Genomic DNA, 72,089 nt, shown 5'->3' with positions numbered 1-72,089 from the left:
TGCCCTCGCCTTTATCTTCATCAAGGGGGTGCCCCAGCTTCTATCATGTTGATGTTGAACGGATGTCCTGGTTGGCACCTCCCGGGTGAGTACCGTTAATCCTGTCAACGGCACGCGCCGGTGAATTATGCGCTCCTGGTGTCGCCGATGTGTGCGACAACGGCAGGCGGGGCTGGAGTGGCACTTTTCCTTGGTAGGTTCTGAGAGCTGGCTCTAACAAAGAGTGCTGATTCTTCATGACCTCCCTGATCATCCGAACGGCGACATGCTCCAAAGTATTCACCAGGCTCTCGGAATGGAGACGCAACGAGTGAGCCACTATGCCACCAATCTCATGGCGTACGGCCCTGGTACGTTCTTCTGACGGGACAGATAGGTCCACTTCATCAAGTGCGCCTTCCGGCGAGAACTCCTTCCGCCTGACGCCATGCGGACGGGTTCTGCGATATGAGCCGATGAGGTCGGCTTCGAGGGTAGCCTTCATCTCGTTGTATTGCTTCTTGAGGTCGTCGAGCGGATCCTCGTAGGTGACTCGGCGTGCCGCCCGCCATCTCGGATGTAGATGGCGATGTGGTTGATGTAGACGATGGTCCCACCGGGCGTGCCGAATGTGTTGATCTGCCAAAACCCACCGGCGGGCGGCGGCCTTGTCAACACCGTAGAGCCGGGAAGAGCCTAGAGCTGCGGCTGGGCTGAGACCCCTCCGAGCGACGGCCCGCAATGCTCTTCTCGGTCACACGCGGCGTTGCGAAGTGCAAGGGCGTGCCACCCGACCTATACCCGGTCGTGAAGGTGATGGGGATGCCTCGCTTAGTTTCCGCGCAGGGCATACATGTAAACGTTAAATACGAGCCTCGATCGGCTCTCAGGTTATCCTGTGAATCGGCTCAAAGAGCCGATCCACCCATGATCCGTGCGGGGTGCACGAATACTTGGTGGTCCTGCTTGATCAAGATAGAGCTAATGAGATCTACGACGATTTAGGGTTTTCACCGCATAATCGGATCATCCTACTCCAGGTTGGGCCTCGCGGCCACGCACGGTGCTCGTAAGCCGATCCTAAACAAGGCCTCAAAACCAACATGAAGTTGATCCTCGGAACATCCCGTTTAGGACTTGCGAACGCCACCCTACGTGCCACCGGATCCTCCCCCTTTGTAAGGCCTAACTATTGCGAGATGTTAAACTAATCCTTGTAGAACAAGGAGCAATCGTAACGGATCAGATCTACTAAATAATGATCAAGCGGGGTGCCGCCCCCACACCCGAGATAGGCGTGAGGGCGGCTAGATATGCAAGGGTTGCACTACGTAAGCATGCTTAAACGAAGAACAATGCTAACCCTAACATATCTAATGATAACTACGTTGCTCGCCATCAAAAGCGCTTCGAGTACGAGCAACGCATGAACAACGTGGGGCTTGTGCTGCCTAGATCGCAAGATGCGATCTAGGCAGCATGTCGCTACCCGATAGAAACCCTCGAGACGAAGGAGTTGGCGATGCGCCGAGATTGGTTTGTTTTGGGGTTGAACGTGAGTTGTTGTTTATTCCATAAACCCTAGGTACATATTTATAGTCCAGCGGACTTTCTAATGAGGGCGTGTACTAAACCGTGCACGAGTAAGATTCTATCTCTAAACTAAAATACGATCTAATATGTTACAGATACACGGGCAATTAAGCCCAACTTGGTATAAAAGGCCGATCCACATACTTCTTCTATATATATATTTCTTCACACCCATCTTCGATCACGGCCCTCCTCCGACTTGGTCAAATTCTGGTGATAACAAGGCTCAACTTGCTTTTAATCGACTCCATATCTTTCCTCTATCTTGCATCTTATCGGGAGCATGAACAATGCTTTCGATAAGAGTAGCCCCCGAGCCTTATAATCGGGTGCTTGCAGTTGGACATAGGCCCCAAAGTTCTTTCCACGCATTCTATATTGTCTCATCGACTCGAAGATTTTCTTGACCCTGACATCAATGCTCACGAAAGTAGCATGCTGTCGACTCATTAGACCGTGACTATTGGTGGACCATTGTTTGTGGGTCCAGTATAGCTGCCCTTCTCCCGCGTTGTACTTGTGGGGTTTGCACGTTCTCCTAAACGCCTGGCACGCGGGCAGTAACTATGTTACTTCCATGTGAAAATTAAAAAACATTTTTTTACTTTTCCACCACGTGTACGATGAGGATCATATTTTCTCTATTGAACGGCCGATCTGCTTCACATTGCAGGTTAAAAGGTAAACTCTGATCCTCACTTTTCTCCTTCTCACCCCGCTGCACCAAACCGTCGCTTCGCCATTGCATGCGACCTCTGCTCCTTGCTTCCGCTGCACGCCCTAGCTCTTCCTCGGGCGCCATGGTCAGGTCCAAGAGCCCCAAGAACACCGCCGTCGGCACCGCCGGCGCTGGGCCGGTGGAAAAGAAGAAAGTGTCAGGATGGGATAGATCCAAATTCAATCCAACAGAGCACCAGAAGCTGAAGAAGCTGGGGCTGCTCACTGACGAGGGGAAAATGAAGATTCGTGGGATGAAACGAACCCCAATCCGCTCGAATGATATCGGGTAATTTTCTATGATTTCCTCCTTCGCGGCCTCTCCGTGCGTGTTCATGAGTTCCTTTGGGGACTCCTCTTTGCTGACGGGATTCAGCTATACCAGCTGACTCCCAATTCCATATTCCATATCACCATTTTCATCACACTTTGTGAGTGTTTCCTCGGCATCCACCCCCACTAGGGCTTGTGGAGACGCATTTTCTATCTTCATTGCAACAACTTGAGGGATACCATCTACGATGTATGTGGTGTTTGCATCTGCGTTCAGCCTGAAGCTGGTTATTTCGATCTGAAATTTGCCAACTCGGTCCAAGGTTGGCGCAAGAAATGTCTCTATGTGAAGGATGAAACAACTGGCGACCAGCAATATGGCCTCACTCCCTTTGACATGTCGCGGGAAATCCTGAGGCGTCAATCTTGGGATGCCGAAGCTACTCGAGAAGAAATTGCAGCTACAGAGCATTTGATGGAGCAGATTAGGAAGTTGCAGAATACCAGCGGGCATGCAGATATTAGCACATTTCTTGTGGATTCGTGTACAACCTATCCAAGCTCATTCGGGTCCTCTCTGGCTTTATTCTGGCGCTGGTGTTGCTGCAAGGATATCCGAGGATCTTTATTTCATAGACTTGGAGAAACTGGTCCACCGCTTTACCTCACTTAGTAAAAATGTTGAAGTGCCCGCATCTTGCCGCGTGAAGCCATTGAGTGGCGAACACGCCCTTCCAGCTGTAAGTTCTCTTCTCGATTTTTTACTTACTTTTCCTGCCTAGCTTACCTTCCTTCCTCATGTTCCTGAAAATGGGGAAGCGCCCGAACAGACAATTGTTGCTGATGATTCCCAGGAAGATTCGGTTTGCGACAGTGAACCCACGGAATCTTCAAAAAGTGTGGGTTCATCTAGAAAAGTGTGGGTTCGACGCACATCTATGATTCATCCCGAATGCACTGTGCTCCTCCATCTGCTAGTTCCCCAAATAGTAGAAAAAGAAAATTGCAAACTCGGGTACTTCAAAGCTAGTTGAACCTGCGGCAGAAGAGTCTTCCCATGAAACACAAGGCTTTGCCACATCGGGTCTTTTAACTGAAATGCATCAATCCACAATACTAGTACCTGCTCTCCAATCTCAGTGGTTAATGATGCATGTCAGTATGATGTTACTAAGCTATGCAACTCTTTTGTGCGGATCCTTATTATCTGCCGCTATTCTAATCATTAGATTTCGAAAGAATTTCTTTTTCTTTTCTAAAAAGAAAAAAAATGTTTTACTTAAAACATTTTTCTTTAGTGATTTCTATGTAAAAAGAAGTTCTTTAAAAAGCACCTCTGTCCCTTCATTCCCAAATTATTACAAATATCAATTAACGGAGCGTTTAGATTCTTGGAGTTATCGTGTCATTAGCCTAGGATTTACCCTTTTAACCATAGGTATTCTTTGTGGAGCAGTATATGGAAAGTCAAGAAATTCTCATCGAAACATCGAGAAATTGTGCATATAGAAAACTCTAAAGAAAGACACAAGTAGGAGCTAATGAATAGGCCCGCGATTCCGTAGAAAGACATCACGACTCCCTGTGGAAAAAAAAGAATTTGTTGAGATGGAAGTATAGATATAATATTCTTACCAAGATAACTGGAAGCCCCAACCGATAAGAATCCTAGTGAACCTAGAAAAAGAATACAGGCCCAGAAAAAATACCCGGGATTTTCGAACCATTTCCTATAAGAGAATGGTTTCCATTACCGATATGCCCTTAGGCACGGCCATGCATAACATAGAAATCACACGTGGAAGGGGTGGGCAATTAGCTAGAGCAGCAGGTGCTGTAGCGAAACTGATTGCAAAAGAGGGTAAATCGGCCACTTTAAGATTACCATCTGGGGAGGTCCGTTTAGTATCCCAAAACTGCTTAGCAACAGTCGGACAAGTGGGTAGTGTTGGGGTGAACCATTCATATATACTGTGTACACTCGTGTATCTTCTATCCTACAGGAATTCCGTTATAGGAATTCAATAGGAATTGAGTTGTTGTTATGGTAAGTTAACACGGTTCATTATTAAACCGTGGATTTGATTTACCAAATCCTTCATTATTGTATACTCTTTGATAGATATAGCGCAACCCAAATCAATTCCTAATTCTTATTTTACAAGTTATTAATAGGCTCCTTTCTTATTTTGAGTGCAAATACCTAACTAAATACTAAGAAAATTCTCTGTTGACAGCAATCTATGCTTCACGGTAGTATATATTTTGTATATCGAAGTCCTAGATAGGAAAGTAGAGTAGGCACAGATCTTCCACAAAAGGCAAAATGTATAGTATAGGAAAAAAACATTGATTTCTTAACTTAAGCTATTTACGAGTATCTTGTCTAAATAACTATCTTATCCCTTCCCCCTCCCTACCCTCTTCTACCATCTTTCTATCTACTTCCTCTACTCTACCTACTGTTTTCCGCGATTTTTTCCATTCCTCTGTGTAAATAGCCTAATATGGGTTCACAATCAATAACATCCTCACCTTTTGAGTTTCATTCTTGCGAACGTACTCCCCAGGCGGGATACTTAACGCGTTAGCTACAGCACTGCACGGGTCGAGTCGCACAGCACCTAGTATCCATCGTTTACGGCTAGGACTACTGGGGTCAAATTCTATTTGTTCAATAGACCTTTGTCAATGGAAATACAATGGTAAGAAAACAAATTAGATAGAAAAAGTAAATAAAATAGGGGCTTATATTGGATTGGCACGACATAAATCCAAATAGGACTAAGAAGGAGGTAAATTATGTCTAAATAATTAGAGAACGAGGAATACCAGCCTCTAGCTTTTGATCCGTTCAAGACAGTTGTTGACTTTAGCTCGTGAGTTTGGTTCTCCTTTGACACACCATTTATACTTAACTTCTTCATCCTTTTATCTATACACTGATCGTTCTTATGTCAGGGACGACGAGATGCAGTCGGAACATAATGCTTCTGGGCCGGCAAACACAAGTGCATCACAAAAATTGGTTGTCTCCGAGGACCCGAAAATCCCCCCTGAAGCCACGTATCCGACGAAGAGTCCCGGGGGTTAAAGAAAAAACCAAGAACAGGTACTGCTGGCAAAGGGGTTGTTACCAGTGGAAATCCGTCGACTCCCCATCTCAATGATGTAAGTCAGCTTTTCTTGCTTTTTTGTTTCCTTCTTATTCAACAATTACCATCTTCTTCTCCGCCCCTTGTGCATCTCGACTGTTTGTAGCCTATAATAAGGGAAATGATTGACATGGCTACTCGCTTTATTGGATTCTGTGATGAAGCTGACCCCTTGAGAGGTGAGTTTTCTATATTTTTATTTATAACCTCTTATTGATTTCTGCAATGTAACTATCTATCTTTTTCAGATTCTCTGCACGCCGCGTAGGAGCACACCAAGGAGCTCGAAAAGAAGCTCGAGGCTAGCAAAGAAGCTCGCAAAGATGCCGAAGCAAAACCTGCGAGTGCTAATGATCTGCAGACTAGACTTGATGCCGCAGAGCTGGCCTTGAAAGAAAAAAACTGAGCATATTGTTCAGTGAGAAGCCGACATAATTAAGAGGCTTGACAAGCAATCTGACAGATTCTCGAGTACCGTTATCTTGACCTTTGCTCTGCAAATTTTCGATTTTGTTGATGCCATGCCTAAACTGAAAAAATTCCCTTTTTCAGCAGAGCGTATTGGTGAGATGTACACCAAGAACCAAGAACAATAAGAAGATGAACTCCTGGATTCTCTCACGATGTTAGAGATGAACTGCCTCCTTGCACGAGACTGCTAAAGAAGGCCAGGCTGCTTTCGAACGTTTGTTCCCGCACTTCTTCCCAAAGGATCTTGTGTCGGACAAATTCGAACCCCTCGTCAAGTTCTTCACGGGCAAGGATGACCCTGTTTTGGCGCATTGCCAAACTTCTTTGAGAATTGGTGTTGAAGGCACCATTGCGCTGTCAATAGCCAGTGGTGAAAAAGTTGACTAGGCAAAGGTGGCGACTGTTTGAGGCCTGACCAAAGAAAAATGGACTCATCTCTTGAAGAATGTGAAGGCCTTCTCGAAGAAACGGATCGCCATCATCGACCCGACGGCTTCCTCCTCCACCAGTACTACTCAGAGTGAGGTCAAGTAGATAACTTTGTGCCTTTGCTTTTGTAGAAGTTTATCCTTCTATTTTACTATTTTGTAAACAACTTTAGCGGCTGCGGCCTTTTGGATCTTCCCTTGTAATATATTCTAATGATGAATGAAAAATTAGCTTGCCGAGAGATTGATGTCGAGCATTTTACACTTTTTCTAGTTACTCTTTGATAACTATGATGAAACTGGATGTCTTGATACTTCTTGCGATGTTCCGAGCCCAATAGAGACCTCTGAGGCTGCTAGCCTAACCACACCAATGGTGCATAATTCGATGGAGAGGGAAACGGGAGATCTATGGCAACAACTGCAGTTACTGAAGAAACAAGCTATGACTGCCTTGGATCAAGCAAGGAAATCTTCTGAACGTGAACAAACTGCTCTTCTTCAAACGCAAGAATCTGCCAATCTGGAAATACTGCTACTTTGAAGGCCACACGTGCTGCTGAACGCGAGCATTATATGATTGAGCTTATGACTGCTGCAAGTCAAGATATGGCTGGCACATTTCCTTTTTCCAAATTTTCTGACTAGAAAAATCTTGTCTGACAATTACTTACTATATTTTTTCTTTCCTCATAGGTTCTTCTTTGGATGCTGATGCCGAAGAAAAATGAGTGAACCTTCGGGTCGGAGGTCTCATGCGACTTGCGGCTGAAGCCAATGTTGATTTCTGGGCGGACGAAGCATGCTGTCGCGCGATTGTCCAATTTCAAGACCACGCCACTCAGGCGCGTGAGTTTATCAACTTTTGCCACAGTTCACTGGGTATGGCATACCATGCCATGTTTCCTCGCAATCCGCAGCCCGAAAATTTTACCGACCTGATGGAAAAGTTCAAGAATGTGCGGGACATTCACAGCTTCGTGAAGGCGCAAATGGTTGCTGGGGTGAAATTTGCCCTAATCTGGCTTAGGATTCATCACCTGAAGATTGATCTCGATGAAGTTGCAAAGGGAGTTCTTTTGAAGAGCTCGAAGAAGAAAATAAAGCTTGATCATCATATTGAAGCAGTGTCTGGTCCTGCTGAAAAGATGATTGACACGCTACTTGAAGTAGACTCCATGCGCACCATATAATCAAAGTATTTTTATATGTTCGCCAGACTCTTGTACGGTCAAGGCGAATATATTTTGAAGTAACCATGTTGTTTTGATATTTGTTTCCCAACTAGGCCCCCAAGTATCAGGTGGCAATAGTTTTTGCTCGCGATTGATTCACCCGCGAGGCTTGTACGAAGCCAAAGTGAGTACATTATGATGTTTGTCAAGTTAAGCTACATTTAATTTGCAGGTCGAGCCCCCGAGCGTTGATTTGTGAAGAAAAAATGTAATATTCGACACCACTATTTTTATTTAAACCATGCTATATTTCAGCAAAGCAAGCCCGCCTCATTAAAAATCTTTCAGTCCCACTCGGTACCCTGAAACGAAAAGAGTACGTCTGAAAACTTGCGAGCTGTTCTTCAAGTACATTGTATGTTTACGTGGACACTGCACGCAAAACTCTGATTGCTTCTTTCTACGCGTAGAAACGCCGCAATTGTGCAATCACATACCAAAATTTTCCAATTTTTGGGATGTGAAATAAAAATAAAATATATGCTTGTTTGTTTGACTTGATTTAAGTTTCACAAGGATTTAAAAAATTTGTGTTTATTAAAAAGGTATTTACAAAAATAGAGTTTCCATAAATCTTGGTTTTCAAAATATTTGTCAACGATACCCTATTTTGTTCGGAGGTTTTGAAAATTATAAAATTATTATTTTGAGAAAATATTAAACCCTAAAAGGCACTATAGCCACATAGACATGTATGTCAAATTTTGGTTTTAAAAGTTTATATTTTTTGTCCCAAATTTGGTCTCATATTAAAGGATTTTTCATGACGAATCCAACGGTACCTTATTTGCATTTTTCTGATTAATTTTGAGCTTCCAGAAATCTATACCTAATAATAAAGGAGCTAAGGTTTCTGCCAAAAAGTTTCGTCAACGCTTTTTTTTGTACCGTTTTGCCCTCCCACCAAATCACATAATACTGCACCTGCCACGTACCGGTCTGTTGACCGTCAAAACCGCTGAACTCCCGTGAAGGAGCTTCCGCCCGACAGGACAAGCACGCGCGCGGAGGAGGCCGGCTCGATCTGGCGTCGTTGAAGCCTAGGTCGGGCAGGGATGTGGTTGGGTGGCCCGTCGTCATGGCGGAGGGCCTCGAGGAGAAGATCGGATGGTGGTCTCTCTAGGGTGGTAGGGCAGGAGTCGTGCGGTGATTCTTGGGGAATCCCATTGGTCTTGGCCATGAATAGATGTGCGAAGAGGCAGGGAGGGCCTGGCCGTGAGGAATCGAAACGGGGCAGCACCAGCTCGCCGAATTTTCCAGGCAGTGATGTACACGGAGGATAGAGAAGGGTGACCCGGGGTCGGACCGTCGGAGGAGTTGGCAGCTCACCTGCCGCTCGAGGGGGCGGGGGTTTGGTGTGAGGTGTATTTCGGTAGTCTTGCGGTCGGACCTCAAGGAGAAGACGAATTTGGGAGGGGCTCGTCGGATCTGGCCTGGTTGACTTTCTCTTAGACATGGCATGGCTGATTTGGGAAAGTAAATGGAGAGAGATTCGGGCTGGGGAAGGAAAAAATCACGAGGAGAACACCGCGCCAGCGAGAATCACAGGCACCGCTTCCACTCTTCTTCCACATAGCTTTGTTATGATTGGGGTTAGTTCCACCAAAGATAATATCATCAACATATATTTGACATATAAATAGGCCACCCCCTTTAACCCGTTTGGTAAAAAAGGTGGAATCGACCGTACCCATGCAAAACCCATCATGTAGTAAGAAATCCCTAAGGAACTCATACCAAGCACGTGGAGCTTGCTTGAGACCGTAGAGTGCCTTATGGAGTAAATACACGTGGTTGGGTCGGCATGGGTCTTCGAAACCCGGGGGTTGAGCCACATATGCGGTTTCTTTTAGAGGACCATTCAAAAATGCACTTTTCACATCCATTTGATATAGTTTGAAATTGTGGAAAGATGCAAATGCAAGCAAAAGACGAATAGCTTCAAGACGGGCTACCGACGCAAAGGTATCCTCAAAATCCATATCTTCTATTTGGGCAAACCCTTGCGCCACTAACATTGCTTTGTTTCGTATGACAATGCCATTCTCATCTTGCTTGTTTTTGAATACCCATTTGGTCCCAATAACGTTGATGCGATGATCTTTGGGTCTCTCAACTAGAGACCACACTTCATTACGAGTGAAACACTCCAATTCTTCTTGCATAGCAATTACCCAATCCGGATCAACCAAGCCTTCATGTACCTTGAGTGGTTCAAAACTAGACACAAAAGCATGGTGTTGACAATAAGTGATAAGTAATGCATGGTGTCTACGAGTTACCACTCCCCTTGAGATCCTACCAAGGACATGATCTACTTTCATGTCACTTGCCCTTGTAGCGGCCTTGATCTTCCGAATGGTTCCTTCATGATCAATGAATTCATCTCTTGCTAAAACATCAAACAATACTCAAAAGATGAACACTCTTCTTATGTAAGGTTTCTCCCATATTTTTCGTCCGTTTTTCCTTTGCCCATATTTTTCAGTCGGAATTACAGGCAGTGCCACCGGCAATTCATTTAGAGGACGGACGACCCAGCCTCGATCTAAAAATCCCCAGCGAGGAGCGATCCCAGCTAGGGTTCCACCTACCCGCCGCCGCTGCCTCTGGTCGCTATACGCCGCCTCCCTCTGATCCCCACCGCCGGTTCGCCGCCTCCCTCTGATCCCCACCGCCGGTTCGCCGCCTCCGTCAGGCCACGGCGCGGAATCGCTGTCTGCACGGTGCTGAGCTGCGCCGTGCTAGAGACCACCGGCGCGTGGCTGTTGCCTGAGTTCCTCACGATGTGCGTCGCGGGAGACCAGGTGGTCACGATGTGCGGTGTGTTTGCAAGGGCGCCAATGCCCTATTACCCTGTTTCCAAACGCATCACGGAGCTGACCCCAAGCAACCTCGTGGAAGCTCCCGCTGCTCATCCAGAGTGCCGACGGCGACGGCGGCAGCCGCAGGTTGCTCCCCTCACAGAGATGCGAGAAAGGAAGAGCAAGTAGAGAGGAGTTAGCCCAAGCTCATCCATTCTATACCTGGCCTTTTCGTCACATCCTGGCTGAAGCAGCTGCGAGCTCCCGTGTTGTTTTCCTTCCAGTACTATGAGCAGGTAATAAAGGCATTGGTGCTGTCAACGGCAGATTGTTTGCGTCGTACTGAAGGAGACAGTTAGCAGCAACTCTCAACGAATTTTATGGGGGCATTTTTTTGATTATCACGGTAAGTTGACGCCAGAAGCTAATGCTCAAAGGATCAACCTCTTTCTTGGAATGTACTTGGGTGTCTCGAGATGAGCAGGAGCACCAAACCGATGAGCCGGGTGTGTTTGAGCTATTTTTCCAGAGGAGACACTTCGTGCAGTGCTATTTGTTAAGGTCTGGGGGGATTGAGCTAATCTGCAATATTTTCTTCGTTTGGCTGTATTCTCTGCACGTGAGAGCAGAGAGGATCGACATGAACAGAAGAGACGCATGCGCATCCGGAGATCACCAAAATTGGCGAGTTGCAACCAAATTGATAGGCTACACTGAAGGTAACTTCTATGTATTCTATGTACATGGCAGATCGATGGACTACTTTCATAGAATGAGTACACTTGGTAGACTTGCATTATGTTACGATATTTTTTTTTTGTGGGAGATGCTGATAAATTTCCAGGGGAAGTGATAGATAGAGAATTAGAGATAGACTGGGTTAATTTGAGCTCCTTCCCAAAGTTCCTACTACTCACTGAATTTTGCTACCTCTTACTTACAGATTTTTTTTTGTTTGCCCAATTATACTACTCATTGCTAGCTGAAGTCGCTGAATTTTGCTACCTCTTATTTACAGATTTTTTCTGTTTGCCCAATTATACTACTCATTGCTAGCTGAATTCATGGGCAATCCAATGTATTGGATAGAGTCGAATCACCGGTCTAGAAAAGAAATGAGATTTTTCTTTTGTTTTTCAGAAGTCGAAGGAAAATACATGTTAGCCTTATACATCTATGAATTGTTTGACCATATTGTGCTAAAATGTTAGGTACACAGAAAAAAACATGTGGCTATTTTCTGCGGCGGCTTCAATGTGGGTTATGAGCCAAATTTGCAGTTGATAACTCAAAGATGATGCAGAGGTTGTGGTGTGAGAACTTTTCTGACCCGGCCAAAAAGAAACGGACCTTACTCCCTGGCTTACCTGCGTGAATGGTCAGAATGATAAGGTGTGGCCTCATGTGTATTTCTATTCTGCTATTAGCCAATCAAGAAAATCATCAACTCTACATGAATGGTCAGAATGATAAGGTGTGGCCTCATGTGTATTTCTATTCACTCCATTTGTGTTAGCGACTTGGCAACCTTTTGGTTCACTGAGAATAAGCAATAATATGAAATGGTTTTTTTAGTAAACGTTTATTGAGATGGTGCTTGCTTTTGCAGTTTGGATTGTGCATCAACCTATTCTACATCCTTGCTCTTTCCTGCTTTTTTGAAGAACACGATCGTGGGGTTATGATATTGTGACTTGTGAGACATTGTTGTGTCAGAAACCATAAACGATAAATTTTTCTTCAGATTAAAGACTACTGATGTCCAAATTAATTAAAATGGAAGTACTTTTGATTACATGATCATCAATTTTGCTCGTATTTCCGCAGTTCCGCCGCAACGCGCGGGCATTGTCCTAGTTTTTTATAAAAAATAGATGTATCTAAAACTAAACTATATTTAGATACATCCATGTTATTGAGAAATAATATGGATAAAAGAGTAGTGTAGTTCTTCTTTTCTAGAGAAATAATTTAGTGATGGATGAGGATTAGTGCAGCGCAGCAGATGATGGCCGGGTCGCATGCATTGTGACTGTGTTGACAGCTGCAATGTGAAGGATCTACCAAATCCACGACGCTTTCTGGAGAGATGATGTGGCGAAGGTGCCCGGCACCAACCTGACAAGAATTCCCAAGCAAACTAAATATTCGCGCTGTTGGCACCTGTCGCAAAATTTTAACACGCTGACATATATGGCACCTCGTGTTTGCTACAATTCACACACGTAGCCTGATGTGCTGCTGCTGCGTTGCAGACAATATTTTTTTATCCCTCGTGCAACTTACTGCCAATGATATTTATGATTTGACGTTCATCATTTGTTTTCTAGAGCAAGGTTTTTATTATGTTTTGGCTCCAAAATTAGCGTATGAGCCAGTTTGCTTGTAATGATATATTTTAAATTTCTAGATTTAAAAAAAAACAAAACTGAACTGAACCAGACCGAACCAAACTGGCCCAGTCTAGCAAGAGCAGTCCAGCCCAGGCCTAACATAATCTCTCCCTTTTTTTTCTCTCTTTACTTCCATCTTGGGCTGATCCAGACAGAAGTGGCCCATGAAGACCGAACCGACCAGGTCGTCTCCCACCTAGACACGACCTTCTCGTACGTGAGCACGTTCATGGCAGTTTACTTTCCCTTCCTTCTCTCTTCAATTCTTAGTGGACGTTTCCACTCACCATCAACGCGAAAGTTATTCCAAATTCTTCGGAGAATCCGTTCAGGGAACTTATTTTGAGCATTAAGGTTCCAATCGCTCTAATCTGGCCGGTGCTCCGAATGCCATTTGTCGGCATACACCTCCCGATTTCTCTTCTCAGTCCATCGCAATACAAACCGAGCAGAGCACCGTGTGTCCCTTGTTCTTCTCCACCACTTTCATTCTCAAACTTTTCCGAGAGGAGCCAGTGCCAACCAATGCCATCCATAGCCTCGAGTTCGAGTTCATCGCCAGATCCCGTCACCTCCAGTCATCAACTCGTCGATTCCTCTTACCAGGAGACTCCTCTTGTCAAGGGCTACCTCCAGAACATGGTGGTACTTCGTATTGTTGTTTTTGGCCGCGACATCATCGAAGTTCATCGGATCGGTACGTCGCCTACGTCAACCTCCAGAAAAATTCATTTTATTCTTGGACTCCTCTTACCATTGTCTACCTCTTGGACATGGTCATGCTCATACCTATGAGGTTGGTTGCACCACCCGAGTCGCCATTGTCGTCAACGTAGCAATTGTTCAAGGAAGGAGCCGTCGCATAGTACACAGGTGTGGCCATCGTGACTTGGATAATCTTTTTCTTTCAAAGTACGTGACCTTTCCAATCTATCAAACCATATCTTGCAAGCCAAACCTCATGCCACACCTTAGTACCATAGAGCGATTTCCGATTTTTGTCTTGTTTGATTATGTTGTTATGAATTGTGTATTTATGTTCTGTTACCTTTTATCTTATAGTTCGTACGAGAGTTGTGTGTTTTGACTGAGAGAAGTGAACGCTCTTCGACTACCAAAAAGGCAAGTGACACACACCAAAAGTCCCAGTTTTAATTCTTGCACCGTAGTGTTTTTATAGTAGACATGTCTAGGGTTTATGCTTTTTGTCTGCTATTAAATCCTAGTAGTTTAGCTACACCACTCCTAGACTCCCTTAGCCGCCATTAAATTTAGTTGTTACCTGCTATGCTATGGAAAAAGTTTTTGATAGAGGTTAAGGAAAAACAACTAAGTTTAATGAATTACCTGGGTGAATGGTGGAGTTATGGATAGGGTGGCTGTATCAGGGGGCAAGAACCTGGTGCTAGTGCACACTTGCGTAAAGTCACTCAGGCTTAAAGAGATTGTACACAAATCTTGCTCATTAGCTTCACGTACAACCACATGCTACTATGGCTCTGGTTTGACAAGGTATGTTGTATGAACCCGGATCCTAGGGGCCAGGTGGTGGTAGTGGGATACTGTAGGTGGAACGGGGCCCTTAGGGAATGGTTCGGGTGATTACACACAGAAGGTCTCGGCCACGGTCTACACCTGTCCCCTAGCAAAATGTGCATCGAGGTAGAAGGATTGACCTGGCCATGTGGGTAAAGGTGTACAACCTCTCGAGAGTGTAAAAATCTAAGTACTTAGCCGTGTCCCCGGTTATGGACAACTTGAGCGAACTCCAAGTCACTTGTTCGAAGATCTCCTCATCCCAATTTCTTAAATAAAATTTGAATGGGCGAACAAGGGTAGGAAGGTACATTGGGGTTACCAATGTTACTGCTATTTAGATTGAAAGAAAATATTTTGATAAATGATAGGGAAAATTTGGCTTTATGCAAAATGAACCTGAGCTCTACCTGCCAGATGTGCACGTAGGTGTAGGATGCCTTTTGAGTCCACAAAAGTGTCCTTGCCAATACAATTCCAAATGTATTGATTCCTTCGGACTGCAACGTTTGATGTTGCGGTATCCCTAAGCCGTCGAAGAAGATGTTAGGATCACGAGTCTTTGCCCAACATGTCTGCCTGTGGCATCCGTGAAGAAAGAGGACTCCATGCTATTTGCTTTCTGCCTGATGTTGAACTCTGATTTATGTTTATGCTAGCCTTGAGCTATGCAAGTTGTATCGAACTATTTTATTTCCGCTGGATCTTAGGTTGTAATGAAGACCTTTGCTACTTGGTATTTCATCTTAATCTGTGTGTGCTAGTAGTTCGATCCAGGGACTAGCACTAATGCACAGGGACTTGCACTTTTAAAGTGAGGTCGCTGCAGATGGTATCAGAGCATTGTGTTGCCCATAGGTTCGTGACCCTAGGTTTGGATTACAAATAGGAAGGCCATAGGATGAAAAATCTATATAATCCTATCTCTATTAAAAGATGGTTGCTTTGTGAACTTCTAGTATTCTCACCTACTCCATCTTCAAAATGTTTTTCTCTTTCCTTAGTTGATCTACCCCCATGAAAAAAAACATCAAGAAGGAATTACTGATGACCAAGACACTGAAGCGTGAAGACCGATGCTTCATATGTTATTTTTCAATTCATCATGATTCACTAAATTTAAAATCAATGAAGAACTTGAAGAAAGCCTCCGATCTAGACTTCACAACACCCAGAAGCAAGTCGAAGAAGTAAAAGAGGAACTTGAAGCAATCGAGAATAGAACTAGACGAGACCACCAATAGTTCTCTTTTATTGACCAACGGTATCGTAATAACTTATTGATCTTACCAAATTGTGGTATGACCAACTAGATTGTTTGTGTTTGATTAGTTTGCTTGATGATTGTTAGATGTTTGTTGTTTGCTGAATTGCTTTGATCTGTTGTGTTTGGGTAGGAATCTTCTTTAGAATCTTTCTATCTATTCTCATCTATACCCAACCCAGAGAATGTTTTCTCGGCAACTCGCCATGAAGACAACAGTAGTGAAACCAACCTTGATGTTTCCTATCAAGGTGAAGAAGGATAGAGTGTGAGATACGCAAAACCCTAGTAAAGGATCGATAGAAATGTTTTCAAAACAGTTCAATAATGGGGATTGAAACATTGATTCAATTCTCCATGGATTTTTTTTATCAAACTAGTGAGGTTGACCAAGTGTTAGAATACGAGATTCAATAAATCAAATGCAAAATAATGATCTGGGTGCAGGATGGATTGATCACCATACCTACTACTCTTATTATTCGCTTTCGTAAGATTGACTTTGCGAATCTAGAGAGAAATACCTACAAAAGTGATGTCAGAAATAAGCCTAAACCTTAGGGTGGATATATATTATACCCTTATAGTAGGCAAATGTTGCCAAGGGTAGGACTATAACGAGATCGAAGATCCAACCACTAGTTTAGAGTGGTGGAAGGATGTCAAAGACACCAAGAAGTAAGATGTCATGAAGTGGCTCATATTGGTCTCCTGATAGGCCCAAAGAGTGACCCCTTTCCGTCGAAAAATTAGTTCAACCACCATCCCATATGGATTAGAAGCCCAACCATTAGGAAAAGTCTAATCATGCCACTTTGAAGAGATATGTTATTTACTATATGTGAATAAACAACCTCCTACAGGATATGAAATCAGAAGCCATAGATGTTTGAAAATATGACCGAGTGTCAAGTCATACTCACATGAGCTTAGTGAAACTCAAGCCAAGGACTACCCAAAAAGTTTCTTTTAAGGGTGGTAGCCCATCTTCACATATGCCAAACCTATTTTCTTTCTAGCCTCTTCAAATCTCGGGGACGAGATTTCTTTTAAGGGTGGTAGTCTGTCACATCCCAAAATTTTCCAAATTTTGGGATGTGAAATAAAAATAAAATATATGCTTGTTTGTTTGACTTGATTTAAATTTCACAAGGATTTAAAACTTTTGTGTTTATTAAAAAGGTATTTACAAAAATAGAGTTTTCATAAATCTTGGTTTTCAAAATATTTTCCAACGATACCCTATTTTGTTCGGAGGTTTTGAAAATTATAAAATTATTATTTTGAGAAAATATTAAACCCTAAAAGGCACTATAGCCACATAGACATGTATGTCAAATTTTGGTTTTAAGAGTTTATTTTTTTGTCCCACATTTGGTCTCATATTAAAGGATTTTTCATGACGAATCCAACAGTACCTTATTTGCATTTTTCTGATTAATTTTGAGCCTCCAGAAATATATTTTAAATTTCTAGATTTTAAAAAATCCGAAACTGAACTGAACCAGACCGGACCGAACTGGCCCAGTCTAGCAAGAGCAGCCCAGCCCAGGCCTAACATGATCTCTCCCTTTTTTTCTCTCTTTACTTCCATCTTGGGCTGATCCAGACAGAAGTGGCCCATGAAGACCGAACCGATCAGGTCGTCTCCCACCTAGACACGACCTTCTCGTACGTGAGCACGTTCATGGCAGTTTACTTTCCCTTCCTTCTCTCTTCAAATATTAGTGGACGTTTCCACTCACCATCAACGCGAAAGTTATTTCAAATTCTTCGGAGAATCCGTTCAGGGAACTTATTTTGAGCATTAAGGTTTCAATCGCTCTAATCTCGCCGGTGCTCCGAATGCCATTCGTCGGCATACACCTCCCGATTTCTCTTCTCAGTCCATCTCAATACAAACCGAGCAGAGCATCGTGTGTCCCTTGTTCTTCTCCACCACTTTCATTCTCAAACTTTTCCGAGAGGAGCTCTGTACAGCCAGTGCCAACCAATGACATCCATAGCCTCGAGTTCGAGTTCATCGCCAGATCCCGTCACCTCCAGTCATCAATTCGTCGATTCCTCTTACCAGGAGACTCCTCTTGTCAAGGGCTACCTTCAGGACATGGTGGTACTTCGTATTGTTGTTGTTGGCCGCGACATCATCGAAGTTCATCGGATCGATACGTCGCCTACGTCAACCTCCAGAACAATTCCTTTTATTCTTGGACTCCTCTTACCATTGTCTACCTCTTGGACATGGTCATGCCTCATATCTATGAGGTTGGTTGCACCACCCGAGTCGCCATTGTCGTCAACGTAGCAACTGTTCAAGGAAGGAGCCGTCGCATAGTACACAGGTGTGGCCATCGTGACTTGGATAATCTTTTTCTTTCAAAGTACGTGACCTTTCCAATCTATCAAACCATATCTTGCAAGCCAAACCTCATGCCACACCTTAGTACCATAGAGCGATTTCCGATTTTTGTCTTGTTTAATTATGTTGTTATGAATTGTGTATTTATGTTATGTTACCTTTTATCTTATAGTTCGTACGAGAGTTGCGTGTTTTGATTGAGATAAGTGAACGCTCTTCGACTACCAAAAAGGCAAGTGACACACACCAAAAGTCTCAGTTTTAATTCTTGCACCGTAGTGTTTTTATAGTAGACATGTCTAGGGTTTATGATTTTTGTCTGCTATTAAATCCTAGTAGTTTAGCTACACCACTCCTAGACTCCCTTAGCCGCCATTAAATTTAGTTGTTACCTGCTATGCCATGGAAAAAGGTTTTGATAGAGGTTAAGGAAAAACAACTAAGTTTAATGAATTACCTGGGTGAATGGTGGAGTTATGGAGAGGGTGGCTGTATCAGGGGGCAAGACCCTGGTGCTAGTGCACACTTGCGGAAAGTCACCCAAGCTTAAAGAGATTGTAGACAAATCTTGCACATTAGCTTCACGTACAACCACATGCTACTATGGCTCTGGTTTGACAAAGTATCTTGTATGAACCCGGATCCTAGGGCCAGGCGGTGGTAGAGGGATACTGTAGGTGGAACAGGGCCCTTAGGGAATGGTTCGGGTGATTACACACAGAAGGTCTCGGCCACGGTCTACACCTGTCCTCTAGAAAAATGTGCATCGAGGTAGAAGGATTGACCTGGCCATGTGGGTAAAGGTGTACAACCTCTCAAGAGTGTAAAAATCTAAGTACTTAGCCGTGTCTCCGGTTATGGACAACTTGAGCGAACTGATAAGTCACTTGTTCGAAGATCTCCTCATCCCAATTTCTTAAATAAAATTTGAATGGCGAACAAGGGTAGGAAGGTACATTTGGGTTACCAATGTTACTGCTATTTAGATTGAAAGAAAATGTTTTGATAAATGATCGGGAAAAATTGGCTTTATGCAAAATGAACCTGAGCTCTACCTGCCAGATGTGCACGTAAGTGTCCTTGCCAATACAATTCCAAATGTATTGATTCCTTCGGGCTGCAACGTTTGATGTTGCAGGTATCCCTAGCTGCTGAAGAAGATGTTAGGATCATGAGTCTTTGCCCAACATGTTCGCTCGTGGCATCCGTGAAGGAAGAGGACTCCATGCTATTTGCTTTCCGCTTGATGTTGAACTCTGATTTATGTTTATGCTAGCCTTGAGCTATGCAAGTTGTATCGAACTATTTTATTTCCGCTGGATCTTAGGTTGTAATGAAGACCTTTGCTACTTGGTATTTCATCTTAATCTGTGTGTGCTAGTAGTTCGATCCAGGGACTAGCACTAATGCACAGGGACTTGCACTTTAAAAGTGAGATCGCTGCAGTTTCACAGGTTCCCTTCATCTTTTTGCATGTATTCTTATCCTTGAGTCAATAAGCTCCGCCTGGAATGACTTCTGTGACAATGTACGGTCCCAAACATGGATATTCCAGCTTTTTATGGTCATCTTTGTTGAGTCGAAGAACTAGATCACCAACTTCAAAAGATCTGGTTCGGAGTCGACGACTATGATAATTTTTTAGGTTATGTTGATATGCGCTTACTCTAGATAACACGACGTCTCTTGTCTCATCGACTACATCAACGTCATCTTCGAGTTCTCTCTGCGAAGCTTCTTCGTTGTATTCCGCGACTCGTGGAGCATCATGGGCTAGTTCCACCGGAAGCACGGCTTCAGCATCGCGGACCAGAAAAAATGGCGTCTCTTGAGTTGCTGCATTTGGTGTTGTTCGCAGACTCCACAGCACGGAGGGTAATTCATCGACCCAGGCGTGCTTTGCTTTTTCGAGCGGCGCTAACAAGCGTTTCTTAATTCCATTGCAGATGAGGTTGTTTGCTTTCTCGACTTGACCATTGGTTTGTGGGTGCACAACTGATGCAATTGTAGCTTGATACCCAGTCCTTCACAGTAATCCTTGAATTCTCGGGAGGTGAAGTTAGTGCCATTGTCTATTACTATGTTGTTTGGAACACCAAACCGGAAGACGATGCCTTTGATGAAATTTACGGCTGCCGTTGAATCTGCTGTTGTTACTGGTTTTGCCTCGACCCATTTAGTGAATCTGTCGACTAACACAAGTAGGTAAACATGGCCTCCTGGCCAAGACTTGTGAAATTTTCCTACCATGTCGAGCCCCCACTTGGCGAAAGGCTTGATCGATCCGAGGGAGGGGGGAGTGATCCTTTGGACAATGTTTTTTGAGACACGTGAAGTCGACGCACATGCGAAGGACATCAGTGTGATTCTTCGGGACCAGAACTGGATTGGTGACCCAAGTGGCCTCAGTCTTTTTTTCTTTGATAAATCCAGCGTCTTCAAGGCGATGAATTTCTGACAGCATGGCCTTGCGATTCGGCTCGGAGAAGCGGCGCAGAGGTTGTCGTATTGGTCTGGCTCTTGGATCCATATTAAGTGTGTGCTCGGTAAGTTCCCTAGGTACTCCTGGCATGTCACCTGGACACCATGCGAAAATTTCACAGCGCTCACGGGGGAACTCGACGAGCGCGCTTTCCTATGTGCGGTCCAGGTTGACCGCCATGGATGTGTTGTCTTCTTTGGATCTGTTGGGTGGACCTGTACTTCCTTGGAGTCCTTGGAGGTGTCGAAAGCTTGCTCTTGCAAGGATCTACCCTCGTACGGTAACACAATATGGTTGGTGGTAAACTTTGTCGCCTCGTACTCAGCTTGCATTCCTAACGACTCGGAAAGCTTGTTAAAATCCCTGTCGCACTTATCTGACAAGGCGAAACTTTCGCTTACCGTTATTGGGCCATTGGGTCCAGGAATCCTCCACGATAGGTATGTATAGTGCGGCACTGCCATGAACCTGGCATATGCGGCTCGTCCCAGGAGAGCGTGGTACTGTGATGGCCAGTCCATGACCTGAAACTCGAGTTTTTCCTTCCTGAAATTTTCCACTGTCCCAAATTGTACATCGAGAGCTATTTTTCCCAAGGGGTAGTTTGCCTTCTCGGGCATTATCCCATGAAAACGCGTGTCCATTGGCATCAGATTGGCCAGCGAAATATGATTTTTTTATCAATGTGTCTGCATAGATTAATTTTATGTTGCTTCCTCCATCTATGAATACTCGAGGGATCTCATACCCTTCGATAACTACTGGTAACACCGTCATTGAATGTCCTTGCCGCGGCACCTCGGGTGGGTGATCTTCTCTGCTGAATCCTATTGGCTGATCTGACCAATTAAGGCACTCGACAATTGGTGGTGGTGATAGCACTACCATACTTACTTGTCGAGTAATCAACTTTTGCGATCTGTTCGTTGGCTTGCCTTTCTGGATTCACTACCGATCCTTTTGGCTACGTATATCCGCTACTAGCGTTTGGAGGACCCGTGATCTGTAGTTGATTTTGTTGGTTCCCGTTGGTGATTACTGGTGGTGGTGGTGGTGGTAATGGTACGTGCACCTCACTTCTTGGCCCTTGAGCATATCCTCTGCTGATTGCTTTGGCTTGTGTGATCTCCGTGATCCTTCATAGAGCCTGGAATGTTCGACAGTCCTTTGGGAGGTGACCCGACGCCCTCCTTCCTTCGGGATCTATATAAAAGTGCATCTAGCATGGTCCGTTCATGATTTCTTCTGATGACATGTTGTACGCTCGTGGTTACCTGGATCGATTGCTCTGCCTGCTAGAATTAAGCGCATCTCTATTGTCACTTTGCTGCTCATTGCTCCTCCGGTAATCGTCACGGTGGTTGTTACCATTGTTGCTACAGAAGCCAGCCGAGACTTGGCTGGGACCGTCGTATTCCGCAAAGCTGCGAAATCTTCGCTTATTTTGGTTGTTGTTCCTGTTACGGTCTTCCTCAGGTGAACGATATCGCTTGTTATGGGCGGCGTCTTCGCCATCATCCCAATTATTTTCTATATCCATGAGTTCTGCAACTGTTATCGAGTTCGCTCTTCCCAGCTCTTCCACTAGGTCTCTTCTGCGGACCCCTCCAATGAATGCGTCGATTGCTCTCTCATCAGTCGACCGATTTTTTTATGAGACTCCACCTCTGGATGTATGCTCGCATTGACTCGCCTGACTTTTGCGTGCAGGCCCTCAGCTGTTCGATCGACACCGGCTTTTTGCACGTGGATTTTAAATTCTGCATAAATATCCTCTCGAAGGTTTCCGAGTTGTCTATCGACCCCTCTGGCAATTTCCTCATCCATGATCTTGTGGCTCCATTAAGGTGAACTTGAATGCTTTGCATAGCTGTCGCTCTTATGCCTCCAGTTAACTTTATTGTTTCCAAGTAGTCGACCAACCAATCCTCTGGATCCTAAAGTCTGTCGAACTTTTTGTAGTTGTCGGGTATCCTAAAGCTAGCAAGTACTCGAGTCTTGCGAACCCTACGGATAAAGCAAGGGAGTCAGCATAATTCCTCTTCGCCATCCTCGGTTGTATGACGATTCTCTCGACTTCTATCTTCACGACTTCTCTCTTGTCATGCTCTATCGACTCGTGCCTGAGCTGCGTTGTTCCTCACATCGCCCTCTCTTTGGATATTTCGAGCTATTGCCGCTGCCTGCCAAGGTCTATGTTGCTGACGCGGTGACATGGATCTATGATGCCCTCCTTGCCTTGGACTATTACGGCGTGGAGATCTTGCAGGTTGTTGGATGACCTCTCTGCCGTCTATTGATGCCCCCATAACGCCGATGCCTGCCATAGCAGTTTGATATAAGGATGCTCGAGGATCGCCCTGAGGTGGCCTGGTTGCCATCAAGTATGTGTGTGTTGCCATGTAAGCTACTTCTGGCGTCTTGGGCGTTATATGCCCTCTCGAATCTATCGACATGAAGGACATGTCAAGATCTTGAATCAAATGCTCTCCTCGCTCGGCCTCGGGTATGCCTGCCATCCGAGACCTTGCTCTTTCTCTGTGATTTTCTGCTGAATTCCCTGCTTGCACGCTCAGGTTAGCTCTGTGTTCGCTGGATGCATCCGCTGCAACTTTTCTTGCATCTATTTTCTCTTGCATCTTCTGCAACTCACATCTTGCGCGGCTAAGTTTATATTGATATGTTGGTAGCTCGGTCGCCGTTCCTTGCGTTGTTACCGGTTCTGTACCGTTTATGACCCTTGTGGCTCCATCCCATGCGGCCTGGGAAAGCTGTACATGCTCTTTTGGCTGAGCTCTAGCACATTTTTTTCATGTTCCTTTTGTGAGATCTGCGGGATCGACATAGGGATTATCCAATGGGTCGAATGCCTCAGATTGCTCATCTTCCTCTACTTCGCGACCCAACGCCATGAGCACACATATCTGATGGTGTGTCGAGTCTGCGCTATCGTTGAGCTCAGGATCTTGAGTCATCGAGTTCCTTCTACGTGATGCTAGACTTGGCATCCGCACACTATTCAAGGGATAGGTGACACCGTCGTATGGATCGGCGAAAACCTCCTCGCTAAAGTTGGTGAAGTTGTCGGGGTCGGTACCCTGAAGTAGATCAGTTTCAGCGGTCCACCCGAAAGTCATCCCGCCGAACAAATCGGCGAGTTTCCCGCTGCCAGCGGGCTTGGTGAAGCGTAGCAGCAACATCTCCTCGTCGCCTGAGTCGATGGATGGTGTCGACGATCCCGAGGATTCAGGCTCGGCCGCCGACGGTCCCTAAAAAATCGGGGACGAAAAGCGGTAGGAACCTTCCTCCTTCAATTGTGTTGCTTGATGCCGGCGATGATGATGATGATGATGCCATCGAGATCAGGACCTTCCTACCTCACTTCCCAAAGACGGCGCCAATTGAGGAGGTATTAACTCGGCAATGCCTACAGATTGTAGACTTAGGGTTTCGTGGAATTAGAGGGCAAGTAGAACTCAAAAGTGGTAAGACGAGCAAAGGCGTCTAGCTAGGAAGAAACGGTGGCTAGGATTTAACAATGATCGATCCTTTTTTTCCCTCAACTTCAACCTTATATAGGAGGCGAAGCCGAGGCTTTCCGTGTCGTACAAGTATACAAACATCGGGCCGCGTTGGGCCTTTCCATATATTGTTACAAGTTTCCCTATATTGTCTCTACTTTCTTGGGCCGCACATCTTCGGCTTCATGGGCCTCCAAACCTTCGGGTCCGTGAGCCTTCAACTCCTCAAATGCCTGAAAATGTAACCAGGGGTATACACGTGACATGCCCATTAGGCATACCCTTGTAATTGATCATCGAGGATGACCGCAAGAATCAGGCCAGGAGACATGTTGGTCCCTATGATTGTCAGGGCCCTCTTGCGGAGGTTGGTCATGAGGTGCCTGCAGATTTCGCTGATTTTCTCGCCATGCATGGAGAGATCCGTGATAGAAATGTTCACGAGCAACTTCAAAATGATCTCGTTGAGCATATGTGGTGGGTCAAAGGATTATCAGCAAATGTCGCGGTGCCTTGATCTAGCGCCACTTATTATATTTGTTTAGTCGTTTTATTCTTTGTTGTATTTTAATTTGAAAACAATTTTGGTAAACATATTTATTTGTATACTATGTTTGATAAATGGTTGTGTTTTCGAAAACCCTATCAAAAAAAAGTTTTGGGGCCGCGTTTGGGGGACGCGGCTGGGGAGCGACGTCCCCCAAACACGGCACGAAGAAAACATGTCCCCCAAACGCTCGATCTGGCTCCGTTTGGGGGCCGCTTTGGGGGACGCGGCTTGAGATGCTCTTATTGGGCTTAAAAATAATGCCAAGTATTTTTTTTAAATATACTTATGTAAACTTAAAAATGGGTTATAAATAAGTAGGTACCCCAAAGCGTCCCAAAGGATTTTGGGGCACGCCACATTTAATCGGCCCCTGTCGTGCGCCTTAAAAGCCCTTTCCGCCCGACGCAGCCCAATACGTTGTCCGGCGCCCCGAGGTCGTACACGCTCCACAGGGGACGCGCTGGACAGAGCGAAAAGCAAGGCGGGGAGTGGACCGCCCGATGCGTCATTGACACACGAACGAACTTTGCCTTAATGGCGATGGAGGGCCAGGCGAGACGTCCAGTCAGCGCTGCGCCTCCTCAACGCATTGCCGCCGTTCGCACACCACCGCTCATTACCGCTCTTTCTTCCCACGACTTCTGGCCTCTTCCCGTCTCTTCTCGCGCCGCCGGCGCCAATAAAAGGCCTCCTCCGCTCAATGGAGGCCACCACAGCCATTGGCATCCCTTTCTCCACTGAAACACATGCCTCGTCCCCTGCGCACCACCTACGCAATGGTGACCTTCGCTGGCGGTGGACAGTTGCCTCCACCACCGTCTCCACCTCCACCTCCATCTCCACTACCACCGAAGTTCGACGTTGACGCGGAGCTGGCGGACAACAAAGCGTGGTAGGAGGCGGCGCAAAGCGGCCGCCATAGAGGTTTTCGACGCCGCCGCGACGGAAGAGACGCGCCTCCGCCGGATGGAGCAGATGGGCGAGCAGCGAGCAACTGCAGCGGCGGCGGCGTGCGGACGAGCTCCAGGAGCGGCGGCGCATTGAGGAGCTGCAGGAGCGGCTGCGGGAGCTCCATCAACGACAACGGAGGGAGCAGATGGAGCAGCAGCTGCATGAGGAGGCGGCGGCAGTGGATACAGTGGCCTGGGAGGCGGAGATGATGACGTTGGCGGCGGCGGCGCAAGGGGAGGAGGAGGACAAGGGCGATGACGACGACTTCAACTGGTCCGGCGATGGGCTAGACCCGGAGGAGCAGCGGGCGATCGTCAAGTCCTTCGAGTTGCAGATTAAGCTGCAGGACGACGTTCGTGCCCACGAGGAGGACAAAGATGCGCGGGTTCGCCGCGACGTCGAACTCTCCCTCCAGCAGGAGGTGCAGCGGCGGAGGGGAGGCGACGATGCGGAAGGCTGGCGTCTTCTCATCATGCTCCGTAGGGAGAGGTGGAGCACGGCGAACGAGCAGCGGCGGAGGGGAGACGACGACGGGGCGGGGCCGTCAAATGCACCGTCGAGCGTCCAGTATGCTAGGGTTTAGATAATCATGGCCGTTTTCATTCAAACTTATATAATATAATTAAATTTGAATGAAAACATTTATTTTTGTGCATATTTATTATTTTGGAGCCTCGAAATGGGGGGCGACTGGGTAGAGACGTGCCCCAAACACGGCACCAAGCAACAACGTCCCTCAAACGCTAGATCCGGTGCGATTTGGGGGCCCCTTTGGAGGACATGACTGGAGATGCTCTAATTAAGAGCATCTCTAGGAGACACCCCATATCGGTCCACATATAGCAATTTGGGCCGATATGGGGTTTTAGGCTGTTTTTTTTACAGGCCAGACACCGCATCGGTGGTCTGGCCCGGATATATTTTCCAGGCTGCAACCCAAAACCACTCTCGGCCGCTATATATCCCATTCGGCGACGCCGATGCAGGTCAAACCCCATCCGCCTTGCCCCCGCCAACGAGAAATCCGCCGCGCGCACTCCACTCTCTGGCGAGCAATCCCCTTCCTCCGGCGCGCATTCAAGCCATGGTGTCCCACGGAGGTCGAGGAGGCCGCGGCGGAGGGAGGTTGGGCGGCGCCAGATCCCCTTCCACCAGCGCCCATAAGCTATCCGCCGACGAGGAGCTCGAGCTGGACCGTCGGGCCTCCGGCGCCGCCCGCATCCGCGGCTCCTACCGCTACCTCCACCATGGCCTAAAGCCGCCGTATGCATCGAGCGGCGCGAACCACGGTTATACCGCGATTCGCCGCCTCGCCGCTCCAGCTATAGCGGGCCGCCGCCGCGCTGCCTCACCTACAACCGAGGGGTCGAGCTCGAGCGCCTCGGCCCCGGTGCCCCGGTTCAACCCGGTCGACTAAGCGGAGGACCACGACATTCCTAGCCTTGCCGCCAATCTCGAGCTCGCTGCCCACGCGCAGATGGCCGGTGACTTCGTCCCTGAATCCGTCCCGGGCACCCTGACAATGCTGGTGGACGAGCAGAGCCGCCGCGACACGACAACAAGGCGGAATGGCTCCGCGAGCAGGCGGCACAAGACGCCTGCTACATCAAGATCTCCGACAACGAGTGAGCTCCAGCGTGCTGCACCGATGCGGCACGAAGCTCTCTGACGCCGGTGAGCTGTATTTTAGTAGTCAGCGAGCGCGGCCGCGAGCGCCATTAACGTAGAAAGCGGAGCACCTCCACTGTTTCATCTCCTTTCTAATGTAGCAAACAATAAGGCGCGAATGTTTGTTTTAAATTATGCAGTTCCGTTTGCCGATGTGCGTTTGTTTTTCAATCTGTATATCTGCTTTGGGGTAGCCTGGATACATGCTTTTGGGGTTTGGAGTTTGGGGTTTGAGGTGTCTGCTAGGAGTAAATGACAAAAAACTACCACAATTGAGACAGCGGTGACACAGAACTACCAAATGGGATGTGTTTGTCACATGACTACCAGGTTTGGGGCACGCCCGCGACACGGAGCACTGATTTCGTTATTTAGACGCGCTAAACCGTTTTAGGGCCCACCTGTCAGGACTACGTGGCAGGTGAAAACCTAACTGCTATTTAATTTTGCAAAAACAACCTCAAAATATATTTTTTATCACACACAAATCCAATTTCCAAACAGAAGAAAATAAGACAAAGAAAAATAAAGTTTTCTCCTTCCTGCCATCCTACCCAAACTAGGCTGCCGGTGCGCCGCGCGCGTCAGCCGACGCTGGTGCGCCAGGACGTCGCTGGTGCGCCAGGACGTCGCCGCCGGTGCGCCAGTACGCCGCCGCCGGTGCGCTAGTACGCCGTCGGTGCGCCAGTACGCCGCCGCCGGTGTGCCAGGACGCCGTCGCCGGTGCGTCCAGTCCACGGTCATCGAGCTCCCTCGCGCCTAGGACGCAACGCCGCCGCCAAGTCCTTCACGGGCGTCGCCGGTTCGACGGCTAGAAGTGCTCTGCCCGACGGCGACCGCTGCAGCCGCGCTCGCCCCTCCCCCTTTTCCCCGCTGCCTCTGTCGGGGAGGGTCATATCCGCAGCCCATCTGACTCAGCCTGGGCCACCGCCGTCGAGGGAGATGGGGGCACCGCCTAGGCCGCCGCCCCATGTTATTCCCTCGCCATCGATCCCCCATGTGCCATTCCTCACCCGCCTGTACTTCCTACTGCCGCTGCGAGGAAGAACTAGGGAGCCACCGCGAGCCGGGGATAGGGTCGCCGGCAGGTCCGCGTCGTACTGCGTATCTCCGACGAGCGCCTCTGCGTCTCTCCGAAGAGCGCCGCCGCGTCGTACTGCCGCTGTGCCTGGCTTTCTCTTCGGTCAACGTAGATGGGACGAGGAAGAAGTTCATTTGTACTTGATTGCTTTTTGGGAAAGGAGATAGGGGGTTTTCTGTAAAATTAGCAAAAAAAAGTCATTTGATTTTGCCACATAGGACCTGACAGTGGGTCCCGGCTGTCAGAAACTGGATTAAGACGCGTAAATTGGAAAATCAGTGCTCTGCGTCGTGGGCGTGCCCCAAACCTGGTAGTCATGTGACAAATGCGTCCCATTTGGTAGTTCCGTGTCACCGCTGTCACAATTGTGGTAGTTTTTTGTCATTTACTCGTCTGCTAGAGATGCTCTAAGAGCAGCTCTAGCAGCTACCCTAAATAAGCCTAAAACTGAACAATTCTAGCGACATACGGGCCACGCTCGGTTTTGCATTTCGTTAAGTGCCCGCCGCTCGGCTCGCTGGACCCGAGCAGAAACCCTATCCACTCTGCCACACTCCCTCGCCAAATCCGCCACCGCCAACGAACCTCTAGCGCCGAAATACTCCGCCGCCACCACCTAATCCACACCTCCGTCGACGGGAGTCGCTCCGTCGCGTCGACATGGAGCCCGTCCCACCTTCCTCCCCACCACGCTTCGGTGCCTGCGGCCAGCGCCTCAAAACCAGCGTCGAGCTCCAAGCAAGTCGCTCGGTGGGCAGCAAGAAGCAGGTTGTGCTGGACCAACTGGGGAGTACCGGTGCCTCCCTCCCTCGCGTCGTACGCCTACGGTGGCGCCTCCTCCTCGAGTGCGGGGAGCAGCAGCTGCCGCTGTCATCGCCGCACTCCCTCTCCACCGCCTCCCTCTCCTCGAGGGGAATCCGAAGAAAAAGACGGCGACAAGGGAGTTGACGGCGACTTCATCACCTCCGATGAGGCCGAGGCGCGCGTCCTCGCGCGGATCTGGGAGCAAGTGCTCGAGGAGACAAACGCCGCCAACTTCGAGCACACCATCTTGATCTCACGCGAGCAGGCAGCCACGGAGGAGGCAGGTCACCACCTCATGGTGGCCAAGTGACTGAGGCTACTTGGGCTCAACGGTCAGCGCCAGGCCAAGGTGACCACCCACGATTAAGCGAGGCTTGCCCAGAACGAGGAATCCCGCCAATGGTGGGCAACGATGAAGGACCAACATCGTCGAGAAGCTTCAACGACACCAACCGTGATGTTGCACCGCTAGATGCGTGAAGCAAGGGCGAAGTGGCGAGCTCAGGAGGCGGCGGTTAAGGGAAAGAACGACGACGAGGCAGGCCCGACACGCGCCCCAACCGATGATCCGAAGACTAGAGTCTATTTTAGTTTATTTCAAATTGTGTTCAAACTTTTGTAAATAAACCTTAATTTAAATGAAATTTCAAAATTCATTTGCATTTGTTTGTTCATTTATTTTTTTAAGACTCTTATCGGGGTTGTTGGTGTGTGCAACTTCTTCCCAAATCGGGGAGCAAGTGCCTTAGCCCCCAATAGGACACTCCGGCGGCTCCTTTGGTTGCGCCGATGGAGAAGCTCTTACTACACGGGAATCGCCAGTACTACCTCCAGCATGTTACGTCGAGTTTCTTTTTTTCAGATAACAACGCTGGAAGCCTGTAACTGCTTGTTATTTTCTGAACCATGCTTCAGATCACCTTAACCGTATGATTCATACAAGATAATGAACGTTTACAAGATGCCACAGCAACCATGAAGCATCGGAACTAAATCTTCAGAACCACTATAATACTGATATTCCGCAGTCATTCCAATAGCAAGAAAAGAACGCACGTAGGCCAACTAATCAAAAATTTCCAAATTAGTAGTATGATTCAAGAATGCCCTAAGTGTTATGTAATTGTACAACAATTTCTACAGAAAAAAGATTTTCACTTCGAGCATGAAACTGCTTGTAGCGAAATCATATATAGTTATGGTTTTCTATACACTGCTTTACAGAAGGTAACAAGACATGGGAAGCCCGCAAACAAAAGAATGTCACCTTCTACAATCAGTAAAACTGCTGGGATATATGGATCACCCTGCGGATCTTCACAACCACTGTCTTGTACCACTACTAGAATGTGAATCTTCCAAAGAACGAGTTTGGTGTGGATCCACCATCTGACAATGCAGTGGCTGGCGACGAAGCCACAGTTGAGAGGACGCCATGTTGGCACTTGTTGAGCTGCCAAGTATCAAGAATGTCAAATTATCTCATTCAAAACGGCATAATTGGTAGGTTTCCATAGCAGGTATATATAACAGTCAAGAAAATTTATAACCACTGAATAAAGGATGTCGTTGAAAACTTTATAGCAGGCATTGGCCTAACGGGCTGGTTTTATAAGCTAGATAAATTATGAACAGTTCTTGTAAGAAATTTGCTCCGAAAAGTGAACCCTTGTCAGAAGTATCGAAGCAGTAATCCATGCATCCAGCAATTCAAGTCAGTCTCCAAGGTGAACAACTATACCATAAGTACCATTACACTTGGTGAACGCTTAAATTCTGCAAATCTGAATTGGAAATGTAGCTTTTAATGTTTATGTTACAGATATTTCATATGATGCTTATTAGCGTAGTCCCATATCCTTAATGAATATAACACTTCCCCACAACCTACACAATACTTGAGTAAATTCAACATGTGCTGGAATAACAAAAACTAGGAACCTATATACCGGAAGTTACAGGTTTTACCTCGTCAGGACTGAACTGTAGTAGCGTCGCAACCACAGGTAGCAAGGCCCCCACTTCCCCTGTGATAAAGGAAATCAAACCGATGTTTCATATCATCTGTCAATTAACAGAAAAATAAGCAGTAGAAATCATATACCTGTTTCAAGAAGCTTTAAGATCACATTTTTTAAATATGTCATATCTATTCCTTCCCGCTTTTGTGATCTCTCCATATTCCGAAGCTCTGTCTTCAGCATTGCTTGCTGAAATACAAATTTTTTAATAGATCAGGTAACAATAACAGGTCACGTTGAATTAAAAAATGCCAAGATTCATAGGAACATCAGATGGGTAAAAGATATTTTTTTGTTAACTATAAGTTCTTACATCTGTATTTTATTTTATTCCTAAAATTAACATTACGTTGATTGTCATAGCAACAGGGTAAACGGGGAACAAATTCTGGGAGTTCAATTTTGCACCTGGTATGGAAATGTAGGAAGTACGAATCTAGTTGAATCAACCGATAAACAGTACACGACGCATGTACATAAACTGTAATTACTTGCCCATTACTTCATTGACTTGCATGAAACTCCCATCGCCAGATTCCAGAACACCCTCGAATATGCAACTGGGTAATAATTTAGTGGCTCAAAGACAAAGCTTCTATTCCACTGTACCCCAATGCTCACATAATAAAATTAGAATATGATATCATTCAGACTTAAGAATGTATCATGATGAAAAATCACCCGAGAATTAATCACAGACCAATCAGGAATAATGTGAAGACAGTTTGCACTAAAATTTTAATTGTCAACAATTTAGCAAAGCCAATTATATAATTTTGACCGGAACAGAATCGAGGAACAGATAATGAAGGAAGATGACTTCAGTATCACTAAAACGAAGTACAGGAGTAATAGTTACGGCAGAACTACTTTCTGAGATAAAAAGGCTTCAGCCTTAAGCGAATGTACTTCAGGCTTAGGAACAATGGTACAGCTAAGATTTAATTTCACACAAAAAAAACACATATAAGGGCAATAATATCGCAAGACTCCACATTCAAGTTCAATTTAACATATTACATATTGAAGATCATATTCTAAAAATATGAAACCACTTGGCTGCTTAAGTCATGGCGGCCCCCCTTTCAACACATAACAGCATGGTCCCACTAGAAAGCTGCCACACACACACACACACACACATCAAACGCGGGACCTACAAGGCACACTCCCACTGCCCACAGGCTTGTAAATGCCAAACTCCATTATGCAGCCCGTGTTTTCTTCTGCTTGTTTTACTATGGCGATGATCGAAACTCCAATTATTTGGAAGATTGGCAACGTTTGACAACTAAATCGAACTCCAGATAATTTTCAAATGAACTGAATAACTTTTGTAAATGGAATCATTATTTTTACATCAATTGGTAACAAGCTATACCGTAACAGATAAATTAATATATATTCTTGCCCACAACACCCACCCCTGACTGGTGACCATGTGTAGATTCATGAAATAGAAATTTCAGTGTGCAGTTTAGTGAGCTCTGTGCCTCATCCATTATACGCGTAGTTTTGCCTGAATGTACTCCATGAAAAAAATGAAAAGGTTGGTATTTGCGAACTTAAATCATATTTCGGATAATCAAATGGCATTTTTTGTTTGAAACTTTAAATTGATCAGCGCATTCCAATCAAGGCTATGCAACTAACGTAGGTGTCAAAAGAGAAATTTTGTTGAGTCCCTACCTGCTGATCATGAAGACGGTTTTCACGCTCAAGCTCCTCAATTTCTTGCTGCACAAAGCAAATAAAAAGAATCACGTGGCAGCAACACGGAAAGAACAGAAGAACAAAAAAAATGCCTGCGAAGCTGAGACTGACTTGAAGCGCTAAGATATGCCTCTGTGACTGGCCCAATTCTTCTTCCCTTTGAGCTTGTTGTCGTGCAAGAAGCTGAAATGTACACCATTGTAAGCTGAAAATTGTGAAATGCCTCATCCTAGTTGTTATCCATTTCATCAAACTATTGCTGATTAGCAAAGTTTTATAACTTGGATAAGTAACTGGAAAAAAAAATGGGTACATCATGAGAACGTCATCTCAAGGGTGCAAGCCGAATTAAATACATGAACCATCTAAGACAATACAGGAATTGTGATTGCAAATTTATAGTATCCATTAGATTCTGGCAACATTTACTAGCAATTTCCTACTATATCTTTTAGGAAAATAGCTTATTTGAACATGACATTACTGTGTTAAAGAAAAAGATGACATTACCAGAATTTGCTGCTCAGCCAATTCAATGCTCAGTACATCCTGTTTAACATGTCCTGCAAATAAAAATAGTGCTAAGTGCCAAATTTTAACCATTCAAATTATGAAAAAACATACTCCCTCTGTTCCTAAAAAAGCTTCCCTACTTTGTTTAGATACGAAGGTATATAGACATGTTTTAGCTATAGATTCATCCGTATCTAGAAAAAGTTGTGAAGCTTTTTTAGGAATGGAGGGAGTAGTAGATAATAGAAAATGAAGCACAATATTGGAATTAATTCCAAAAAACCACCACATTACAGCATCAAGTTTGAAAAACCACCACTATTCGTCGAAATTGCAAAAATCCACTGGTATTGCGAGAATTTGTTGCAATGTGCACTGATTCGCTATTTTAGCTCCGTTAACACGAAATCTGACAGCGGGTCCTACTGTCAGTGGTGACGTGGCAAGGACGCTTGCGGTAAAGGTGACAAATGTTAGACTAACTGTTACTGTTGGACTTTTTTGCAAAATTTCCTGTCTCCACGAAAAAAAGTCCCATGAAGGGAATTCTCCTGTCGCCCCTGCCGGAGTTCGCCGCCGCCACCCTCTGCCGGAGCTCACCGCTGTCCCCTGCCCGAGCTCTCCGTGGCCATCCCCTGCCAGCACCAGCTCGCCTCCGCGTTACTACCATGGCAGCGGCTCCCCAATCATCACCTACCACCAACGCCATCACGTCACCGATTGATTCCGGCGAGCGCAGGTTTCAGACCTCCGCGCGAGCGCCCGAGCACGCACGGAGAACCGCCTCGCCGCCTGGAGCTAACTCGCCGAAGGAATCGGCTAGAGACGCTCCCAACTGACGCGACCATCCTTGTCTTCCAAAGTCAGGCCGCCATCGATCTGCTCGCCTCTGAGCTTGAGCTCCGCTAGGCGTCGCATCGGCTTATGAGCGGCAGGGCTAGGCAGGGGAGGGGCTGCGAAGGTGGCCGGAGCCGGGCGACGGTCGCGTGGCTTGATTGCGTCACCGATGACGGTGAGGGTAGGTGGCAGGAACGAGGCGACGCAGATGGGCAAGGTGGGCACCGCTCTGTGGCCTCCGGGATGCAGCGGATGGGCTAGCGAGCCGAGGACGGCACCGTCCATCACCGGCGGTGAGCATCGTACGGCCACGCACCGGACACCACCGGACCAGCACAGCGGCCGGAGGCCCATGTGCCACGCATTGCAGTTCCCCATCCTGGCAGGCCCTCCATTTTTTATAGAAAGACCCTCAGATGTTAGATTTGTCTGCGTTTGTCCTCCCGACTATTACCGTTGTGCCACGTAGCCTTGACAGCTCATCAGAAATCTTCTTAACACGGTTAAAATCAACCACCAGTGCACATTGCAACAAATTCTCACAATACCGGTGGATTTTTGCAATTTCAACGAATAGTGGTGGTTTTTTGAACTTGATGCTGTAATGTGGTGGTTTTTGGAATTAACTCCACAATATTGAGGAAACCAATTACCTGGGCTTTGATTCTCACCATTGCTGACCTGTAACATCAATGCAATACTCTCATCAGCAAATTCGAAACCATCTAAATATATTTACAAATAATGTAATGTGCCGTATAGAAGAAAATTCTTACATGATAATGAATATAATTATTGAGCAGTTTGGTCAGCATAATGTTGATTTAATGGTCAGTTGGAAGTAACATTATTTTAATTCTCCACAGTTAAGGGACTGCATGGTTTGATGTTGCTTTCCAATGACTAGGCAAGCTCAAAATATTGGCTACCAAATTGTGTTGCCAACCTCGGCAGGACCAAAAAAATTGGCTACCAAATTGCTAAGGTCAAGGTTCCAACTTTTTTGGCAAGTGTTGGCATTGGTTTGCCAAAGCACTGGATGCAAAAAGTTTGGCCGTAAACCATTTAGACAAGTTTAATTTGTGTCATCACAGAACCCTTTAGTTGTCATTTGTGAAAAAGAAAGAGTAGAACACTTGTACGGACTTGTTTTCTTTAGTGGACATCATGATGCAACATGCCGATGAGGATTCACATCTTACAGTTAGTAGAATCTAAGGATATAGTGATAGAGATTAAAAGAAGAGTTGATACATAGATTTTGTACCAGGGGTACCCATGTGATTCCATTTTTACTCCCGTTAGTGTTGTTCAGATAACCCATAGAACTGTTATTTTTGCTCAATTTACTCCTTCAAGTATGGAATTGTGGACGTTAGACCCAGATGAGGTTCATGGAGGAATCCTCGAGCAGAGGCAACAACAAAGGTGTGCAAGGCTAAGGTTTTACTCGGGTTCGAGGTCAGGGAGCAGAATGTGGTGCCACCTGACCTCTCAGACAGGCCACACTGCTTGGAGAGAGAGAGAGAGATAGAGGCATGAGAGATTTGGAGGAAAAAGATTAGGATCTTCTGTCGCATTATCTGATGGTTAATATGGTTATTGGATAATTTCGAGGATATTCGGCGTTGAGCTTATGCATGGACCAGTGTCTATGGGCTGAGAAACTTAGATGGCTAAATCAACAAAACAAGAGTGTGGTCACGTGGGTGACACATGCAAAACCATGGTCCACCCCAACGAAAACAATTGGTAAGATAGCCTGAGGGTTTGAGCCTTTGAGGCAATGGTCTAAACTTGGGACAGGTACAGTGAGCCAAAAATTAGTTTGGAGCTTATCCAAACAACAAGGATATGCTGAAGTGAGTAAACAGGACCTTTGTCCTTTAGATATAAATATATAAGAATTTTAACCAATAGGAGCTTGTTAATTGTTTATATGAATTCCTACCAAATAGAAAGAAACAAGAGAACATATGAGAACAAACATTAAGATTCAGCTCAAAAAAACAAACATTAAGATTTAGAAACTAATGCTACAAAAAAAAATTGCTGTGCACACTCACAGTATTTAGTCAGTGAGTGCCTAACATTCATGCGCTTTTTGCAGCTTCAATATAGGAAACAAAGATATCAAGAAGTGGGTTTACTAAATGACTCACTGCTGCTTTAGCCTCTAATGAATGATGAAGATCCTTGTTTTCCTTGAGGAGTTTAGCTATCTCTCGTTCCTTCTCTTCAATCATTCTATCAGAAATATCACGGAACGATTCGTGCTCTTCCTAAAAGAATCAGGATATATTAAGATACTGGATTGAAACACCACATGTGATAATAATAGTCATGCCACCGAGCAGGGATAAACCTTTAATTTCTCATATTTCAGTGTCCACTCCCCTAGATTCTTCTGAAGGTGGTCTTCAACATGGCCATTACTCTGATCCTTCATAGACTCACATTTTACTGCATTATCCGCGTTCATATTTCTTTATCAACAAAGCATATTAAGGGAGAAGGGGAAAGAATTCTGAAACACATTGTAGTTAACTTACATCTCCAGCTTTCCTCTAGACTTGCCAAATCTTTCTCCCATGATTCTTTTTCTGAGAGAAATTGAGAAGTAACAGAATCTAATGTTTTCATGACATTCTTTAGTTTTTTGTCCACATCAGCAAGAGCCAAATCCCTGTAAGGAATAAAGGTGAAATGTTTCTCAAATCAAGATATGCTTACAGGAAGTAAGTTGATAGTATTACCATATAGTACAGGAGTAGTGCCAAGGTATATATGAGTTAAGTGTCGACTCCATAGGGTAGTCGCGACTAGTACTCGACTGGTTGACTGTCACTCATAGAGTATACTTGCTACAAATACCAGACTACTGGTCTACAACACTACAAAATTGGAGGGAGAGAGACACAAGTACATGGCTACATCCTGAACCAGAAGAACATCTTGCTATCAGATTATCAGAGGCGCATGTAAGAAAGTGCATGCTCAGTCAGAACTTATAACCAAATAATAACTTCACAATGCTACCCTACACAGCAGCTAATGTGAGTACAAGTACGCACTGTACATACTAACTATGTACTGCTAGTCTGCTTCACACTAAGGGTTGATCTGTGGGCTCGCTAGGAAGTGTGGACTCAATCTGACATGCACTCACTCTGTTGGTGCACTAAACAATGAGTCGAGCGACTAGTTATGCTTGACTCTGAGTACTGACTCAATATATTAGCTGAGTGACTCTTAGTAGTTCTGCGAATACTGATTCTGAGATTTGTTACAGTAGTAGTATCGCAAACAAGGCGAGCTGCTTATATACAGACTATGTCAGTTAGTTCACTACTAAATAACGAACTAAAAGTAACCTGCCAAGTAGTATCTTAGAATAATTTCAGATCATGTACCATTTTGGTTATGGAGGTCATGTCAAAAACATCAAGAAATGGTCATATTATTCTGGTGCTTTGAAGCTAAGCCGCTATACCTTGCCTCAATCTCTTCGCGGTGCCTGGATTGAGCAGCTTGAAGGTCCTGGATGGCTTCATCTCGTTCCTCTAAGGCAGCTGCCACCTCCTTTTCAGCTTCCTGGATTACAGCAATGATGTTTGATCAAACAAGTACATATTTAACAGTTACATTATATATCTACGAAGAACGGAATGTCATACTCTTATTGCTTCTTCATGTGCTTTAACCAAATCTGAATTTTGAGCTGTGCTCAGCTCAGCATCCTTCTTTTGCAAAAGTGCATGTGCACGGATCTTGTACGCAGAAAACTCACTTTCCAGTCGACTGATCTGCATAGTTCAAAAGGCTAAATTTGGAGTTCTCGTCATAAGTGTTAGTTACAGAATAATTCAATGGTGTCTGCCAATGAAGTTCATCATGGTTTTGAAGGCGTTAAGGCGTCTTAGGGCGGTTAGGGGGCGCTCTGATGCCTAAGCGGTCGATTTTCCAAGGCGGAGGGCGGGCGCCTTGACGCCTAAGCGTCGCCTAGGCGATGTCTTAGGGACGCCTTTAAAACCATGAAGTTCATTAACATTAGGCAGTGTCATAATAACTGATTCAATAATATATCAAATGTTGTTTTACGCTTTAAAAAAATCATTGTGTGCCTAGAAAAACACTAAGGAAAATAGACTACAGATGAAACCCAACAGAAACATGTGGCAACCAAAGAGTGAATTATCTGATATATTAATTATTGAATCATTTGATAATAATAATAATAATAATAAAGTCACATGTTTCAGTAAAACTTCACAGTACCATTCAATAATATATATCAAATGTTGTCAAAGCATTTTGTACCAAGCAAGTTTGGGTTACGCTAGAGATGAACCCAACAGAAACATGTGGCAACCAAAAAGTGAAGAGAGAAAAAGTAAATAGTGTACAAGTAAAAGGTACAGTATCACGTTGTCACCGACTTACAAATCAATTGTGGTGCCAGGAGGTAAGGCATGTGCTATATACCTTTAATTTCCAGGGAGTAAGGGCAAATAAATGAATTTTCAAAAATTAAAAGTTTTTTTGGGTGGGGTGGGGGTCCGTGAGCTCGGTCAACTGGCCGCTGAGCTAATACGCAGTTCCGACACAATTAAAAACATGCTACGTGGGATGTGATAGATCGATACTGTAAATAACTGGAAGCTTGGTTAATGGGTATAATCTCATAAACTGTGCGACCCAGGACTAGAATGGAAGAGCTAGATAGTTTCAATGTGTAGGCTTGTATTCTATAGAGCAAGCAGAGATCGCCAAACAAAACTGACTGAACTTATAGATACAAAAATGCCTTAGGCAATGAATCAATGTATATCTACTACGCAAAGCTTTCCAGTGCACGTGCAGATATTTGACAAGTTACTTCATTCAGTAAGATTTAAAATATAGTTTACCTCCTCCTTTGCAGAAATTAGATCACAATCTTTGGTTTGAAGCAATTGATTTTGTCTTGACAACTCTGACTCCAATTGACCTGCAGAATATCCAAGTGTATAATGCATTATTATTACTCCAAGAACAAAATAGAAAGTTTGGGTGGACTTACATCTAACTTTGTCAGATTCTATCTCAGATCTACGACATGCACTTTCTGATGCTTCCAATTTTTCCTTAAGGGATTCATGTTCCGCTTCCCAGAGTTGCCTTTCTTTTTCCTGAGTGATTATCAGTTGGGATCATTTTGGTTAGTGCATCCAACTCTAAGACTTCATAAGTGGAAATTAATTAGAAGTCTAAAATATTATACTGATGTATGGTGACAAAAAATACTACAGAGAGAGGTAATAAGCTCCTTTAATCAGTCACTTCTCAAGTAAATTGACACAAGTAATTTAAGGGTAAGTCACTATACAAGACAAAAACTATAACAAACCAGGCAGGCACACTTAGAAACAAAAGGTTGCATCGACAGATCATGATGCAACATGGTAAATTTATGTGAATTATAGCTGTTTAAATTTTTTAACATAAGGCTAACCAATATGATCATAGGTTTGGTGTCACAGGAGATGACATTTTATTCAGTGATTCTAATGCCCACACTACATGTGAACAATAGTATTTCACCAGTGTCCTTACAGAATGATTCATCACCATTTTCAGAAGATACTAATCAGCATATGTACTATAGATACTGAAGATGCCTACAATTTTGGTGTCTAACATATTAATAACCACGAATGGAGAGAGTTGGCACAAGATAGGGTGACATACATGTTGACCTTTTAGATGAGCAAGCTCGCCTTTAATCTCCTCCAAGGTAGCTTTAAGTCGGGCAGCTTCACCGGTTGATGCTGCTTCAATTTCAGTTATTTCTGTATCTTTCTCTGCGAGTACCATCTGGAATAGTTTAATTATAAATTAAATATTCCAACAGACTATGGATGTTTCATCTAATCAAACATTTATTTTCAGCATGCTGAGATTTATCTTCGTCAGCTAGTGAATATTTTGGCAACAACAAATCACATCAGAAAACGGTAATGCTTGAAAGCATTTCTGTGGTATATCTCAGATACAGGACATAGCTTATATGTGACACAATGATCTCTTCATTGGAATTAATACCTGCAGTGAATGAATCGTTTCAGATGCCTTTGTCCGCTCTGCGGAAACCTCAGCTAGCTGTGCTTCCAAGCTCTCTAATTGCTGAAGACAACAAAGAAGCCACATTCAGTGCCCTAAGTATCAATACTTTTGCAACATGGCATTATAATATTTCCTTTCTGCTTTTCTTTTTCTTACCTTCTGGTGCTTAGTAGCAAGCTCTGAAACTGATGCATGCCTCTTTTCTTCCGCAGACTGCATTGATCCTTGGATTTGCTCTAGCATCTTTATAAATATCACATGTTCACATGAGTTCATTTCAGTTGCAAGTGTTTCATTAAAAAATGTCAAAACACTGTTAGATTTCAGGTTATTTTAGCTCATAAGAATAACTAATAGTTAACTCTAAGCATGGGTATCAACTAGCAACATTCAAAGCTAAGCATATATTAAACTGTTGAAATGAACGGGAATATCATGTTTGGTTATTTCAGCTTAGTCTGAGAGTGCGAAAGTTAATTTGGGAAACACAATAAAACATGCGATTACTTTCACTCAATCAGCATTCAGCATCATAAAAACGCACCTATCCCCATTTCCACCCTCATAGGTGGTTTTGAGGGTTGGCACCTACTCATATGAAGTATGAATACAACTTCCAGAATTTGAAGTTGCGCACCCTTGCAACTCTTTTATCTTACAAGATCATGTGACATGTGACTATTATGTTCTCTTGCGTTTTTTAAGATCATAGTCCATCTCTCTCAGTTTGAACAACAATAAATTATGACCTTTTTGTACATGTTCCATACCTGCTCTTTTTCAAGCATCGACTGTTGCAACTTCTCAAGGGCATTGTTCCTGGCCTCCAAAGCAAGCCGTGTCTCATCAAAATTTGATCTTAACCTATACATGATTTGCATCCACTAGTAAGACATGTATCATTGTATAATAAACATGCTAATTGCAGCAGATAAGCATCAGCAAAGTTGCTTTTACATGAGTAACAGATACGAGCACATGACTAGCTATTATTGGAGGAGCTGCAGGATTCATATAGTAGAAAGGTAGTTTTACTAATTTTACAAGATAGTTTGCACATTGTTGTGTGCACAATCCACATTGTAAAGGGTTCATTTTTAGTCCAAAGCATGCTAGGCTGGAACTTTCCACCCATGTTGATCCTGCTCAGCGTGCATCACCAATCTTCTCTCTCTTTCCCATTCCCTCCCTCCCCTGACCCTTACCACCAGGCACTGTGCTTGTGCAATTGCTACATAGCATCATCTCTACTTCCTTCTGCTCTCTCAAAGATGACACAGAAGCTGGTTACAGGAGACAGGCCTGCTGGAGTCAGGGTCAGGAGAGAAGTGGCTATAGAAAGTCAGCCATGCTCCCCTGCTTCATTGTTGCCTACAAGGTCAAGGCTAAAGAAAGCTCCATTAGCTAATTGTGGTTTCCGTTTATCTGAATTCAGATGGACTGAGTTTCCACTAGTCACTAACTGTTAGCTAGGCTGCTTGCCCAATCAATCTTAGCGTGTTCCTTTCTTGCTTCACTGCATAATGTAGGTAACAACCCAACCTACCAAATCCAGGGTCAAAGAGGATGCTGGCTGTAGAGGCCAAATTCGGAAGCAGCAACACAGGGTAGAAAGGTCAAAGCGCGTCATCACTAGAGGAGTAGCACCGCTCATTGCCAACGACCACTACTAGTTCTTCAGATCCAGCTACAATGGATTATCACCACCTGGCTTCCTCTTCCCTGGAGTGTCTGGTGTGCACACTTGCTTGGTGCTAGACATGACGGTGATGTGGTGGAGAGTCGACGGAAGAGAGCGCAAATTTGGGAGGTGAGCTTACAGACAGGTTGGGTTGATTTGCCAAAATTATTTGCTTCATTAATTTAAGAGTTTTGTGCACAAAATGTAGTACTAATAAGTAGGAACAGATTCCCCACTGCAAGAATTGGGCCAGTAGGTCAACTCAGTTTCATCATACCTTATATCTACCAGTCAATGGATCTTTTGTAGTGGGGAGTTTTAATTGGTTAGTGGAAGGAAGCTCTATATAAGCCATTCCAAAAATTATTATTCTTGTTTCAGATGAATGATGGACATGTTGGGCCAATCAACTAAAACTATTTGCTTCACTAAGTTAAGAGTTCATCCCCACTAGATGGAATTGGGCCACTAGGTCAAATCAATTTCATCCTCGACCTTATATCTAGCAATTAAAATGGCATCTCTAGTAGTTGGGAGCTTTTAACTGATTTATGGCAGGAAGGCTCTACATAAGAGGTCTTGACATTGCGATGGACATTAAGCAAAAGATGAATCAAGTAATTCTCCTAGTCCCTCAAATCCCTGCCGTGCCTCTGATCTTTAGCTGGCCAATCTACATTGTACATGATTCAATACGTGCCCCCGTCACCTAGCAGCTAGCACCGTTGTACTTTAAGTCATGTACATGACAACATTGTACAGTGAGACAAGTGCATGTACTCACTTGCTGTTCACAGTCCGCAATTGCTGTCTTTCAGCATCCATTGCACGTAAAGCCTCACTAGCCTGGTGACGAGCACGTTCCAGTTCCTGTTGTGCAGCTACTTGCAGAGAAGCAGCTTGCTCAGCCTTCTGGTTAATTTCATTAAACCGAGCTTCCAGATCATCTTTTTCCTGTTAAGAATGAAAAACTGAGTCAAGAATGAACAATACAATCAAATTCTTCTTGATTCACATCATTTAATGCGTGAGACTTGAGTTGTCTTAAACGCCTTTCTAGTATGCAAAAAAAATGATAAGCATTGATTTGGAGCAACTTAGAAGCAACATGCAGCAAGTAGTCAAATTTTAGAGCTCGCAAGAGCAGATAGTGAGTTATTTCCAGACTGATGGCATAAACCAAAGATTAGAAAGTAATATATTTACTATTCTCAGGTTAATGTACAGAGGTCAAAAGTGGGTTACCTTCTGTATATCTTGTATACGTTGTTTTGCACGCTTGTGAAGCCTCTGGAACTTGGTATCCAACTCAACATATTTGTCATCTCGTTCTTTTAGTTCCTTTTCCAACTTCAGTTGAGCTACATACATGGAACTAATGATGATTTAGATTCTAAAAATGGCAATGTATAAAGGTCAGGAAAAAATAAAATGCTGGCCGCATTTCACATAAACAGGTGCATTCTAATGAAGCTAAAAAAGGTCCCGCAGTAAATTTTGCCATTATTCGGAGAAGCATAGTAATCTGAAGATAAATAGTTTACACAAGTTTGGTGGGTGTTTCACGTTCGCACTCCCTATGTTAAATATCTGGTTAGTCCACTGTAGATAGGTCAAGATTAAACTGTTCGCACTGCGAGTATCTGGTTAAAGAAACTACAATCAGGGAACAAGGACAGAAGGTGTGCATAACCAATAGCAGACTAGAAGATGATGGAGTGCAGAGAGTATTTGTTAGCATGAGTGCATGACATGTAGAAATGGAAGCTTTCAGGGAGCACACAATTGTTTAAGATTGCCTGTGATCTATTGGAGTCAAATAAAAGGTTTTAGCTCCATAACAGTTATCCATCAGGTGTCAGGTGATATGGGAGTTTTGATCATTACTATTGTACCCCTTCACCCGTACATTTTTCTACTGAGGTTTTCTCCACTGCATACATCTGAACTCTGAACGTATACCCCACTAAAAAGATGGATTCACTTTCTTGCAAGTTGTAACGCCAGACTTATGAGTGTCCCCTGATCAAAGAAATGTGGAAGCCCCAATTCTTGATGGGTTCACTAATCATTTCTTCATTCAAGAGACGATACTGAGCAGGAAGAAAACGAATCGAGGGGACATGGAGCAGGGAAAACTGGAAGAGTCGAGTCGATCAACCAGGAGGTGTATGGTAACTAGTAGCCTAGTACAGGTAGTGGGTTTTCAGATGTGCGTCGTATCAAGCTGGCAAGTAAGCTAAGATTACAGTTCGTAACGTGTGGCAAATTAGGAAGTAATAAAAGTAAGCTTAACAACAGTGCAGAAGTTATCACACAGTTGTTCCCGTCCTAAGGCTAGAGCAGTGAGATTTAAACAATGGAACACGTGAGGCATTCCAAATTCCAGCAACAGTAGCGGCACAACATCATAGCGCCAGAGAGAGTAGCAACTAACCTTGGTTGAGCTTGGCCGTGAGCTCCTGGACCTTGCCGTCGGCCTCGGCGTAGGACAGGTTGACGTGCTCAAGGGCCGCCTCCGCGACCTTCTGCGTCTGCTTCTGCTCCTGGACCTCCCTGCTCAGCCTCTCGACCTGCTCCTTCAAGCTCCTGACGAGCTCGGAGCCCTCCTCGCCCTCCGTCCCACTGCCTCCCCCCACCTCGGGGCTGCTCGCTGGCTGCTGAGCAGCGGCGATCTGGGACTTGAGGTGCTCGTTCTGGATACTGAGCTCCGTGACCTTCCGCTCCAGCTCTTTGCGCGCCCGCTCCGCCTCGCTCCTGCTCGCCCCTTCGTCTTCTCCCGCTACCGCTACAGCGTCCGTTCCCGTGTCCGCACTCTCTTCGTCTACTGGCGCCGCCCTCTCTCCGTCCACCGTCGCCGCAGTAACTTCGTCCACCGGCGCCGCACTAACTTCGTCTGCCGCCGCCGCAATCTCTTTCTCCGCCGGCGGTGTCGCACTCTCTTCGTCCACCGGCGGTGCCGCAATCTCTTCCTCGGCCGGCGGTGCCGCAATCTCTTCGTCCGCCGCCGGCGAGGCAATCTCTTCCTCGGCCGGCGGTGCCGCAATCTCTTCCTCGGCCGGCGGTGCCGCAATCTCTTCCTCCGCCGGCGGTGCCGCAGTCTCTTCTTCCGCCGGCGGCGCGGCAACCTCTTCCTCCTCCTCCGGAGCCGCGGACTCTTCCTTCTGCGGAGGCGCAACGGCCTCCTGCTCCGGCGCCGGTGTCGCGGCGGCCTCTTCGGGATCCATCTTGGCCGAACCGGATCTGGCTCTGCCCCGGCCGCGGGATCGTGGTCGGGGCATCAGGAGGGATCGGAGAGACTGGCCGCCGAAGGAATGAGCTGGGCTGGATTGGCTAGGAGTGGGACTGGATTAGGGTTCAGCCGGATGACCGGAGCCTCGGTGGAGGCGGAGGAGATCGTCGTCGGTGGCGGTGGCGGAGGACAGAGAGGGCTGACGACTGACGAGTGGGTCCCGGGCCACAAGGCAAGTTGCCCTGAGACTGGGGAGTGGAGCTGACTCGGGTGCCTCCCGAGGTCAATATCACGTTTCCATTTGTACAGCTTTTCAGAAATGCATAGCACACTCTTTCGTTCCACGAAACGCATACATAGCACACGACTGAAATAATGTCGACTCGACATTTTGGACTAGTTCCAAACTAAAATTAGTAGGTTGTTATAAAATTCCATAAAATGTGTTTAATCGTAAATCGGAATAATAAAATTCTCCGAGCCAACACGTCCAACCAAAACATGGTACCTTCTCATGTATTTATGGCAAAGGATATCCCAGGATTTGTCATATTGATTTCTTGCAGGGATATCTGATCTTTAAAACTGTGACCTTTCTCGTAGAGATGGATTGTGCGTGCGACGTATATGTGAGCGTCTGAGTCTGTTGTGTGTTTCGAAAAAAAAAAAAGACGCAGCCAAAGATTTCCCTCATTCCTAAGAATACACCATACCCATTTTAGCATCAACTCTTTATTAAAGTGCCTAGAGACCAAGATGCCTATGCCCCCTCATCCTTTGGACATAATTATCAACCCATTTAACCATGTGATATTTTTAACGAACATTAGTATGCTACCATAAAAATCGCAATAGCTTCTTATCGAAAGTGTCATGCACTTCTTCCAGTAGGAGGTATAGCCCCATAATATATATATGGGAAGATTAGGTAAGCAGGTCCGGACCAAAAAAGAGCCGTATTTTCCCCTTTCTTCTCTCTCAGAGTGCTACAGTAGTTTGAGAGTCGACCCCGGTGAGCCGGGCCGACCCGAGGCTTTCCTCGATGGCGATGCCGGCGGGGTGAAGCTGAGGCGAGGTGCCGGAGTCTGTAGGATAGTTCCTAGATATTATATAGTTGTTCTTATGGTTTGTGTCGGCGTATGCCGTTACCTCGGCTTTATGCCGGGAGAGAGACTCCGGATCATGCGACCACGGTCTGGTGTCGTGGAGTCTTCTCCCTCCTCATCGTGGTGCTTCCATGGTCGCAGACGGATGCGATTGGGAGGGGAGACTCGCGAATCTCCACAAATAAGGTCGATTTTGCATGTCCTGATCTTGCGGGAGCGTTCTTCGATGGCCGTCGTGGAGGCGGGGCGAGGTGGCTTCTGCTGGGACCTGTTGACTTGCTATTTCGAGGGCTTCGCCGGTGGTTGGCGAGAAGAGATACTGCCCCAAGTCGGGAGGTGGTCGGGAGGCGGAGGATCTGGTGTGCCAGGTCCGGGATGCGACGAGCTCGGGGTGGTTCCCCGGTCGATGTTCTTCAGAGTCCTTATCAGCTCCGCGTTCTGCGGGCTTCCGATGCGGCTCTTAAAGCCCGTTTGGGCGATATGGCTCCGTCGTGTTCCTTGCCGGTGTTCGCCGGCGGTGAGTGGAGTAGTGGCTGGTTGCAGATTGGCCTCAGGCTTCTTTGTAATTTTCGTTTCTTCGAAGGGTCTTTCTGCAAAGTTCTTGTGTCGGGGCTTTTCTCGATCTTTCGAGGTGGCTCTAGCGTGTGTGCGTTGTAACGTACTATCTCTTTGAGTTGAACGCGTTGTCCTCTCTCAAAAAAAAAGATTGGGTAAGCAGGAGTTCTAACAGCTTTGCTCCATTTAGAAGTGAACCTAGCACGCCATGCTTCAGCCTTCGTACTAACCCGTCCAACCGAGATCCTGAATCAGGATCCTAGTATCCCGGATCAGCACCCCCAAATACGTAATAGGGAATGAGGCAAGGTGGCAATTAAGATTGTCAAATGTTCTCTACTTATCCTCGAGTGAATACCCCAAAACCACAACCTTGCTTTTATCAAGGTTGATTCTAGAGCTATATACAGTACAAGTCCCACAACTTGTCATCAACGTGCAAATTAGTCCCACAACTTGAAAAATGTGAACCCGCGGTACCACAACTTGTATCGAAGGAGTAAAATGGTCCCAAACCAATTGAAAGCCAACATGTGGCATTGTAAATTTTACGAAAAGAACCCCCCCTATTTTTTCTCTGGCCCAAATTGATGTTGGTGCTGCCTCACCATGTGGGTCCCACCTACCGGTACAATAAGAAACAATTAAAATTAATAAGTGTGAGTGGGGATTCGAACATAAAACCAACTGCCAGAATCCGGACGCATATACCCCAACAGCACAGACTACTTTGATGTAATTTCTAATAAAAAAATCATTAATATATAACTGAGGATTTTAACGTGAGAACCACAAGGACATCAACGCAAGGATATGATGTGGCTTTCTCGGCCATGAACTGCCTCAGCTTCGACAACTACAGGCAGCACCGTCGCATACAGGGGCACGATGTAAATGGACGTTGAGCTACCGTTTGCGTTCGCCCGAGCTGAAAATGCATCTGGTACCACCTTCAGCGGGGTGACGCATAGTGATCGGGCCTTCTGCGGCGACGCAAACTTGGTCCAAATATGCGTCAGGTTTGCGTCTTTGCGGACGCTGCGCGGATGCATCGGTCGTCCGCCAGGTCCTCGCACGGGTCCGCCTGGCAGGGGCACATATGCTTCGTCTTCCGCAGCATTACTTACGGGCGGCGCGCTGCAGATTTTCCAGGGCCGCGTTAATGGCACGCCTCGGCTTCCGCGAGCGTGCGCTGCTGGGCGGTGTCGCAGTGGCAGGGCATTGAAGGCGAGATGGCGTCCGAGCCTCTTAAAGTAACGCTGCCGGCGCCCATTTCTCCGACCACACCATTGTCAGAGCCCACACTATCCACCCGACCGATGCCATGAGGAAGAAATGATGGCCGTTGATGACCCACAAGTATAGGGGGTGTATCGTTGTACTTTCGATAAATAAGAGTGTCGAACCCAACGAGGAGCAGAAGGTGTTGACAAGCAGTTTCGATGAAGGATTCACTGTAAATGCTCACAGACAAGTTTTCAGGAGGTTTTGATATAGCAGATAAATAAAATACATGTCGAGGGTGCTCCTCGGCAATGCCCTCCGATAGGGGCTTAGGGTTGATGGAATCCTGCAAGCTGACACGAGACATCGGTTCACAGACAAGCGGGGAGAGCGATTTACCCAGGTTCGGGGCCCTCGATGAGGTAAAACCCTTACGTCCCGCCTGTCTGTTCTTGATTATGATGATAATGGGTTACAATGGGGTGCCGAATAGTTCGGCTGAGATCTCGTCGAGATGGCTAAGCGCTAAGGTGACCTAGCTTTAAGCTTCTGTTGGCTAAGATCGCTAAGATTGATTGTGTCCCTCGACAGCCCCTCTCCTGGCCTTTATATAGGAGGTCAGGTCTCAAGAGGTCCAATCGAGTACGACTAGGTTTACAGTAGATCTATCTCTAAACCTTCCTTGTTCGGCTCCTTCCGTGTCTTGTACTTCAAGGAATCTTCCGTTGCACCGCCCTAGTGGCCCATCTTGCCATCGAGTGCCTTCATGGGCCTCCAGCTAGACCGTATAGGGTGGAGCAACATTGGTTACCCGAAGGGTAGTGCCCACGTCAGTAGCCCCGAGTGTCTAGCCGAACATAGTTCGGGTAGAGACTGAAGCATGTCTTCTTCTGATGTCCTTCTCCTCGATCGTTCTTGTTTTCCTTCTGTTCGCATCATGTTCTTCTATCGGGTGCGCGCCAGCGCTCCCGATGGGAGTAGCCCCCGAGTCTAGGTACGGATGCTTGCAATCCGTGCGTAGACTCAAGTTGTACCACTCGAACATTTATTCTCTGCCGAAGTTTTTCCGCAAGTCTTCGTAGGTCATCCGATATATTTTCCTCATGCAAGGGATAATGAGTAACATGCACAACTTGTGTTGGTTAACTGCCGATGGCAAAACAATGTTACCCTACACAGAATCAAGTCCCCGGGCATGATCCTGGAGTGCGAAAAAGTTCTGTCGGGTGCGCGTCCAGCGCTCCCGATGGGAGTAGCCCCCGAGTCTGGGCACGGGTGCTTGCAACCGGGTGCAGACTCGAGTCGAACAATTATCCCTTCCTTCAAGGCCTTTTTTCTTCGAGTCCTCATTCTGTCGGGTACGCGTCCAGCGCTCCCGATGGGAGTAGCCCCCGAGTCTAAGTGCAGATGGTTTGCAATCTGTGCATAGACCCAAGTTCATCATCCGATACATTTTTATCCCTTCAACTGCCTTTGACAGTTCCTCATGACGTCATTGATGACGCTTTGCTAATATCTTGATTTTGACTGACAGGACGTAATCTGCTGGGCCTATTCTTTCTTTGCCTGGCCCTTTTCGCATAGTTACCAAGGTGTCTCCTCGATTTCTGCAATCTTTAATAGAAAAGATCCACTAAATGAACCGGTAGCAACGACACGTGCCTACACAGCTCTCAAGTTCTCCTCTCCTTAAAATCTCCAAAGGGCGAAAATCCCTAATCTTCTCCCACATTTTCCGTAGCATCTTCTCGTTCTTCTTCTTCCTCCCTTCGCTACTGCTGCGCCGCCACCACCGCTTTTCTGATCTTCCCCAGATCTCGCAATGGTGAAGAAAAAGAGCCTTACTGCCGCCGCCAGTTCTACTAGCGGAGGCGCCGCCGCCAAATCTTCCTCGAATCTTCTGAAGGAGAGTGCCCCGAACGCTCCTCCCCCAGCTCCGGCGCCGCCAGCGCCGCCAAGTTTGGTAGCCAAGCCCGGAGATTGGATAGCGTCAACCATCACCAAGCGTGACGAGAAGAGATCCCGAAGCCTGGGATTAATCTCCTCCGACGAGGGGAATGTGATCTTTCCAGGTGCGATTTCTCGGCCTAGTCCCCCTGCTGGCTTTACCGTGATGTTCTTGTCGTTCCTATATCGGGGTCTTTCGCTCCCCGCTCATGAATTCCTTCTTCACCTTCTGCGGACTTACGAAATCCAATTGTGGCAACTCACTCCTAACTCAATCCTTCACGTTGTCGTGTTCATTACCCTCTGTGAGGCGTTTTTGGGCATCGAGCCTCATTTTGGATTGTGGAAAAAGATCTTTTATGTAAAGAGGTACATCAGTAGTAATGGATCCTTCGTCACCGGAGGAGTGGGGTTTGTGGCTCGTTCGAAGGTTAATTATTTCAATTTCCCAATGAGAGAATCTGTGCAAGGGTGGAGACTGAAATGGTTTTATGTCAAGGATTCCCTGTCACCCGAATCCCAGCTTCCTTGCTTTGCCGACGTCCTCGAAGCCAAGCCTAAGAATTCCTGGAAGAACATTCTCTCTCCCGACGAAAGAGTAGCAGCCGATGAATTATTTGCCAAATTTCTTCGAATCAAAGAGGCCGACAGCCAAACTATGGTAGGCACAGAGGTGGCAGCGGTGTTCCTGAAACGTCGAGTCCAACCAGTCATGGCCAGAGTTCGCCCGATGTGGCTGTATTCAGGTCCAAAGGATGAAACCAGGATTAATCGTCGCCGAACTGTCGGAAAAGGAACTGCTCGATGAAGTCCGTCGCCTCACTTTCTTTAGTCAAGAAGACTCGATCCCATTGATATCTTCCTACACTCCTCTTGATGCGAACATCCACCACCGGAGGTAACTTCCCCTCTCAAATTCTTATTATGCTACTTTTACTTAGTCAATATAATTACCACTATTCTTATTTGTTTTTCTCTTCGACAGATCCCCATAGTCCCTGGAAATTTGCACGATTCACCAAACGATACTTCTGAAGGAAGAGGCTCCTCAGTACCCGTTGATTTTCACACTGTCGAGCATGCAGGCCTAGAGAGCGATCACAATGATCCGATAGATTCTGAAACTGTTCACACCGATCTTCCTCCCTCAGTCGATGACGCTTGCGACACAGAGGGATCAGTGCGTGATGATGACGCTGATACGTCTCCGACGTATCGATAATTTCTTATGTTCCATGCCATATTATTGATGATACCTACATGTTTTATGCACACTTTATGTCATATTCGTGCATTTTCTGGAACTAACCTATTAACAAGATGCCGAAGTGCCGATTCTGTTTTCTGCTGTTTTTGGTTTCGTAAATCCTAGTAACGAAATATTCTCGGAATTGGACGAAATCAAGACCCGGGGTCCTATTTTTCCCGGAGCCTTCCGAACACCCGAGAGCCGCCGGAGGGAAGCCCCGGGGGCCCCACACCACACCCGGCGCGGCCGAGAGGGGCCGCGCCGCCCTATGGTGTGGGCCCCCGAGCCCCTCCGAGGCTGCCCTTCCGCCTATTTAAAGCCTCCGTCGCGAAAACCCCGATGCGAAAAACCACGATACGGAAAACCTTCCGGAGCCGCCGCCATCGCGAAGCCAAGATCCGGGGGACAGGAGTCTCGTTCCGGCACCCTGCCGGAGCGGGGAAGTGCCCCGGAAGGCTTCTCCATCGACACCGCTGCCATCTCCACCGCCATCTTCATCACCGCTGCTGCTCCCATGAGGAGGGAGTAGTTCTCCATCGAGGCTCGGGGCTGTACCGGTAGCTATGTGGTTCATCTCTCTCCTATGTGCTTCAATACAATAATCTCATGAGCTGCCTTACATGATTGAGATTCATATGATGATGCTTGTAATCTAGATGTCACTATGCTAGTCAAGAGAGTTTTACTTATGTGATCTCCGGAGACTCCTTGTCCCACGTGTGTAAAGGTGACAAGTGTGTGCACCGTGTGGGTCTCTTGGGCTATATTTCACGGAATACTTACTCACTCGTTATGAATGGCGTAGTGAAGTGCTTATTTATATCTCTTTATGATTGCAATGTGTTTTGTATCACAATTTATCTATGTGCTACTCTAGTGATGTTATTAAAGTAGTTTATTCCTCCCGCACGGTGTAATGGTGACGAGTGTGTGCATCCGTGTTAGTACTTGGCATATGCTATGATCATGATCTCTTGTAGATTATGGAGTTAATTATCATTATGATAGTATTGATGTGATCTATTCCTCCTACATAGCGTGAAGGTGACGAGTGTGCATGCTCGTGTTAGTACTTGGTTTAGTCGAATTGATCTTTCATGCACTCTAAGGTTATTTAAATATGAACATTGAATTGTGGAGCTTGTTAACTCCGGCATTGAGGGTTCGTGTAATCCTACGCAATGTGTTCATCATCCAACAAGAGTGTAGAGTATGCATTTATCTATTCTCGTTATGTGATCAATGTTGAGAGTGTCCACTAGTGAAAGTCTAATCCCTAGGCCTTGTTCCTAAATATCGCTATCGCTGCTTGTTTACTCGTTTCTATCGCGTTACTACTGCTGCGTTACTACTCGCTGCGTTACTACTGCTTGTTTACTCGTCCTGGGCAAAGCACTTTTCTCGGTGCCGTTGCTACTACTTATTCATACCACCCGTATTTCACTATCTCTTCGCCGAACTAGTGCACCTATTAGGTGTGTTGGGGACACAAGAGACTTCTTGCTTTGTGGTTGCAGGGTTGCATGAGAGGGATATCTTTGACCTCTTCCTCCCCGAGTTCGATAAACCTTGGGTGATCCACTTAAGGGAAACTTGCTCGCTGTTCTACAAACCTCTCGCTCTTGGAGGCCCAACACTGTCTACAAGAATAGAAGCTCCCGTAGACATCAAGCACTTTTCCGGCGCCGTTGCCGGGGAGGAAAGGTAAAAAGGCACTCATACTCCGGTTCCGGTGTAACAGTACTTTTCCGGCGCCATTGTGTTTGTGCTCGAAGCTATTTCCTTTAGATCCTGCAATTGCATCTTTTTGTTTCTTGTTTACACTAGTTTGGCATAATGGACAACAATGAGCTTCTTATTCTATTTCCTGATTTAAAACATGGATTGTTTGATGCGAAAATTAAAAAACCTATGGAATCTTATTTGCATGCTGGTAGTAATATTAGTATGAACGCTTTGAACACCATTGTTGATAATAATATAGAAAGTTCTAAGCTTGGGGAAGCTGGTTTTCATGATCTTTTTAGTCCCCCAAGCATTGAGGAGAAAATTTTCTTTGATGATAGTTTGCCTCCTATTTATGATGATTATAATAGTGGTCTTTTGGTACAACCTACTATGGAGAGTAAATTTTATTGTTATTATACTATGCCTCCTACACTTGATGAGAATAATAATGATAGCTACTTTGTTGAATTTGCTCCCACTACAACTAATAAAATTGATTATGCTTATGTGGAGAGTAATAATTTTATGCATGAGACTCATGATAAGAATGCTTTATGTGATAGTTATATTGTTGAGTTTGCTCATGTTGCTACTGAAAGTTATTATGAGAGAGGAAAATATGGTTGTAGAAATTTTCATGTTACTAAAATGCCTCTCTATGTGCTGAAATTTTTGAAGCTACACTTGTTTTATCTTCCTATGCTTGTTACTTTGCTCTTCATGAACTTGTTTATTTACAAGATTCCTATGCATAGGAAGCATGTTAGACTTAAATGTGTTTTGAATTTGCCTCTTGATGCTCTCTTTTTGCTTCAAATACTATTTCTTGCGAGTGCATCATAAAAACTGCTGAGCCCATCTTAATGGCTATAAAGAAAGAACTTCTTGGGAGATAACCCATGTGTTATTTTGCTACGAGTACTTTGTTTTATATTTGTGTCTTGGAAGTTGTTTACTACTGTAGCAACCTCTCCTTATCTTAGTTTTGTGTTTTGTTGTGCCAAATAAAGTCTTTGATAGTAAAGTAAGTACTAGATTTGGATTACTGCGCAGAAACAGATTTCTTTGCTATCATGAATCTGGGTCTAATTCTCTGTAGGTAACTCAGAAAATTATGCCAATTTACGTGAGTGATCCTCAGATATGTACCCAACTTTCATTCAATTTGGGCATTTTCATTTGAGCAAGTCTGGTGCCTCAATAAAATCCATCTTTACGGACTGTTCTGTTTTGACAGATTCTGCCTTTTATTTCGCATTGCCTCTTTTGCTATGTTGGATGAATTTCTTTGATCCATTAATGTCCAGTAGCTTTATGCAATGTCCAGAAGTGTTAAGAATGTTTGTGTCACCTCTGAACATGTTAATTTTTATTGTGCACTAACCCTCTAATGAGTTGTTTCGAGTTTGGTGTGGAGGAAGTTTTCAAGGATCAAGAGAGGAGTATGATGCAATATGATCAAGGAGAGTGAAAGCTCTAAGCTTGGGGATGCCCCGGTGGTTCACCCCTGCATATTCTAAGAAGACTCAAGCATCTAAGCTTGGGGATGCCCAAGGCATCCCCTTCTTCATCGACAACATTATCAGGTTCCTCCCCTGAAACTATATTTTTATTCGGCCACATCTTATGTGCTTTGCTTGGAGCGTCTGTGTGATTTAATTTTTGTTTTGTTATTTTCATTCTCTGAATAAATACATGCTTGTGTTGGAGAGAGACACGCTCCGCTGGTTCATATGAACACATGTGTTCTTAGCTTTATCTTTTAATGTTCATGGCAAAGGTTGAAACTGCTTCGTTAAATTGTTATATGGTTGGAATTGGAAAATGCTACATGTAGTAATTCTAAAATGTCTTGGATAATTTGATGCTTGGCAATTGTTGTGCTCATGTTTAAGCTCTTGCATCATATACTTTGCACCTATTAATGAAGAAACACTTAGAGCTTGCTAATTTGGTTTGCATATTTGGTTTCTCTAGAGTCTAGATACTATCTAGTATTGAGTTTTGAACAACAAGGAAGACGGTGTAGAGTCTTATAATGTTTACAATATGTCTTTTATGTGAGTTTTGCTGCACCGTTCATCCTTGTGTTTGTTTCAAATAACCTTGCTAGCCTAAACCTTGTATCGAGAGGGAATACTTCTCATGCATCCAAAATACTTGAGCCAACCACTATGCCATTTGTGTCCACCATACCTACCTACTACATGGTATTTATCTCGCCATTCCAAAGTAAATTGCTTGAGTGCTACCTTTAAAATTCCATCATTCACCTTTGCAATATATAGCTCATGGGACAAATAGCTTAAAAACTATTGTGGTATTGAATATGTACTTATGCACTTTATCTCTTATTAAGTTGCTTGTTGTGCGATAACCATGCTTCGGGGACGCCATCAACTATTCTTTGTTGAATATCATGTGAGTTGCTATGCATGTCCGTCTTGTCTCGAAGTAAGAGAGATCTACCACCTTTATGGTTGGAGCATGCATATTGTTAGAGAAGAACATTGGGCCGCTAACTAAAGCCATGATTCATGGTGGAAGTTTCAGTTTTGGACATATATCCTCAATCTCATATGAGAACACTAATTGTTGCCACATGCTTATGCATTAAAGAGGAGTCCATTATCTGTTTTCCATGTTGTCCTGGTATGGATGTCTAAGTTGAGAATAATCAAAAGCGAGAAATCCAAAATGCGAGCTTTATCCTTAGACCTTTGTACAGGCGGCATGGAGGTACCCCATTGTGACACTTGGTTAAAACATGTGCATTGCAAGGATCCGGTAGTCCAAGCTAATTAGGACAAGGTGCGGGCACTATTAGTATACTATGCATGAGGCTTGCAACTTGTAAGATATAATTTACATAACTCATATGCTTTATTACTACCGTTGACAAAATTGTTTCATGTTTTGAAAATAAAATCTCTAGCACAAATATAGCAATCAATGCTTTCCTCTTTGAAGGACCATTCTTTTACTTTTATGTTGAGTCAGTTCACCTATTTCTCTCCATCTCAAGAAGCAAACACTTGTGTGAACTGTGCATTGATTCCTACATACTTGCATATTGCACTTGTTATATTACTCTATGTTGACAATTATCCATGAGATATACATGTTACAAGTTGAAAGCAACCGCTGAAACTTAATCTTCCATTGTGTTGCTTCAATGTCTTTACTTTAAATTATTGCTTTATGAGTTAACTCTTATGCAAGACTTATTGATGCCTCGTCTTGAAAGTGCTATTCATGAAAAGTCATTGCTTTATGATTCAGCTTGTTTACTCATGTCATTACCATTGTTTTGATCGCTGCATCCACTACATATGTTTACAAATAGTATGATCAAGGTTATGATGGCATGTCACTTCAGAAATTATCTTTGTTATCGTTTTACTCTGCTCGGGACGAGCAGTAACTAAGCTTGGGGATGCTTGATACGTCTCCGACGTATCGATAATTTCTTATGTTCCATGCCATATTATTGATGATACCTACATGTTTTATGCACACTTTATGTCATATTCGTGCATTTTCTCGGAACTAACCTATTAACAAGATGCCGAAGTGCCGCTTGCTGTTTTCTCGCTGTTTTTGGTTTCGAAATCCTAGTAACGAAATATTCTCTGAATTGGACGAAATCAAGACCCAGGGTCCTATTTTTCCCGGAGCCTTCCAGAACACCCGAGAGCCGCCAGAGGGAAGCCCTGGGGGCCCCACACCACACCCCGGCGCGGCCGGAGGGGGCCGCGCCGCCCTATGGTGTGGGCCCCCCGAGCCCCTCCGAGGCTGCCCTTCCGCCTATTTAAAGCCTCCATCGCGAAAACCCCGATGCGAAAAACCACGATACGGAAAACCTTCCGGAGCCGCCGCCATCGCGAAGCCAAGATCCGGGGGACAGGAGTCTCCGTTCCGGCACCCCGCCGGAGCGGGGAAGTGCCCCGGAAGGCTTCTCCATCGACACCGCTGCCATCTCCACCGCCATCTTCATCACCGCTGTCTGCTCCCATGAGGAGGGAGTAGTTCTCCATCGAGGCTTGGGGCTGTACCGGTAGCTATGTGGTTCATCTCTCTCCTATGTGCTTCAATACAATAATCTCATGAGCTGCCTTACATGATTGAGATTCATATGATGATGCTTGTAATCTAGATGTCACTATGCTAGTCAAGAGAGTTTTACTTATGTGATCTCCGGAGACTCCTTGTCCCACGTGTGTAAAGGTGACAAGTGTGTGCACCGTGTGGGTCTCTTGGGCTATATTTCACGTAATACTTACTCACTCGTTATGAATGGCGTAGTGAAGTGCTTATTTATATCTCTTTATGATTGCAATGTGTTTTGTATCACAATTTATCTATGTGCTACTCTAGTGATGTTATTAAAGTAGTTTATTCCTCCTGCACGGTGTAATGGTGACAGTGTGTGCATCCGTGTTAGTACTTGGCATATGCTATGATCATGATCTCTTGTAGATTATGGAGTTAATTATCATTATGATAGTATTGATGTGATCTATTCCTCCTACATAGCGTGAAGGTGACGAAGTGTGCATGCTCGTGTTAGTACTTGGTTTAGTCGAATTGATCTTTCATGCACTCTAAGGTTATTTAAATATGAACATTGAATTGTGGAGCTTGTTAACTCCGGCATTGAGGGTTCGTGTAATCCTACGCAATGTGTTCATCATCCAACAAGAGTGTAGAGTATGCATTTATCTATTCTCGTTATGTGATCAATGTTGAGAGTGTCCACTAGTGAAAGTCTAATCCCTAGGCCTTGTTCCTAAATATCGCTATCGCTGCTTGTTTATCGTTTTACTCGCGTTACTACTGCTGCGTTACTACCGCTGCGTTACTACCGCTTGTTTAATGTCCCGGGCAAAGCACTTTTCTCGGTGCCGTTGCTACTACTTATTCATACCACCCGTATTTCACTATCTCTTCGCCGAACTAGTGCACCTATTAGGTGTGTTGGGGACACAAGATACTTCTTGCTTTGTGGTTGCAGTGGTTGCATGAGAGGGATATCTTTGACCTCTTCCTCCCTGAGTTCGATAAACCTTGGGTGATCCACTTAAGGGAAACTTGCTGCTGTTCTACAAACCTCTGCTCTTGGAGGCCCAACACTGTCTACAAGAATAGAAGCTCCCGTAGACATCAGACGCTGATTGTGATGCCTTTGTTAATGCAGCTGTGGAGGAGACCAGGGCTTCACCTGTGAAGAGATCGATCGGCGGCTTTGCCGATGAAGACGATCTCCTCGATATGTAAGTACCTTCTTCCTTTTTGCCATATTTTGTCCCCTTGTTTCTCACATTTTTTTAATAACTTCTGTCGATCATTTCCTTTTTGTAGTGACGAAGGTTTCACTGAGCCTCCGTGTAAGAAAGCCAAATCTAACGCTGCTCCGCCAGCTGCTGCGGCTTCCGAAGCTTCGGTTCCTAAGGCAGCTCCCGCAGCTCAGGCATCGACTGCTTCTTCCCTCTCCAAGGGGAAAGTTGTTCCTGCTGCCACCATGACTCCTCCTTCTGTGAGTCCCTTTTGAGTTCATCGTGAATTTCTCGGAATGTGCCTTGTCTAACGATTCTTTGTAAAACATCCTTTTCTCCTTAAGGATCTGCGAGGTGTTATATCTTCTTTGGAGGCCTTCGCCTCTCAATTTACCTCTCTGGAGGCAGACAAAGTTCGACTGCAGGAGGAGGTTAAATCTTCTTCTTCGAAGTTGGACGGCGCCATTAAAAAGGCTACCACGGCTCGCCAGGAAGTCGACTCCCTGAAAGAGGAACTGGGCAAACTGAAGGAGAGGCTGAAGGAGGAAGAAGCTCGGGCAGCCGAAAAGGATGAGCTCCTTCGTCAGTCTTCTTTGGCTCTACTTGGTAAGCTCTTTTGTACACCTTTGTCGATTATTACACTTATGGATTCGTTCCTTTGTCAACGATCTTTTCCAATTCATTTTCTTGTAGAAGCCGCCAACATCCCTGCCGCTGCCTTGGACAATGTTCCAAACAACTCACCGGCAAATGGTGTGTCGATGGCTCTTGCCTCCCACCAGCTTACGCGGGAGCTTCTTGAAAAGGGAAAAGGTGCCCTGGCGCGGATGCACTTGATGATTTTCCCCAAGATCAAGCAGGACAAAACTCTGGGGCAGTTGATCGATGCCTTCGCGGTTGACACCAAGGAGATTATCGAGGTATTTAAGCGCACTTCGCGTACCTATGGTGCCCTCTTGCCTTCCAACTTATGATGGGTCACGGCTTTAAGGCAGACATTGAAGAAATGACTAAGGAGCTGCCGAAGGAGCAAGATGGGCAATTTGTTGACTTAAGCGTCTTTAAAACGTCTGCCCTTACTTGTGCTCGCCAGCTTCTTGAACTAGTTTCATCAAGGAAGACATCGGCTGGACCCAGTTTATCGACCCAGACCCAAGCCCCTTGATTTTTGTAACAAACTTATCTTCGAGCTGATGTGAAACATTGTTCTGTTGCAAAACTTATGTTTGTAATAAACTCCGTGCTGGCAATGTTGCTAGTACACCTTTATTATGATATTTTTACTTGCACTTCTCCCGATGGGAGTTACTTCGGATGCTCAATTTGACCATATCCGTCATCCTTTTTAACGCTGTTTCCTGCAGGTTTTCCCAGTGCCCTCATTTGTTGACGATTATTCGGGTGCTCTTCCTGAAGGTGATCGAATCCAGCGTATGAAGGATCGGATCACTCAGATGGAAAAGGACCTGCGCAGCACTTATGCCTTAGCTGCTATTGTCAATAAGAAGAGCGAGATTGCAGCCGAAGTGGAGCGGTACGCTCTTACTGAGCTGCATAAAGCTACCGAGAGTTTGAACTGTAAGTTTCTTGATTCCTGCGCCCTTTTGTCAACAACGCCTTGTCTGGTCCTCTATTTATTTCTTTGCCAGTCATAGCTCTGAACCGTGCGGAAGAGAACAAACGGATTCACAAGCGTGTGCATGCTTTAACCCAGCTGTCCTCAGCCGAAGAGATTTTCTGGCGGGAACACTCGAAGGCTTCGGCTGTCGCACAATTTCAGGATCGGGTTCAGCAAGTCCACCATTTCTTCGACAAGTGCTATAAAGCTATGAGGGTGGTTTGGAAGACGATGTTCCCTTTAAACGCGGTTCCCCCTACGCTGCTGACTTTGATGTCTGAGTTTGGAAATGCCAAGAAGATTCGAGACTTGGTGCGAGCTCAAGTTTTTGCAGGGGCCAGGTTTACACTTGCCCTTGTACTTGCTCGTTATCCCTCAGCAAGTTTGCTGTCTATTGCCAACGCAACTGGTGACTTGGAGGCACTGTATCCGAAGGTATTGTTGCCCGCCAATATAATTGTCGACAAACTTGAGGAGGACTCAAAGGTACCTGAGGAAAGAGAAACTCCGCAAGGGTGATATCAGGGATTAAGGTTGTTTTGTAAATAGGTATTTTGGATACTTCATCCAAGTGTTTGGATTATGTAATGGAGCCCTTTTATTCGGTAGATACATGTATATGTACTTTTACCGTGCTAATGCCGTTGGCAAATTTTGACGGAGCAAATCTGAATTGCTCGTTTAAGTGTATGTGTAATGGTTGGTTAGCAAATCATTTGAGTGATCAGCTCGTGTTGCAGGTTTTGCTAAACCTGTTGTATGCGCAACTTTGCTTTCAACCGATGTATGTTTCAACAGTCACTCCCGAATATTTCGGGTGCAGTGATTCTGCCGATGAGCCCGTTGTCCTTTGATATTTCCATAAGTAAACTATCGAACGTGGGTTGTATTTACATGTATTTCCGAACTCTTGCTATTTACGGCGCTCGTAGAGGCATCTATAGCAGAGGGAAAGGTTAACATCCTTGTTTGCTTTGTATCTTTTAGCACTCGTAGTGGCTTTTCTTTTGGAGCACGATCTTCTGCCTCGTACTATGTTTGCATAGTGATGCGGCTTAGACGTTTTGAATTACTGCAATGCTTAACAAAGGATCGAAGCTTAAGTTCTCATTAATAAGGTAAGCACGAGACTAGAGGGCGAAAAAAGGAAGGCCCTGTTTAAGATAAAGGAAAAAATTAAACGCTAAAAAATTGCTTAAGCAAGGAAGGGGTTCTTCTCATCTTCTGGTTTTTTCACCATGTTAGTGGTTGCTGCGGCGTTGTTGACTTCACCAGGGGTCTGGGCAATGGTTGCCAGCGTCTTGCTGTCTCCTATGCCTTTTGTGCCATCAGCTGCCGAAACTTTTGGTGCCGAAGCTTTCGCCGCCGAAGCTTCAAGAGCAAGGTCGGCTGGCTTCTTCTTGGTTTCCCTGACATGTTTTTCCTCCTGGATTTCACGTATCGACAGCTTGGGCAGAGGGTCGACAATTTCTCGTTGTGACCCAAACTTCGCAGCAATCCTTTGAAAGTCGCGATCACAATTGTCCAAGCGTGAAAAACTTCCATAGACTGTGATGTTTGTCCCGTTGTTCCCAGGCATTTTCAGCTTGAGGTATGTGTAATGCGGCACAGCCATGAATTTGGCATAAGCTGGTCTCCCGAGTATAGCGTGATACTGTGACTCCCAGTTCACTACTTCAAACTCGATCTTTTCCTTCCTGAAATTGTCGGTTTTGCCGAAGACGACGTTCAGGTAAACTTTGCCAAGAGAGTAACCCGGTGTAGTTGGAAGGATCCCATGGAAGCAAGTGTCTGTTTCTTCTAGCATCCTCATGGTGATCCCCATACTTTTGATTGTGTCGACGAATATCAGGTTTAGCCCGCTTCCGCCATCCATAAAGACTTTGCTCATCTTGAACCCCCCGATTTGTGCCTCAACTACTAAGGCGGCGTGTCCTGGTTTTGGTATGGTCATCGGGTGATCTGCTCGACTGAACGTGATGTTCTGAGAGGACCACTCGACATACTCGGGGATGTTCGCCATGATGCTTTCTGCCAGGTTAATCTCTCGGGTGAGCTTCTTCATCTCCCTTCTCGAGACACCTGTCCTATGGATCATGCTCATCTGCCCACGTGGTGGTGGAAACGCCTCGTTGGGTTGATGAGGTTGAGCCTGCTGGACTTGATGCTGCGGTGGAGGTGGGGGTGGTGGTGGTAGCGGTTGCTGGCCTGCCTGCTGGATGAGTTTGTGCATGTCAAGGAACTGCCGACAGTCCCTGAGCAGGTGACTTGACTTCGTTTTGCCGTCCTTAGAATCGACGTACGAGTGCAGGTAACAGGGGGCGTTGATCTGCTCAGTGTAGGGCAATTCGGGAGTCCTCTGCTGTCGTGGTTTATAATTGCCACGGTTCCCAGAGTTGTTCCGATTACCGTCCTGCCGATCGTCTCTTCTGTCAACATATCGATCGTCCTGTCGATCAGAGTACCCTGCGGCTACCAGATTGTTGTCGTCATAGTTGCGGTTCTTCCTTCTCTTGTGATGATCCCTTCGGCCACCCGAGTCGTGCTTCGGCTGGTCATCGTCCTCGTCGTCACTGCGCTGTCGTGGCTTTCGCACGTTGTCCTCACCATCAGCCCAGCTGTTGGCGATTTCCATTAACTTGGTTATAGTTTTTGGCTTTTTGCGTCCGAGTTCTTCTATGTAGCTCTCACGCCGGACGCCATCGCTGAAGGCATCGATTGCTCTGTCGACAGATACATCTTTAGCAGCATTTAGGAGTTTGGTGAATCTCTCGATGTATGAGTGCATCGACTCCTTCTGTTTTTGCTGGCAATTCCGTAACTCTTCAATCCCGACGGGTCTCTTGTATGTTGCTTGGAAATTGGCAACGAAGGCGTCTACTAGGTCGTCCCATGATTTAATGGAACCCTTCGGCAGTCCCCTTAGCCAGGCTCGCGTTGAATCCTTTAGGTAGAGCTGCAAGCACTGCATTGCTGCTATCTGGTTCCCCTTATGCAGAATTCCACAGTCTGCAGGTAGTCGTCTATCCAAGATCTTGGTTCCTGCTGCCCATCGTATTTGGCAGCGTCGGTAGGAGTGGGTTTGAAATTTTTGGGCGGCATCGTCTCGCGGATTTTGTAACTTAAACAGTCGGCTCCCCTGAGCTCGCCGTCGTACTCCTGATCCTCATCTGAAGAATCACTATCGTTCTCCTTCCTTGCGGTGCGTCGTCGCCTTGCTTTGTCGATCCTGCTCTGGGTGATTTCATCCCGAGCATCTCTCGCATGATGCTTTGAACCGCTAGCCTGCACCGTAGTCTTCTCCTTTTGTGGAACTAGATTATTTCCCAATATCGCGAGACTTTCTAGGGCGCCTCGATGAGCTTGAGCCATGGATCCTTCAGGGCGCTGGTTGATGAGGTATGCGGCAAGGTTGGCTGTTGCTCCTGCAACGGTTTTCGGCCGTGGCATGCCCGCGGTGTCCATAGTCATGAAGGACTTGGTCAGGTTCGATGTTATTTCTCTAGCGTCATCTTCTGAAAGCCTGGATAGTCTCGACCGGTGCTTGCCTGCCCCCTGAGTATTTCGAGAGGCGCTCCCTTGCGAGCCTCTTTGTCGTTCGCTGGATCGATCTGCCGCAGATAGGCGTCTCTCGAGGGTGGCTTTCTCTTTCGATAGGTGTTCCCGGTTTTTCTCTAGTATAGAGCGATAGGCGTTGAGGGTTCCAACCGAGGTTCCTGCGGGGAGCGGTGTGTTGTTGAGTACTGCCGCCTTGGCTGCTGCCCACTCCTCGTCCGCGATGGTGTAGTCGCTGTTGTGGTTGCTGGCGCTGTTTTCGAAACTTGCTCATCTACTGGAATGAGGAGTGTGATCTCCATCTCCTCTGTGCCTTGTGTTTCCGGTGTTATTGGCGACATAAACCTGATGGTGTGCCGTTCTTCCGGTGGTTCCTTGGATGATGCTGTCGATACTATCCTCTCCCGATGAATACTGGGCATTGCAGATGAACTGCGTGTCGCTCGATCCTAGCCCGTGCCTGGTGTCGCAGTTCAAGCAGTAGTACGAAGTCAACTCTGAAGATGTGGGATCGTCGGATCCTACCGACATGGAAGACGCTGAACGGGGAGTCGAGGGCGTGGGTGAACTCGTCGAGCCTGTTAGACCAGCCGAAAGGTCGAGTGACGATGACGCGCTCGGACTCGTCGATCCGGAAGCGGGCGATTCCAGCAGCCGAAGGATTCCTTCCGCGTTGACGTTGTAGTGGACGCTGCCGAAGGTCATCTCCATGTTTCCTTGTAGATCTGAGAAGGTTGAGCGGGAGGAATCGCTGTGCGGGGTGAATTCGTAGGAGCCGAATCGAATCGGGCTTCCCAGGTTTGGCGATGACGGTGTCGATGAAGTTGCTGATGAAGTTGCCGGTGAAGTTGCCGGTGTCATGACTGGATCTGCCGATGATCGATCTTGTGCTGACAGGGTCCCCACAGACGGCGCCAATTGTCGAGGGTGCTCCTCGGCAATGCCCTCCGATAGGGGCTTAGGGTTGATGGAATCCTGCAAGCTGACACGAGACATCAGTTCACAGACAAGCGGGGAGAGCGATTTACCCAGGTTCGGGGCCCTCGATGAGGTAAAACCCTTACGTCCCGCCCGTCTCGTTCTTGATTATGATGATAATGGGTTACAATGGGGTGCCGAATAGTTCGGCTGAGATCTCGTCGAGATGGCTAAGCGCTAAGGTGACCTAGCTTTAAGCTTCTGTTGGCTAAGATCGCTAAGATTGATTGTGTCCCTCGACATCCCCTCTCCTGGCCTTTATATAGGAGGCCAGGTCTCAAGAGGTCCAATCGAGTACGACTAGGTTTACAGTAGATCTATCTCTAAACATTCCTTGTTCGGCTCCTTCCGTGTCTTGTACTTCAAGGAATCTTCCGTTGCACCGCCCTAGTGGCCCATCTTGCCATCGAGTGCCTTCATGGGCCTCCACCTAGACCGTATAGGGTGGAACAACATTGGTTACCCGGAGGGTAGTGCCCACGTCAATACAAGTAAGTAAAATGCGAGAATAATAATTGCAGCAAGTGGCCCAATCCTTTTTAGCACAAAGGACAAGCCGGTTTGTTTACTTATGATGACCAAATGTTCTTGAGGACACACGTGAATTTAGTCTAGTGCTTTCGCTTCATATAGTTGATTAATCTTCAATGTTTTGATAAGTGTTCTGTGGGTGAACCTATGCTAATGCACCGCCCTTCCTAGGACTAATACATACTTGTGATTAAACCCCTTGCAAGCATCCGCAAATACAAGAAAGTAATTAAGATAAATCTAACCACATCCTTAAACTCGAGATCCCGCTATCCCTCATGCATCGATATACCAAGGGGGTTTAGGTTGCTGTCACTCCGGCAACCCCATAATTAGCAAACGAATACAAGATGCATTCCCCTAGGCCCATAAAGGTGAAGTATCATGTAGTCGACGTTCACATGACACCACTAGAAGAATAACACCACAACTTAAATATCAAACCATTAAATATTACTCAACATACTTCACTACTAACATTTAGACTTCACCCATGTCCTCAAGAACTAAACGAACTACTCACAAGACATCATATGGAACATGATCAGAGGTGATATGATGATGGATAACAATCTGAACATAAACCTTGATTCAACTGTTTCACTCAATAGCATCAATAACAAGGAGTAATCAACACCGGGAGAGTTTCCCCTATGAAATACTCAAGATTCAACCCTAGATGTTACAGCGGAGACGAGGTGTGATACGTCTCAAATGTATCTATAATTTCTTATGTTCCATGCTACTTTTATGATGATACTCACATGTTTTATACACACTTTACATCATTTATATGCATTTTTCGGCACTAACCTATTGACAAGATGCCGAAGAGCCAGTTGTTGTTTTCTGTTGTTTTTGGTTTCAGAAATCCTACAAAGGAAATATTCTCGGAATTGGACGAAATCAACGCCCAGGGTCTTATTTTTCCAGGACGCTTCCAGAAGACCGAAGAGCATACGAAGTGGGGCCACGACGTGGCCAGACCATAAGGCGGCGCGGCCAAGGAGGGGCCCGTGCCGCCCTATGGTGTGGGCCCCTCGTCAGCCCTCCGACTCTGCCCTTCCGCCTACTTATAGCCTTCGTCGCGAAAACCCTATTACCGAGAGCCACGATACGAGAAAACATACTGAGGCGCCGCCGCCGCCAATCCCATCTCGGGGGATTCAGGAGATCGCCTCCGGCACCCTGCCGGAGAGGGGAATCATCTCCCGGAGGACTCTTCATCACCATGATCGCCTCCGGATTGATGTGTGAGTAGTTCACCCCTGGACTATGGGTCCATAGCAGTAGCTAGATGGTTGTCTTCTCCTCATTGTGCTATCATGTTAGATCTTGTGAGCTGCCTATCATGATCAAGATCATCTATTTGTAATGCTACATGTTGTGTTTGTTGGCATCCGATGAATATGGAATACTATGTCAAGTTGATTATCAATCTATCATATATGGGTTGTTTATGTTCTTGCATGCTCTCCGTTGCTAGTAGAGGCTCTGGCCAAGTTGATACTTGTGACTCCAAGAGGGAGTATTTATGCTCGATAGTGGGTTCATGCCTCCATTGAATCTCGGGACAGTTGATAGAAAGTTCTAAGGTTGTGGATGTGTTGTTGCCACTAGGGATAAAACATCAATGCTTTGTCTAAGGATATTTGTGTTGATTACATTACGCACCATACTTAATGCAATTGTCTCGTTTTTTGCAACTTAATACCGGAAGGGGTGCGGATGCTAACTCGAAGGTGGACTTTTTAGGCATAGATGCATGCCGGATAGCGGTCTATGTACTTTGTCGTAATGCCCCGATTAAATCTCATAGTAGTCATCGTGATATGTATGTGCATTGTTATGCCCTCTCTATTTGTCAATTGCCCAACCGTAATTTGTTCACCCAACATGCTATTTATCTTATTGGAGAGACACCACTAGTGAACTGTGGACCCCGTTCAATTCTTTTACATCTGAAATACAATCTACTGCAAACTCTGTTCTTTACTGTTCTTCGCAAACAAACATCATTTTCCGCACCATACGTTTAATCCTTTGTTTACGGCAAGCCGGTGAGATTGACAACCTCACTGTTAAGTTGGGGCAAAGTATTGTGATTGTGTTGTGCAGGTTCCACGTTGGCGCCGGAATCCCCGGTGTTGCGCCGCACTACACTCCGTCACCAACAACCTTCACATGTTCCTTGACTCCTACTGGTTCGATAACCTTGGTTTCATACTGAGGGAAAACTCGTTGCTGTACGCATCACACCTTCCTCTTGGGGTTCCCAACAGACGTGTGTTAACTACCACTCCAACAAAGAAGGATTTTTCTCGCGCCGTTGCCGGGGAGATCAAGACACGCTGCAAGGGGAGTCTCCCACATCCAATCTCTTTACTTTGTTTTTGTCTTGCTTTACTTTGTTTTATTTACTGCTTTGTTTGCATTCTCTATATCAAAAACACAAAAAAATTAGTTACTAGTTTTACTTTATTTACTATCTTGTTTGCATTCTCTATATCAAAAACACAAAAAAATAGTTACTTGCATTTACTTTATTTAGTTTGCTTTATTTTACTACTGTTAAAATGAATACCCCTGAGAACACTAAGTAGTGTGACTTCACTAGCACAAATAATAATGATTTCCCATGCACACCTATTGCTCCACCTGCTACTACAGCAGAATTTTTTGAAATTAAACCTGCTTTACTAAATCTTGTTATGAGAGAACAATTTTCTGGTGTTAGTTCTGATGATGTTGCTGTCCATCTTAATAATTTTGTTGAACTTTGTAAAATGCAAAAGTATAAGGATGTAGATGGAGACATTATAAAACTGAAATTGTTTCCTTTCTCCTTAAGAGGAAGAGCTAAAGATTGGTTGCTATCTTTGCCTAAGAATAGTATTGATTCATGGACTAAATGTAAGGATGCTTTCATTGGTAGATATTATCCTCTATCTTTGAGAAGTAGCATAATGAATTTTAAGCAATTGGATAATGAGCATTTTGCCCAAGCATTGGAAAGAATGAAATCTTTGGTAAAGAATTGCCCTACCCATGGACTAACTACTTGGATGATCATCCAAACCTTCTATGCAGGATTGAATTTTTCTTCGCAGAACCTATTGGATTCAGCTTCTGGAGGTACTTTTATGTCCATCACCTTAGGCACCGCAACAAAGCTTCTTGATGATATGATGATAAATTACTCTGAATGGCACACTGAAAGGGCTCCACAAGGTAAGAAGGTAAATTCTGTTGAAGAAACCTCCTCCTTGAGTGATAAGATTGATGCTATTATGTGTATGCTTGTGAATGGTAGATCTAATGTTGATCCTAATAATGTTCCTTTAGCTTCATTGGTTGCCCAAGAAGAAAATGTTGATGTGAACTTCATTAAAAATAATAATTTCAACAACAAAGCTTATAGGAATAATTCTGGTAACAACTATAGGTCATATCCTTCTAATAATGGTAATGGTTATGGTAATGCTTATGGTAATTCTTACAACAATAATAGAAGTGTACCCCCTGGTCTTGAAGCCATGCTTAAAGAATTTATTAGTACACAAACTGCTTTTAACAAATTTGTTGAAGAAAAGCTTGATAAAATTGATATTCTTGCTTCTAAGGTTGATAGTCTTGCCTCTGATGTTGATCTTTTAAAATTGAAAGTTATGCCTAATAAAGATAAATATATTAAGTCATTTGCTACAGAAAACGCCATCCAAGTTCGAATTAATGAAAATATTAGATTAATGGCTGAACTGCATGCTAGGTGGGAAAGAGAAGAAAACGAAAAACTTGCTAAAGAGAATAATGTAGCTAAAGTTTGGACTATTACCACCACTAGTAATGATGATGCTTCACATGTTGCTAAACCTCCTACTATCAATGGTAAAATAATTGGTGTTGGCAATGTTTCTACTCCTAGTGCAAAGCGTGCAAAATTGCCTGAAACTGCTGAAACTGCTTGTGATAAAACTGCTAAAGTTTTTCAAAATATTGGGGACAATGATCCCATTGCTGTAGATCATAGTGATTTAGATTTTGATGATTGTCACATCTCCGAAGTTATAAAGTTCTTACAAAAACTTGCTAGAAGTCCCAATGCTAGTGCTATAAATTTGGCCTTCACAAAACATATTACAAATGCTCTCATAAAAGCTAGAGAAGATAAACTAAAACTTGAAACTTCTATTCCTAGGAAGTTATAAGATGGTTGGGAGCCCATCATTAAGATGAATGTCAATAATTTTGATTGTAATGCTTTATGTGATCTTGGTGCAAGTATTTCTGTTATGCCTAAGAAACTCTATAATATGCTTGACTTGCCACCATTGAAAAATTGTTATTTGGATGTTAATCTTGCTGATAATGCTATAAAGAAACCTTTGGGGAGGATTGATAATGTTCGCATTACGGTTAACAATAACCTTGTCCCCGTTGATTTTGTTGTCTTGGATATTGAATGCAATGCATCTTGTCCAATTATATTGGGAAGACCTTTTCTCCGAACTGTTGGTGCCACTATTGATATGAAGGAAGGTAATATTAAGTATCAATTTCCTCTCAAGAAAGGTATGGAACACTTCCCTAGAAATAGAATGAATTTACCTTATGATTCTATTATTAGAACAAATTATGATGTTGATGCTTCATCTCTTGATGTTACTTGATTCACACTTTCTGCGCCTAGCTGAAAGGCGTTAAAGAAAAGCGCTTATGGGAGACAACCCATTATTTTACTACAGAACTTTTATTTTATATTTGAGTCTTGGAAGTTGTTACTACTGTAGCAACCTCTCCTTATCTTTATTTTATTGCATTGTTGTGTGATACGTCCCAAACGTATCTATAATTTCTTATGTTCCATGCTACTTTTATGATGATACTCACATGTTTTATACACATTATATGTCATTATTATGCATTTTCCGGCACTAACCTATTGACGAGATGCCGAAGAGCCGCTTGCTGTTTTCTCGCTATTTTTGGTTTCAGAAATCCTAGTAAGGAAATATTCTCGGAATTGGACGAAATCAACGCCCAGGGTCCTATTTTTCCACGAAGCTTCCAGAAGTCCGAAGAGGATACGAAGTGGGGCCACGAGGTGGCCACACACTAGGACGGCGTGGCCTGGGCCTTGGCCGCGCCGGCCTGTTGTGTGGGTCCCTCGTGACCCTCCCGACTCTGCCCTTCCGCCTACTTAAAGCCTTCGTCGCAAAACCCCCAGTACCGAGAGCCACGATACGGAAAACCTTCCAGAGACGCCGCCGCCAATCCCATCTCGGGGGATTCAGGAGATCGCCTCCGGCACCCTGCCGGAGAGGGGAATCATCTCCCGGAGGTCTCTTCATCGCCATGACCGCCTCCGGATCGATGTGTGAGTAGTCCACCCCTGGACTATGGGTCCATAGCAGTAGCTAGATGGTTGTCTTCTCCTCATTGTGCTATCATGTTAGATCTTGTGAGCTACCTATCATGATCAAGATCATCTATTTGTAATGCTACATGTTGTGTTTGTTGGGATCCGATGAATATTGAATACTATGTCAAGTTGATTATCAATCTATCATATATGTTATTTATGTTCTTGCATGCTCTCCGTTGCTAGTAGAGGCTCCGGCCAAGTTGATACTTGTGACTTCAAGAGGGAGTATTTATGCTCGATAGTGGGTTCATGCCTCCATTAAATCCGGGACGAGTGACGGAAAGTTCTAAGGTTGTGGATGTGCTTGTTGCCACTAGGGATAAAACATCGATGCTTTGTCTAAGGATATTTGTGTTGATTACATTACGCACCATACTTAATGCAATTGTCCGTTGTTTACAACTCAATACCGGAAGGGGTTCGGATGATAACTCTGAAGGTGGAATTTTTAGGCATAGATGCATGCTGGATAGCGGTCTATGTACTTTGTCGTAATGCCCCGATTGAATCTCATAGTACTCATCATGATATATGTATGTGCATTGTTATGCCTTCTTTATTTGTCAATTGCCCAACCGTAATTTGTTCACCCAACATCTCGTTTATCTTATGGGAGAGACACCACTAGTGATCTCGTGGACCCCGGTCCTATTCTTTACGTCCGAAATACAATCTATCGCAATTGTTCTTTACTCGTTCTTCGCAAACAATCATCATCTTCCACACAATACGTTTAATCCTTTGTTACAGACAAGCCGGTGAGATTGACAACCTCACTGTTACGTTGGGGCAAAGTTCTGTGATTGTGTTGTGCAGGTTCCATGTTGGCGCCGGAATCCCTGGTGTTGCGCCGCACTACACTCCGCCACCAACAACCTTCAACGTGCTTCTTGACTCCTACTGGTTCGATTAAACCTTGGTTTCTTACTGAGGGAAACTTGCTGCTGTGCGCATCACACCTTCCTCTTGGGGTTCCCAACGGACGTGTCAACTACACGCATCATTGTGCCAAGTAAAGTCTTTGATATTAATGTTGATACTAGATTTGGATGATATGATGATAAATTACTCTGAACGGCACACGGAAAGAGCTCCACAAGGTAAGAAGGTAAATTCTGTTGAAGAAACCTCCTCCTTGAGTGATAAGATTGATGCTATTATGTCTATGCTTGTGAATGGTAGATCTAATGTTGATCCTAATAATGTTCCTTTAGCTTCATTGGTTGCCCAAGAAGAACATGTTGATGTAAACTTCATTAAAAATAATAATTTCAACAACAATGCTTATAGGAATAATTCCGGTAACAACTATAGGCCATATCCTTCGCTAATGGTAATAGTTATGGTAATTCTTATGGGAATTCTTACAACAATAATAGGAGTATACCCCCTGGTCTTGAAGCCATGCTTAAAGAATTTATTAGTACACAAACTGCTTTTAACAAATCTGTTGAAGAAAGGCTTGATAAAATTGATATTCTTGCTTCTAAGGTTGATAGACTTGCCTCTGATGTTGATCTTTTAAAATTGA

The 72,089-nt window shown here is 45.2% G+C and overlaps 1 protein-coding gene and 1 long non-coding RNA gene across 3 annotated transcripts; one reads left to right on the top strand and one right to left on the bottom strand.

Annotated features, from left to right (window-relative positions):
• The first annotated feature begins 10,666 nt into the window (after nt 1-10,666).
• On the top strand, nt 10,667-12,234 carry LOC124678325. The gene is made up of 2 exons (XR_006994418.1): nt 10,667-11,374; nt 11,867-12,234. It is a non-coding gene; the product is annotated as an uncharacterized LOC124678325 (long non-coding RNA).
• Nucleotides 12,235-30,303: 18,069 nt separating this feature from the next.
• On the bottom strand, nt 30,304-45,631 carry LOC124670009 (protein GRIP). Of its 2 annotated transcripts, XM_047206530.1 has the most exons (22): nt 44,572-45,631; nt 43,380-43,495; nt 42,919-43,088; nt 41,224-41,317; nt 40,610-40,696; nt 40,433-40,513; nt 40,079-40,204; nt 39,411-39,519; nt 39,259-39,338; nt 38,026-38,154; nt 37,842-37,942; nt 36,901-37,034; nt 36,714-36,811; nt 36,511-36,630; nt 35,002-35,029; nt 33,509-33,561; nt 33,110-33,181; nt 32,975-33,022; nt 31,369-31,474; nt 31,233-31,291; nt 30,562-30,717; nt 30,304-30,503 (listed from the first exon to the last, which is right to left on the bottom strand). In XM_047206530.1, exons 1-21 carry the CDS (start codon nt 45,413-45,415, stop codon nt 30,607-30,609), a joined length of 2,766 nt encoding a protein of 921 aa, XP_047062486.1. In that variant the 5' UTR covers nt 45,416-45,631; the 3' UTR covers nt 30,304-30,503; nt 30,562-30,606. The 2 variants fall into 2 exon arrangements, with proteins under 2 accessions (XP_047062486.1, XP_047062485.1); XM_047206529.1 differs by having other exon boundaries at nt 30,304-30,717.
• Nucleotides 45,632-72,089: the final 26,458 nt, after the last annotated feature.

The sequence above is a fragment of the Lolium rigidum genome, chromosome 7, assembly GCF_022539505.1.
Source record: "Lolium rigidum isolate FL_2022 chromosome 7, APGP_CSIRO_Lrig_0.1, whole genome shotgun sequence".
NCBI lineage: Eukaryota > Viridiplantae > Streptophyta > Magnoliopsida > Poales > Poaceae > Lolium > Lolium rigidum.
The sequence above is the reverse complement of the archived record's forward strand: the minus strand, read 5'-3'. Positions and strand labels throughout refer to the sequence as shown.

Excerpts from the sequence above, each read along its gene's own strand:
- LOC124670009 (XM_047206529.1), bottom strand. The coding sequence starts at position 45,415 with ATGCCCCGACCACGATCCCGCGGCCGGGGCAGAGCCAGATCCGGTTCG. Across the intron at positions 40,697-41,223 it reads CGATGCTTGAAAAAGAGCAG|ATGCTAGAGCAAATCCAAGG; the intron begins GTATGGAACATG and ends ATATTTATAAAG. Across the intron at positions 39,520-40,078 it reads CTCATCTAAAAGGTCAACAT|GAAAAAGAAAGGCAACTCTG; the intron begins GTATGTCACCCT and ends ATAATCACTCAG.